Below are 69,194 nucleotides of genomic sequence, written 5' to 3'. Positions count from 1 at the left end.
CCCTGGTCCGGGAAGATCCCACGTGCCGTGGAGCAACTAAGCCCGTGCACCACAGCTACTGAGCCTGCACTCTAGAGCCCGTGAGCCACAACTACTGAGCCTGCGTGCCACAACTACTGAAGCCTGTGTGCCTAAAGCCTGTGCTCTGCCACAAGAGAAGCCACCACAATGAGAAGCCTGCGCATCGCAACAAAGAGTAGCCCCCGCTCGCCACAACCAGCGAAAGCCCGCACACAGCAACGAAGATCCAATGCAGCCAAAAATAAAATTAATAATAATAATTTTTTTAAAAAAAGAAAAAAAAAGAAAATGGCTGAGATAGATGAAAAAACTGATGCTCAGAGAGGGTAGGTGATTTTCCTAATATCACACAGCTAATCATAGGGAAAGCCAGGATTCAAATGACCAGATCTATCTCCTCATACTAAGCTCTTTTCACAAGAGAAATAGGTAATTTCTTTGGCTGGCTGTAAAGATATATGCTGCCTAGAGAGTCATGGGACCATGGAGAAAGCCTATGTTATCTCATGGAAGGATGGATCTTTAACATGTAGTGATGGGCTTCCCTGGTGGTGCAGTGGTTGCGAGTCCACCTGCTGATGCAGGAGACACGGGTTCGTGCCCCGGTCCGGGAAGATCCCACATGCCGCGGAACGGCTGGGCCCATGAGCCATGGCCGCTGAGCCTGCGCATCCGGAGCCTGTGCTCCGCAGCAGGAGAGGCCACAACAGTGAGAGGCCCGCGTACCACAAAAAAAACCAAAAAAACAAAAAAACAAAAAAAAACATGTAGTGATAGTAATTGGGCATTACAAACTCCTGCTGAGAATGTGGCCCTAACAAGCAGAGGAGAGGAAGTCTTGGGACTCCACAAGAGAATACTGACATTTTATTTATCAAGAAACAGCACTTTGGGACTTCCCTGGTGGTCCAGTGGGTAAAACTCCATGCTCCCAGTGTAGGGGGCCAAGGTTCGGTCCCTGGTTGGGGAACTAGATCCCGCATGCATGCCACAACTAAGAGTCCCCATGCCACAAGGAAGATCCCTCGTGCTGCAACTAAGACCTGTGCAGCCAAAATAAATCAAGAAACAAACAAATAAATATTTTAAAAATTTGTCTTAAAAAAAAAAGGGCACTTTTTTTTTTTTTTTTTTTGGCTGCACTGTGCGGCATGCGGAATCTTAGTTCCCTGACCAGGGATCGAACATGTGCCCCCTGCAGTGGAAGCACAGAGTCTTAACAACTGGATTCCCAGGGAAGTCCCAAAAAACAGCACTTTTTTATAAAAAAGAAAAATTGTTTGAAATACGTGAGAAGGTTGAACTTTGAGTTAACATACCTTCTCTGGGCTCTTCAAGCCTGTATTGTCTCTGTCGACCTACAACACCTTGGAGGTCAAAAGGACTTATGCCTTAAAGGGTTCATAGCTGCACATGAGTGTGATCTCAGGACCACATCAAGCCGTTCTCCTTCCACTCTGAACATTGACACGTTTTCAGTAAAGAAGGTAAGGAAGGAAGAAAGGGAGGGAGAAAGAGAAGAGAGGAAGGGAGGGAGGAAGGAAGGGAGGGACAGATGGAATGACCAACAGGAGACATAGTTAAGCAGGTCTCTGTATACCTCCAACACACTAAGCATGTTGCTGCCTCAAGGCCTTTGCACTCCTTCCCTCTTCTCCAGAAATCCTCACACCTTACTCCTTTCCTTCACTGAGGTTTCTGCTGAATGCAGAGGCCTTCCTTGACCACCCTAACTAAAAGAGCACCTACCACTGTGCCCCTGCTTTTTCTTCGCAGCACTCATCACCATCTAACATACTGTATGCTTACTTTAAGAAAATTATTATTAAGTTTTATTTCATAGTTGCAAGGAGTACTGGCAGGTATTTTGTATATTTACTTTTTTTGGGGGGGGCTGCACCGCATGGCTTATGGGATCTTAGCTCCCCAACCAGTGATTGAACCTGGGCCCCAGAAGTGAATTGCTGGAGTCCTAACCACTGGACTGCCAGGGAATTCCCTATATTTACTTTTTAATGTATCATTTCCTTTCTCCACTAGAATGTAAACTCCCAAGCTACAGTAACTTCATTTTGTTCTTTTGTTCAGTGACTTCTTTTTGTTCTATTTTCAGACTATAGAACAGTGCCTAGTACATAGGAATTTCTGAATAAATGTTAAGTGGAAGAACGAACAAAATGAACAAATCATCGTCCAGACATAATGGGGGTTTGGAAACAAATTCTAGCACACGGGCTTCCCTGGTGGCGCAGTGGTTGAGAGTCCGCCTGCCGATGCAGGGGGACACGGGTTTGTGCCCCAGTCCGGGAAGATCCCACATGCCGCGGAGCGGCTGGGCCCGTGAGCCATGGCCGCTGAGCCTGCGCGTCCGGAGCCTGTGCTCCGCGATGGGAGAGGCCACAACAGTGAGAGGCCCGTGTACTGCAAAAAAAAAAATTCTAGCACAGGCCATCTTCCAGGGTGCCCAGAGATGAGGGTGAATACGGCTGTCCTCAGGGTGCCTGTCATTTCTCTGGATTCACATGGCAGAGCACACTGAGTACTGGCAGGGCCAAGAGACATTCCAAGGAATGCGTTAGTCATCTTGGCAGGACCCTGGAGGCCTCCAGAGAACAGTGGGACACAGGCAGAACCATGAATCCTGGCTTCACCCAGAAGGCAAACAACCAGCTATGGGAGTTGGCAGCCACCTCTGCACCTGCTTTTCTCTGGGGCTGTGTCTGGATGATGGAGCTCCTGGTTATCAGATTGGTGTTGGTTCTGAGCAATGATTTCTAGGTCTGGGTGGGGTTATCTGGCAGTGGACTTCTTCAGGTGGCATTTGGAGTCCTCGGTACTCAGTCTATCTGGGAAAGCATGGACTGACATGACAGTTCTTTCTCTGTGGCAAAGGAGAGGTTTAAATAGATATGCAGAAGGAATAGGACTCCATGTACCTGCCATGCCTCACCCTCAAGTGACCCAAGAGGGTTCAGGTTTTGGTAATTCAGTTGCATGTCCTAGAGTATTGGGGCCTTCAGGTTGAAAGTTGGCCTTCAGACCTGGAAGGTGGCCTTACTGCAGGTGTCTCTTTTTTTTTTTTAATAATCAGAAAAAAAATTTTTTTTCTCTTCCACCAGTGCCAAAATACAAGGTTTTAGGGCCTTAGTGCTTGCAGATTCTGAGAGAATGTAGCACCACCTCAAGACTGGATGCATAGCACCACCTCAAGACTGGATGCATCTATCTTTAGTATAAACCGTGGATGAGGGTATGTGCAGACAGAAACAGGGTGAAGAGGGTCTTAAACTTCCCAAAATGATCGCTGCAACCATTCCAGGTGAATAGAAAGCTTTTTTTTTTTTTTTTTTTTTTTTTTTTTTTTCCCGGAGACCAATCAAAGGGAAGTTGTCAGAAAGAGAGGAATCAGACCAGAGGTATAGTCTGCAAAACCCAGGAACTGTTCTGTTATCTTTTTTTTTTTTTTTTTTTTTTTTTTTTTTTCAGTACGCGGGCCTCTCACTGTTGTGGCCTCTCCCGTCGCGGAGCACAGGCTCCGGACGCGCAGGCTCAGCGGCCATGGCTCACGGGCCCAGCTGCTCCGTGGCATGTGGGATCTTCCCGGACCTGGGCACGAACGAACCCGTGTCCCCTGCATCGGCAGGCAGACTCTCAACCACTGCGCCACCAGGGAAGCCCCTGTTCTGTATCTTTGATGCCTTCAAGAGTTTCCAGTCTAGAACCATGATCATCTTTGCTAGTCAGCATGCCCTGGCTGAGGAAGTACCTTAGGATAGCCACCTCAGGCCATGACAACACAGTGTCTCTGTTAATGGAGAGCTGATTGTATTAGTTGTGGGAGAGGGGGTTTCTAAGTGACAACTCGAAAGAGAATCCCCAAATTCCGTGGCTTAAAGATCAAAGAAGCTGATTTCCCTATTATTTAACCTCAGAAATGAGTGTTTAGGTCAGCAGGTAACTCTGCCTTTTTTTTTTTTTTTTAAAGGTAACTCTGCTTCTTGAGGTCATTTAAGGGCCAGGTTATTTCCCCCTGTGGCTCCTCCATCTCCTCTGGCTTACCTTATCTCCCTGGTTGAAGTGGGGTCTTTGCCTTGTCCAGATTCCAGCAGCAGGGAGGGAGGAAAAGACCCTGTGTCAGCCCACATTTTTTTTTTTTTTCTTTTTTGGCCATACTGCGTGGCTTGCGGGTTCCCTGACCAGGGATTGACCCATGCCCTCGGCTGTGAAAGCGCAGAGTCCTAACCACTGGATTGACAGGCAATTCCCTTTTTCTTTCTTTCTTCCCTTTCTTTCTTCCTTACTTTCTTTATATCGGTTGAACTATGAACCCCTTTAGGGTAAAGACTAATTAAAAACTCATTTTGTATCCCCAAATTCCCAGAATCTAGCACAGTAACTGTATATAAAGGGTGCCCAATAAATATTTGTTGAAGTTCGTGTTAATTAAGATTCTTTTGGTTACAAGAAAATATTATTGGGAGTTTAGTGGAAAGCTTCTCTAGAGCTGAAATACAGGAGCTAAATAATCAAGTCTCGGAAAGAATAGGAACTAGCATAGCTACAGGGACCTTGGCAGCTAGAGGTCATGGACACTTTCTCTAGGGCAATACTCTGGATTCTGCTCCCCAAGCCCTCAGGCTTGATATTGATTCATTGAATGCTCCAGATTTACAGGCAGGAGAACGTGACTGTTCTAGGCTGGACCATCTGTCAAATCCTATCAGCAAGCCCCAGCCCGGAGCAGGGAGGAGAGACACAGAAATGACCCCTGGGTGCCACCCATGTATTGAACCTGTTTCCAGAGAAAGGAAAACTGTCAAATGAATTATTATCCAAATGCCTGATCATATCCTGGTTCAGGAAGCCTTACAAGCTTCAGTTTGTAAAGTGCTCATGCCCAGCAGGGGAGCTGCAGCAGCCAGGGTAGGACAAGTCACTCAAAGTAGCTGAGCCTCGGAGGTGGTTTTGAGACTGTGGATGAGTTCGGCACACACACTGGGCGGTGGTGATCTTGGCGGAGCCCCAGCTTGCCACTTTTACGCCTTACAGCTTTCCCAGGAGACTCTGGGAGGCACCTTGAGGGTCTGATAAACCCCAACCAGGGACCTGCCGAGTCCTGGCTGCTGGACTGCTGGGGAATTCCCAGTTTTCTCAGTTTCTGGGGTCAGGAATCTGGGCATAGCTTAGCTGGCTGCCTATGGTCCGGAATCTCTCACAAGGCTGCAGTGTATTTGTTGACTGGGGCTGCAGTCATTACAAGGCCCTACAAGGGGTAGGATCTACCTTCCAGCTCACTGCCATGGCTGTTGACAGACCTTGGGTCCTCTCTGACTGTTGGCTAGAGACAACAGTTTCTTGTCATGTGGGCTTCTCTGTAGAACAACTCAGAACATGACAGCTGACTTCCCTCAGAAGATGGAAGCCAGTCTTTTTGTAACCTAATCTTGGGAATGACATCCCATCATTTTTGCTGTATTTTATTTGTTAGAAGTGAGTCACTATGCCCAGTCTACACTGGAGGGGAGAGGATTACCCAAAAAAATCATTGGGAATCATCTTCCAGGAAGTCTACCACAGCCAGTCCCAGAGATGTGATGTCAATAAGGGGTTTGTCACTGCTCTGTCAGTTCTAGGAGATGCCAGGACAGAGGAATGAGATATTTATCAAAGTCAAGGACTGGAGGTCAAAGCTAGGAGCTGAGATTCCTGGGTGGAGAGGCCAGGCGAAAAGGAACCAAAGAATGAGGGAGAGCCAATAATAGAAGTGGCCTGAGATAGGAAAAAGTACAAATGATTCAATGGGGCACTGAGAAACCAGTTTTGGGAAGCTGCTCATAACACACAGATGTTCTCTTATGCTTATGGGGCAGAATCTTGAGGCATGAGGCTGGGCAGAACAGATGCAGGTGGGTGGTGGTACAGTTACACAAGCTAGGAAATAATGAGGGTCACTGATTTGTTCTGAGACAAGCTGATTTTGTAGTGCCTACGGAACATCCAGGTGGAGATGTTCTCCGGGCAATTGAAAAAGGATGGAAGATCTAGAAAGAGCCTGCAGGTGTAGGGTTGGGAACACAGTCAGATATGGGGGCAGAGGCAAGAACAGTGGCCATCAAGGTAAACTGAGGAAAAGTCAGATCCTTGGGCAACTACTATTAAAAGTGTCTCTAACACACTTACCTTCCCCCTTTGAGACCTGTCATGAACCTGCTACTACCCTGATTTGTGTCTACATTCTTCTTGAATTCCACTGCATTTAAAAAAAATAAATTTATTTTATTTATTTTTGGCTATGTTGGGTCTTCATTGCTGCACGCAGGCTTTCTCTAATTGCGGCGGGAAGGGCTATTCTTCGCTGCGGTGTGCGGGCTTCTCATTGCAGTGGCTTCTCTTGTTGCGGAGCAAGAGCTCTAGGTGTGCAGGTTTCAGTAGCTGTGGCTTGCGGGCTCTAGTTCGTAGGCTCAGTAGTTGTGGTCCACAGCATGTGGAATCTTCCTGGACCAGGGCTCAAACCCGTGTCCGCTGTATTGGCAGGTGGATTCTTAACCACTGCGCCACCAGGGAAGCCCTCCACTGCATTTTTTAAAAGAATAAACTTTATTTTTAGAACAGTTTTAGATTGACAGAAAAATTGAGAAAGTAGTACAGAAAGTTTCCATATATCCCACACTCAGTTTCTCCTGTAATTAACAACTTACATTAGGATGGTACATTTGTTACAATTAATGCACCAATACGATACATTATCATTGACTATAAGTCCATAGTTTATTCAGATCTGTTTAGTTTTTTAACCTAATGTCCTTTTTTCTGGTCCTGGATCCCATCCAGGATACCACATTACATTTAGTTGTCACGCCTCCTTAAGCTCCTTTGGCTGTGACAGTTTCTCAGACTTTCCTTGTTTTTGGTGACCTTGTAGTTTTGAGGAATACTAGTCAGGTATTTTTAGAATGTCCCTCTGTTGGGATTTGTCTGATGTTTTTCTCATGATTAGACTGAGGTTGTGGGTTTTGGAGAGAGAGACCACAAAGGTGAAGTGCTATTCTCATCACCTTGTATCATTGGTGATGTTGACCTTGATCACCAGCTGAACTTGTGTTTGCCAGTTTCCTCCTCCTGAAGTTACTCTTTTTTCCCACCTTTCCATACTCTACTCTTTGGAAGGACGTCACTATGAGCAACCTACACTTAAGGAATGAGGAGTTAGCCTCCACCTCCTTTCAGCGTAGAGCACCTACACAAGTTATTCAGGATTATTCTGCATCGGAGATTTGTCTTTTTTCCCTATTTATTTATATTAGTATGGCCTTATGGATATTTATTTCATACTCTGGGTTATAATCCCATAGTACTTTATTTTTTTACTCAAATTGTGCTAGCTCTGGCCATTGGAAGCTCTTTCAGTTGACTTCTCTGTTGCTTTGACATACCACCATGTTGTGATAGTTTTTGGTTGTTTTCGCTTTTGTTTTTTATAATAGTACTTCCTTACTTTCTGGCAGTTTGTTGTGTATATTTCCTGCCCCAGTCATAGAATCAGCCATTTCTCCAAGGAGTCCTGGTTTCTTATATTGGAGAATGGTATTAGAAACTAAGATCTGGGCACTGGGTGGGCTCAACTGTATTTTCATCCTTTACTACTCCCTGACTTAAGGTAAAGTGGGCTACACGTTTGCATAAGCCTACTTTTGTTTCCATTTTGGCTTCTAATTTCTTTGTATACTTTGCTACCCATTCTCTCATTTGCTTTCTCTCTACGTTTATTTTATTTATTTTTAAATTTTTGGCTGCCCTGCATGGCTTTCGGGATCTTAGTTCCCCGACCAGGGATCGAACCCGGGCCCCAGCAGTGAAAGCGCCAAGTCCTAACCACTGGACCGCCAGGGAATTCCCATCTGTCTACATTTTAAAGCTGCTTAAATGGGCTTTGGCTAGACTGATATCCATGGGTTGTCACCACTAAATTCTTCAATCACATTTACTGTTTCAAGTCTAGACATAAGATCCTGAAGCCATTTTCTTCCTTCCTAATGTAAAGGTATTGCCATGTTGTAAAATAAAACTCTAACATTTGTCTTGAGTTTGTAAACCTGTAAAAATTAGAATTCTATAAAGCCTTTGTTGGGGAAGGAGGGAGGGAGTCATCTGGACACCTAGAGCGCTGGGTTGGGTTGGGACCCTGAACTAGAAAAGGCTTGAGTTTCACAAAGATATGTCCATTTTCTGTGCTTAATAAAAAGCCTGGACTGAAGGAAAGGGGAGCAGTATTTATGGTGCTTTTAATAATTTATCTTTGCTGCTGCCACCCTGAAACCGAAGCAAGGCCAAAAATCCCTCTCCCTTCAGTTTAACACAGACTGAGCTTTTACATAAAGAGCTTTTTAAAATACACACACACACCCCCCCCCGACAAACACAAATGAAAATGTAAAAGTATAGATTTTTTACAAATAGCATAGAAATAGAGAGCTAACAGAATACAATTTTTTTAAGCACAATGGAAATGTGCAACTCTTTTATTTAAAAAATTATAAATTATTAAAGGACATAAAAATGAATAAATCGATAGTTAAATTATACCCATCAATTGACCCAATATCATGATGGTGCTAATGCTCCCCAAATTACTATGGTCCATTAAATATGTTCATGTCCTATGACCCAATAATACTTCTGGGAACATAACCTATAAAAACTTCCTCAGAGACATGTGCAAGGAAATTTTAGCAGCACTCTTTGTAATTGCAGAATACAATTTTCTTATCCTAAGGTAACCATGATTTGCCCGATTGTCATTATTGCAGACCTGGGATTCTCCAAGCTCTCACTTCTGCCTCTCAGCCTGAGGTGGAGGAAGGGGACCAGTGTTGCTGGGTCTGATGGGAGTCTGAGATCCTTCCAGGGCCTTCCTGGGCATGGGTCCCCATTTGCCCCACGGAACAGCCTGGGTACCTGGTCCTCTCCGGTTCTCCTAATTCTCAGCTCCCTGAATCCAGCAGTCATCGTCTGGGCTTCAGGTCAGCTGGGTCTAATTTTCCAAATATCCCACCTGGTGGCCCTCTTTCTCTGCCCTGGAAGTTCTACCCTTTTCTCTATCCTGTGGTCACTCTCCAAAGAATACTTCTGAAGGTCCTGATAAGCCCTGGTTATACTCTTCCTTATTGCTGAGTCTCTGGCTAGCTTTATTTATTTACTTATTTTAAAATATTATTTATTTTATTTTATTATATTTTGTTTCGTTTTGTTTTTTAATTTATTTTTTTTGGCTGTGTTTGGTCTTTGTTGCTGTGCACAGGCTTTCTCTTGTTGTGGCGAGCGGGGGCTACTCTTCATTGCATTGCATGGGCTTCTCATTGTGGTGGCTTCTCTTGTTGCAGAGCATGGGCTCTAGGCGTGCGGGCTTCAGTAGTTGTGGCTCTTGTGGCCCTCAGGCTTAGTTGCTCCACAGCATGTGGGATCTTCCCTAACCAGGGATCGAACCCGTGTCCCCTGCATTGGCAGGTGGATTCTTAACCATTACGCCACCAGGGAAGTCCCTTTATTTTATTTTTATTTATTTATTTTGGCTGTGCTGTGTCTTAGTTGCGGCACATGGGATCTTCATTGCAGCATGAGGACTTCTTAATTGTGGCATGCGAACTCTTAGCTGCAGCATGCATGTGGGATCCAGTTCCCTGACCAGGGATAGAACCCGGGCCCCCTGCATTGGGAGTGCAGAGACCTACCCACTGGACCACCAGGGAAGACCCTCTGGCTAGCTTTAGGTGTATTGTCACCACTGTTCAGGTGGCCTCTGGAGGCCACTGACTTCTTAACTTGGAGTCCATCCCTTTTCCGGGATGCTGCCACTGCTCTTTCCTTCCCATTCCTTCTAGTGGCTCTCTCAGGAAGGTTCTTTTTTTAGCTTCTGAAATGCTCAGTTCTAATGATATTTGTTAAACCAAGAAGATTGACCTACTCAAGTTCAATGACTACAAATCCTTTCTCAGTCAAATTGTGAATAGGGACCAGGTATTCCAAGTAGTTCTCATTTTATCCCTTAGAATCCCTCCAATCCCAGTTGGTTTTTGCAATATAAATCACTGCAGTTTAACATCAAAAAATACTTTAGGGCTTCTCTGGTGGCGCAGTGGTTGAGAGTCCACCTGCCAATGCAGGGGACACGGGTTCGTGCCCTGGTCCGGGAGGATCCCACATGCCGCGGAGCGGCTGGGCCCGTGAGCCACTGCCGCTGTGCCTGCGCGTCTGGAGCCTGTGCTCTGCAGTGGGAGAGGCCACAACAGTGAGAGGCCCGCGTACCACAAAAAAACAAAACAAAACAAAAAAAAACTTTAAACATCTAACAAGGTGCTTGCTAAGACAGAGATAAAATGGGGTGTCCACTGAAGGGGTAGCTGAAAACGCTAGCCTCTCCTATGTGCCTAGTTGATTACTTAGCAGGTGAGAAGCGAGGGCAGAGTGAACATTCTTCTGGGGGATCTCATGGTGACTGAATCAAATTAAGTGGCAAAATTACTTGCATACCTCACATCTTCACCGTCTGAGAGAATTGACTGCTTGCGTGGCACCATTAAAACTAGTTTTCTTAAGGGTTCTATAAGTAAGGGGATGTCTCGTCTCAGTAATGTTTAATCTATATAGAATATAAATGTCACGCTTGAGTTGGTTACTAGGGTGAAATCACAATGAGCTATAAATTGGAAGTCTTGACTAATATTGATTCAGTGGAAGTTGTATTCACAATTTCTCCCTTTCCACAGTACCTGTCACTATTGAGATAGACCACTAGTTCAGTCATTGACATTGTCAAAGTTAAAGGCGCACTGTATCTAGAGAAAAGAATGCCTTGTCATCATCAAAGGAAACCTGGTAAACCTATTTTCTTCATTCTTTATAGATTTACATGTACATTTGCTCTGCTGCCATTGTTCTTGCAATTTCATCCATCACAATAGAAGCTAGTGAAAGGATATAAAAAGCTTCTCAGTGTCTTGATACAGAGATTTTTATTTGTGATTACTTTCCTCTGAAAAGGAAAAATCCTACCTGGAAGACCTAAGGTACTAGCAAATCTTAAGCAGGGGGCAAGGTTCCTTGCAGGCAGAGGAAGGTCCTATGGGGACAGGATCTGAGGTTGCACATCCACATGGGCACAAGGAGTTAAAGCTAATACTTACTTCAGCATTTTTTGCTGAGCCATAGGCTCTGTTCTCTGACCCAGGCCTGAGACAGGCTTATACCAACCTAATTGCTTTGGCTCCAAACCTTCTTTTAAAACTGCAAATCTTCCAGATTGCTATACCTCTTAGCTTTCCACTAAGAGCATATATATATATATATATATATATATATATATATATATATATATATTTTTTTTTTTTTTTTTTTTTTTTTGCTACCCTGTGAGAGCATGTATGTCAGGGAGAACTGAGGCAAATACCTGGGGTTTTTGCCATAGTAGGGTAATGGGATCACACACACCAGAATCGAATTATTTTATCTCCAGTTAAGAACTGGAGAAAAATAGTCTGTATTTTAAATCCTGTACCTTGGAGAAAAATGCAGTTGCTGTTGAAGAGTAGATCAATTATTAAGTGCGGAACCAATGCTATTTTGGTTGCATCTACAATGAGAAGATCATTTCCAGGAATATCATACGCTTCGCTTCAGTCAACCCCAGCCCCAGTCTCTCCTCTGAGGCAGAAATAATAGTGCTGAGCATAGAGGGGGAGGAGGGCTGGATTGTGGGGCAGGGAAATAGATTGTTATAGGGACATAAGGATAAAAACAGCAGGTGTTTTTGAAAGCTGACTCCTAAACCAGTTAATATTCGTTCATTAATGTTGATAAAGGCAGCTCTCCTCTTTGCAGAATGGGTAGAACACAGCAGGGAACTTTCCATTCATTCTGAAAATGTCTTTGATTTTTCTTGTGAGTAGAACCCTCTCTCAGGCTGTTTGAATATGCCCTGTGATGTGATAAGGGGCAGAGTCCGGGAATTCCTCTCTCTCTTACTTGGCTCTCCCACTTCCTTCCCATCTGGGCTCAAGACCTGCTTTGCTGGAAAGCTTCAGCTCGTTAATCTTGAGCACCCAATCAAGCAGTTGCATCTCTGAGATGTCCATCTACCACCAGGGCAACAGCCTTTTAAATTTCTTTCCTTGTTTCTTATCGTTTGTGAGCCAAGACACACAGAACTGCTAGATCCACATCCAGTCCCTTCTGGACAGTTTATTTTTTTGGAAACAATTTTATTGAGATAGAATTCACAATTAGCCCATTTAAAGTGTTTAATTCAATGGCAGACAGTTCTTTCCTTGCAGCCCCTGCTCTGCTTCCACACTCTCTCCTTCCTCCAGGGACAGGAATGGGTGGATGGTGGGACACAGACATGACTGGAGCTGATTCTAAGAACTTTTCTAACTAAAGCACCTGCTGGGTAAGGAATATAGGGGCACTCACTGACCTAGGGTTGGGGTCAGCTAAATGAGTAGGGCTTCCACAGGAAGCTGGTATACACTGTAGTACAGGGGGAAAGCAGTGCCAAGATCTCTGCCAGGATGCCAACCAGTTAACAAAATTGAAGTGGTTTTTCAGAAAAAGCCTGGATTTCTCAAGTTGGTCAATTCCAGCCTCACTACATGCATACACTGACACTGCCAGTTCAGCACTCAGAGAACATTTATTTATTTATTTATTTTAAATTTATTTATTTTATTTTTGGCTGCGTTGGGTCTTGGTTGCTGTGCGTAGGCTTTCTCTAGTTGCGGCAGGCGGGGGCTCCTCTTCGTTGCGGTGCACGGGCTTCTCATTGCGGTGGCTTCTCGTTGCGGAGCACAGGCTCTAGACGTGCGGGCTTCGGTAGTTGTGGCACAAGGGCTCAGTAGCTGTGGCTCTTGGGCTCTAGGGTGCAGGCTCAGTAGTTGTGGCGCACGGGCTTAGTTGCTCTGCTGCATGTGGGATCTTCCCAGACCAGGGCTCGAACCTGTGTCGGCTGCATTGGCAGGTGGGTTCTTAACCAGTGCACCACCAGGGAAGTCCGCATTTAAAATTTTTAATAGACATGGTCAAATGTACTGAGCTTTTTTATACTCTGGAGAAATTGAAGGGACTCATCATGACAGATACTATGAAATAGTGCATTCAGGTCCAGTCTGAAGGAATAATTGTCAACATTCAAAAATAAGCTTAGGGACTTCCCTGGTGGTGCAGTGGATAAGACTCGAGCTCTGAATGCAGGCGGCCCGGGTTCGATCCCCGGTCAGGGAACTAGATCCCACACGCATGCTGCAACTAAGGAGCCTGCCTGCAACCAAGACCCGGCGCCACCAAACAAATAAATAAATATATATTTTTAAAAAGTAGTTACATTCTAATGAAGAAACAAAAGATTAAAAACAAAATAAGCTTAAATGAAGCTCAAGGTTTAAAATAATTTTTTTTAACTTTTTTATTATGGACAATTTCAAATAAATACAAAAGGGGAGAGACTAATATAATGAACCCTATCACCCAGCTTCAACAGTTATCAACTCAGGGCCAATCTATTTCATCTATACTTCCAGTCCACTTGCCCCTGCCCTTGATTATTCTGAAGCAGATAGCAGACATTATATCATCTCCTCCTTAAATATTTCAGGACATGAAAGCGACTTATTGAAGATTAGTTATCTTGCAGAATGACCCACATTCAAGATTTGTCAGATTGCTTCCTCTGGTATCGCCTAACTTGTTCCTCCCTTCTCAGGGGTGTTTGATGCTGGGTAGAGAGGAGAGTTGGTGGTGGGCCAGCATGTGAAGCATGAGAGCCTGCAGAGACTTTGGGTTTCAGTACTGGGTCTGGTACTTACTAGGAGCTGTGGGTTCTTGAGCAAGTCTAACCTTCTGAAGCCTCATTTCCTCATCTGGAAAAATGAGGGTAATAGTAAGAGCCTTTCTGTGGAAAGCTGAGCTTGTGGTGCCACATAGAAAGGGCTCTTTCCCATAGCAGCAGGATGGGAGTGAGGGTTGGGTGAAGGTAAAGGGGAAGGGTCCTTCTGCAATGGCACCAAAAATGTATTTTGCTGTTAATGATGAAGGGTAGAAGACTATCCCACCCTAAAATATGTCACTTTGGCATAAGGATTATTTTGAGCACTTAAAAAACATTAGGTACAAAAAGGGTGCTCTGACCTCCCCCTTTTCTTTCTAAAAGCAGCAGATAAAACCCCAATTTGAAAGATGTCTTCCCTGTACCAGGAGGAAAGTACCATTCTTATCATCAAGGACAGAAGTTGAAGCTGAGAGAATTCTGTATAAACAGCCTTTGTTAAAATAATTCTTATCTTCCTTTAGCCTCCCCATATATTTTAGCTACTTTTCTACAGTTGCCTCTCTTTGTTCCACCTTGTATAAAAGGATTTAGGGGGCTTCCCTGGTGGCGCAGTGGTTAAGACTCCGCCTGCCAAGGCAGGGGACAGGTTCGAGCCCTGGTCTGGGAAGATCTCACATGCTGCGGAGCAACTAAGCCCCGTGCGCCACAACTGCTGAGCCCGCGTGCCATGACTACTGAAGCCTACGCACCTAGAGCCTGTGTTCCGCAACAAGAGAAGCCACTGCGATGAGAAGCCTGTGCACCGCAAGTAGCCCCCGCTCACCACAACTAGAGAAAGCCTGCACGCAGCAACGACGACCCAAAGCAGCCAAAAATTAAAAAATAAATAATTAACAAACAAACAAACAAAGTGTTTAGAGTTGCTGAAGGACCCTGAACACATCCAGTCGTTCAGTGCAAAGTGATGGAGGAATCCATGTTCAATCCAGACTCAGCAGTACATGGGTCACAACTTTTCACTGAATTTTTGATGTTTCAGGTTACTTTTTGTGATTGGTCACATTTTTAGCTGAATCAATTCACTTGTCTGATTTGTATTTATTTACAACCCAGGAGTGAGAATGAGCAGGACCTGCTTGGGCCGGTGGAGGCACACACGAAGTGAGATTTTTTTCCGGGGTCATGCATTGAGCCATCTACCACCCTTGCATCATCTCATTCAATCCTCACATCACCCCTTTGATGGAGCCATGTTATCTCCATTCTAGGGATGAGAAAACGGAAGCCCAAAGAGGAACTTGTTCCTAGTCACTTAGCAAATAAGTTGTACAGCCAGGATTTGAACCTAGAGACAGCCCTTAGAACCATTGTGGACTTTATTGTAAAGACAATTTGTAATTGTAGATCCTTAGCCACTTTAGGTTCTTGAACTGGGGAACGACTTGATGAAACTGAAGGAAAGGAAGAGCTGTCCAGTGGCATAATACAGTATTCACAGACAGAGGAAAGAACTGGAGAGCAGAGATCAGATAGGAGGTTGTGGCAGCAATGCTGGCCCTGGAGATGGAGTGACTAGGGTTTGGAACTAGAAAATCTGGTTCTAGCCTTGTCTTTACCGTGATGCTGCTGGTTGGGGAACCTCGGGCAAGTTACAGCCACATCTCTGAAGCCGTGTTAGTCCTCCCCAAATAATGGGCTTATAAATTGAGACAAGAAAATCTCTTTCAAACTCTAAAATTCTGCCTGATGCCTTTAAAATATAATGCAGTTTAAAGATTTATATTTGAAGACCCTAAATATCATCCAGAAACCAGAAAAGAAATTAAATGTAATAATTCTCAACATAAATTTTTTTTTCAAAGTTCAAAGGAAGAAAATTGTTTTTAAGAATGCTTTTTAAACCAGATTATATTGAGAAAAGCCAATCATCTCTGCATCTTATTGCTTTCTTTGTTTAAAAAAAATGACTTGGGGGGACTTCCCTGGTGGCGTAGAGTGGTTAAGAATCTGCCTACCAATGCAGGGGACATGGGTTCGAGCCCTGGTCCGGGAGGATCCCACATGCCTCGGAGGAACTAAGCCCGTGCACCACAACTACTGAGGCTGTCCTCTAGAGCCTGCAAGCCACAGCTACTGAAGCCCACGTGCCACAACTACTGAAGCCCGTGCACCTAGAGCCCGTGCTCCACAACAGGAGAAGCCACCACAATGAGAAGCCCGCGCACCGCAACGAAGAGTAGCCCCCACTCGCCGCAACTAGAAAAAGCCCGCGCGCAGCAACGAAGACCCAACACAGCCAAAAATAAATTTATTTTTTTTTAAAAAACGACTTGGGTATTGTTGTTGCAGTAGTGGTTGATGATATTAAAATCATATAAGAATATTACTCTTGAAACAAATGAAATGATTTAAACCTAAGATATTTTATGAAAATATACCTAGGAGACACAAACTGTATTGTCATCAAATTAATTTGCTTTTTTTCTTAACATCTTTATTGGAGTATAATTGCTTTACAATGGTGTGTTAGTTTCTGCTGTATAACAAAGTGAATCAGCTATACACATACATACATCCCCATAGCTCCTCCCTCTTGCATCTCCCTTCCACCCTCCCTATTCCATCCCTCTAGGTGGACACAAACCACCGATCTGATCTCCCTGTGCTATGCGGCTGCTTCCCACTAGCTATCGATTTTACATTTGGTAGTGTATATATGTCCATGCTACTCTCCCACTTCGTCCCAGCCTACCCTTCCCCCTTCCCGTGTCCTCAAGTCCATTCTCTATGTCTGAGTCTCTATTCCTGTCCTGCCCCTAGTTTCATCAGAACGCTTTTTTTTTTTTCAGATTCCATGTATATGTGTTAGCATACGGTATTTGTTTTTCTCTTTCTGACTTACTTCACTCTGTATGAGAGTCTCTAGGTCCAACCACCTCACTACAAATAACTTAATTTCGTTTCTTTTTATGGCTGAGTAATATTCCATTGTATATATGAGCCACATCTTCTTTATCCATTCATCTGTCGGTGGACATTTAGGTTGCTTCCATGTCCTGGCTATTGTAAATAGAGCTGCAATGAACATTGTGGTACATGACTCTTTTTGAATTATGGTTTTCTCAGGGTATATGCCCAGTAGTGGGATGGCTGGGTCTATGGTAGTTCTATTTCTAGTTTTTTGAGGAACCTCCATACTGTCCTCTATAGTGGCTGCATCAATTTACATTCCCACCAATGGTGCAAGAGGGTTTGTTTTCTAAGCTCAAATTTAATTTAAAATATGATATTTCTTCAGCTGGTTCAATCAACAGACTTTAAAGGGATTTTAGATAGAGAACATAGGAAATAAATGTAGTGTTGAAATGAATAATTGACAAAATATTTGTTCTGTGTTCTGCTGCCTGTGATGCTTCTAGAAGCCAGGCTCTTCACTCTGCTAGCAACTGCAAACTTTTCTCCATCCTCATATCCTGTAACAAATCCATTTCCAAGCCCTGCTGAGTTCTTGGTCTCAGTGTTTCTCAGAAATAATCCTTCCTCATCTACAAAGATTTAGGTGTGGGGTTCCCATTCCTTGGTTGCAGAAGTGACCTTCTCCTGAGGGCAAATGGCTCTTCCTGAGATAAAGTTGGTTCTATTATTAAAACCTTCAGGGATCCCATTAGCTTGTAGGATGAAATCTAAATTCTACAGTGGAGATCCCCATCCTTTCAGCCAAGCAAATTCATTAGCTTTTTTACAGACTTTAGTCCTCTACACCTGAGATTTTGCTACTCGGCAGGCTCTCCGCCTTCTCTGCCAGTTTATGACCATCACCTCCTTTGATTCTGTCTTGAAACATTTCCTTCCGGATGTTTTCCTGGGTTAGTAGATATTTAGCAAGTAAACAACTTCCGTTTTTGAGTTTTTAATCACATTAAGTGCATTTAAGATAAATTATCCAAGTCTAGGGATAATATCCAAGTCTAGGGAAAAACAACTTATAGAGATTTTCATCTTTAAGAAATCACCCAACAAGGAAATATATTCAATATCTTGAAAAAATCTTTAATGGAAAATAATCTGAAAAAATTATAGGCATATTATCTATCTATATGTAACTGAATCACTTTGCTGTACACTTGGAACATTGTAAATCAACTTTACTTCAGTTTAAAAAAAAAAAGCACACGAAAAAAATCACACAGAGTGATTTTACTTTGTGAGGAGAGAGCACTTCCATTTTTAGGTGTCTGCTTTTTCGCTAGGAATCCACATTAGAATCAGAGCAAAACGACTCTTGATGGTGACCTCTAGTGGGCAGGGGACAATCCTACGAAATTATGAAAAGTGAAGGGCAAAGGAAAACCTTTCCCAAGTAACCAGCTGGGTTTACTCTGAGGTCGGAAGACCGCATCCACTCCATCCCACCCCACTCTTATTTTTCCTTCCAGTACTTGTTTTACATTTAACATAGCTTGCCTTACAACTCACCTGTTTCGCCTCTGGCGGGTACTGCGCGGGCAGGGCTGCCTGTATCGGGTGTCGTGTGAATTGCTGGGAGCAATTTAAAATAATCCCTGCCAAATGGAGCCCACTCCCAGAGCATCGAGCAGTGCCCAGGGCAATTCGCTCTGCGAATTGAAGAGCCTTAAAGGGCTCTTCAAGCTCCGAGGGCCGGTGCTGCAGCCGACTTGGAGGTGCATGGGGGAAGTCAAGACATTATGAAAAGGAGGAGGCAGAAGAAGGCAACGCGAAATTCTGTTCTTGCCAGTGGCAAGGCAGCTCTCCCCAGACTTTCACGCCACTCTGCAGGAAGCGTCACGAGAGGGTCCAGCGGCGCTACAGTTCGGCGCTCTCTTAGGACCCGCGCCCCAGAAAGCGGGGGCTGGAGCCGCTCCCCTCCGAGACACGGCAGGCGGGAAGGCGGCACCGAGACTGGGTGCTGGGATGTGTGGCCGCCTTCGGAGCACGCGGTACGTAAGTCTCCGCGCCGGGAGAGGAAGAACAAAGTCGGCAAGAAAAGAATTGCTGGGGTGCCTTCTCTGAGAAATCCTTTGGGGCGGTCTCAGAAACCGAGCTGGGCTCCGAATAGCTTCTGGAAAAAGCTCTCCCAATGCCGTCTGTCCCCGCCCCTCATATCCCGCACCCCAGTCCTCACTCCTCCTTACCTTCCTGTCGCCTCCCTTTGGGGGCCGTTAAAAGGGCCCTCTGGAGACTCCCCAAGTCATCCGGATGGTCCGGGGCGGGACGCCGGAGCCGAGACCCCGGCCGCGGGGCTTTGCTACCCCTTCCACCCGGGGCTCCAGGCTCGGCGCATCCCTGCTCCGCAGACCCCTCCTGGCCACTGGGGGCGGGAGCGGAGGGGGAGGACGGCGTCACGAGGCGGGGAGCCCGAGGTCCAGGGAGGGGCGCCGGGGAATCCCTGCCCGAGCGAGGTGAGGGCGCGGATGGGAAGAGGAGGGCGGCGCGTGGAGGGAGGTGAGCGGAACAGAGCCAGGAGGCAAGGAGGGGGAACCGCGAGGAGGCCCCGCCCCCGCCTCTCGGAGCCGGCTCTTCGCCGCCTCCGAACCCGCTCACTTTACCTCTTGCCTCTGGACGGTGGCGGGGCGCCTGCTGGAGCCGCGGCCGGAGGGAGCCCCAGGGACCCGGAGACATCCAGCGCCGGCGCCTCCTCTCGGCACGCACGCCCCCCAGGGGGGAAAGCGCCGCCGCCTTGAAAGGGCACCCCGGCCTCGGAGGGGGCATCCCTCAGACGCGAGGGGCGGCGGCGCTGGCAGCTTCGTTCTCGGCCCGTGGGGCGCAGCACTGGCGCCAGAGGGGACTCCCCGGCCACCTACAGGTACGGCCGTGCGGAGGGAGCGTCGCTAGCAGCCACGCCGGACTGCCGAAGAGGCTAGAGCCAAGGGGCTCCCGGGCCAGCGAAGGGCAGCAGCGGAGCACGGAGGGAGAGCCGGCGCGACAGCCTGCGGGGCCCGACGGCGCGCTCCCCGGTCGGCCAACGGCAGACAGGCCCCGCGCGGCGGCCGGGGGGGCGGCGGCGGCGCCGTCGGGCTTCGGGGCCTCTGGGCTGCCAGCCATGACCTACAGGCGCAGCGGGGCGGCCTCGGTAGTGCTGAACGTGGGCGGTGCCCGGTACTCGCTGTCCCGGGAGCTACTGAAGGACTTCCCGTTGCGCCGCGTGAGCCGGCTGCACGGCTGTCGCTCGGAGCGCGACGTGCTCGAGGTGTGCGACGACTACGACCGCGAGCGCAACGAGTACTTCTTCGACCGGCACTCGGAGGCCTTCGGCTTCATCCTGCTCTACGTGCGCGGCCACGGCAAGCTGCGCTTCGCGCCGCGGATGTGCGAGCTCTCCTTCTACAATGAGATGATCTACTGGGGCCTGGAGGGCGCGCACCTCGAGTACTGCTGCCAGCGCCGCCTCGACGACCGCATGTCCGACACCTACACCTTCTACACCGCCGAAGAGCCGGGCGCGCTGGGCCGCGACGAGGCGCGACCCGGCGGTGCCGAGGCGGCCCCCTCCCGGCGCTGGCTGGAGCGCATGCGGCGGACCTTCGAGGAGCCCACGTCGTCCCTGGCCGCGCAGATCCTGGCCAGCGTGTCGGTGGTGTTCGTGATCGTGTCCATGGTGGTGCTGTGCGCCAGCACACTGCCCGACTGGCGCGCCGCGGCGGCCGACAACCGCAGTTTGGATGACCGGAGCAGGTACTCCGCCGGCCCTGGGAGGGAGCCCTCCGGGTAGGACGCACTGCTTCTCTGCCCGTCCTGTCCGTCCTGTCCAGTCTGTCCGTCCCGTCCGTCGGTCCAGTCTCCGTCCTGTTTGCCTCCGGGAGGCCAAGCCAGGCCGGGTTCTGGGCCGAGCGCGGCCACAGGCGCGGCGCGCCAAGGGGTGGGTTGGTCCTCACTACCCCCCACCCCACCCCCCTTTCCCCAGCTCTAGCCGGGTCTGGTCCGCCCACTAGACGCCCCTCCTGAGGGCGAATCGCCAGCCTTGGGGAGACGCAGATAGAGATGAACGAGCCTCCCATGTTTGTAGTTTACTTTTGAGCAAATTAGCAACCGGTTAATTAGATTTCTCTAAACTTTTATCGTTAGTATTCAACAATTTAACCTTGGGCTAAGAGCAGTTTGAATTATTTGCCAATTTCTGGTGGTGTTTGAAAAGATGAAGTCTTGTTATCATGGAGTGTGGTCTGCTGTACACTGCCCACACACTCTATACACTCTGCATAACATGAGTTGTAATGGAATTGTTATAAAGGAGAGTAATTTAGCGATAGACTCTAAATAATGGATGTCCGTGCCCTTTTCTCCCTTCTTTTCCTACCAAGTATGGAGTTAGCAAAGCACCTGTCCACCGTTTGTTACCAAAGATTCACACTGTGACTTCAGGAAGATCTTCAGGCTGGGGAGGGAAAAAACCATGGGAAACTGCCCTAAATTCAGAAACAGTATCCAGTATTTAATGGTTTTTCTTTTCACTTTAGTAGGATGAAAGGAAAATATTTTGATCTTTCCTTTGATGGTACTTACCTTTCAATAGTGATAGCATACTTCTGTTTTTAGTACTAGTGAGTTTATTTTGCATATTTGGTGGGAGGAATAAACAGTGAAGTTGAACTTTCAAGGGAGACAGCCTCTTTGGGCACAAACACAAAATTGTATCATGTGTTTTACCTTGGATCCTCTTTTAAGATTCACTCTCCATTCATTTTAAAAATTTGGTTGCTTGCCTGGTAATCTTTTCCTGATAGACATGTGCATGGTTCCACTGGTGCTATGTGCCTTGATACTGGAGTGGATTACTTCCACATAATATTCTTCCTTTGGAGAGTAAAGATTTTTATTTAAATCTAAGAAGTAAATAAACTGTCTGGGACCATGGAGTCCATTACTGATATGCTATCTTGACATGAAATCTAAGACACATGCTTTGAAAGGAAATTAATTAGAAAACTCATTTTGTTTAATGTATTAGTTTCTGAGTTTTCAATTTACAGATAAGAATTACTTATTTGGTACTCCATCAGTACAATGAAATTAATTTATGTACTTATGAAAGAAATGAGAGACATGAATAATAATTTTAAGGGGAGAGAGAGAAAGAAACCAAAAAGGGAAGAGACAGATGGAAAAGAGGAAGACTGCAAAAGAAGTGAAGGAAGAAGATAAATGTTTAATTTGTGTATATGTATTTTATGTATGTATATAATTATTCACGTCAGAACTGTTTCCTAGATACGCAGATATTTCAGGCAGAAACATGTTTTTCTTGGCTTAATGGCCCAGTTTTAAGCTTCGCTCTAAGTGTAGGTATATGAAAACCATTATCTGTAATCCCAAACAGATAAACTGAAGGATGACTGAATGACTTGAGGAGGCTGCACATTACAGAGGGAGCCTCCCACAGGCCCCCTCCAACAGACAACTAAGGTGGTACTTTGAGAATAGTGTCTCAAACCCTGTTTGCTCGTGGTTGCTGAAATTAGTCTTTCCTCCTAAAACAGCTTTCTGATCATATTTGGCATCTCCCAAATGAAGTCGGAACTTCTCTCTTGGCCTTCAAGGCTCTTTACCTTTGGTTTGTTTTGTTTTGTCTTGTTTTGTTTTGCTGCGCTGCGCGGCTTATGGGGTTAGTTCCCCGACCAGGGATCGAATACCGGCCCTTGGCAGTGAGAGTGTGGAGTCCTAACCACTGGACGCCAGGGAATTCCCCAAGGCTTTTTAAAAAAAAATTATTTATTTAATTTATTTATATTTGGCTGCATTGGGTCTACATTGCTGCACTCAGGCTTTCTCTAGTTGCAGCTAGCAGGGTTTACTCTTTTTTGTGGTGCGCAGGCTTATCATTGCGGCGGCTTCTCTTGTTGCGGAGCACGGGCTCTAGGCACACAGGCTTCAGTAGTTGTGGCTCGTGGGCTCAGTAGTTGTGGCTTGTGGGCTCTAGAGCACAGGCTCAGTAGTTGTGGCACCCGGGCTTAGTTGCTCCGTGGCATGTGGACCAGGGCTCGAACCCATGTCCACTGCATTGGCAGGGGGATTCTTAACCACTGGGCCACCAGGGAAGTCCCTCCCCAAAGCTTTTTGCCCTTTAACCACAATCTGCCTTTGTTGACTTACCCACTGTAATTTGCAAGCATCTTTTGAGTATCCGCTGTGTTCAAGGTACTATTGGTATTCCAAATATTGTAACATTTTTTGGTGAGGAAACCGTGTCAAGCTGGCAATTGATGTAGGAATCAGAGGCATAATTGATCAACAATTGAGTTGAGTTGTTCTAGGAAGGTCTCAAGGTGGGAGAGAATGGAAACAAGCTGTCTTTGGAAGGTTGCAGAGGTTGTGCACTGCCCAACACTGGCAGGCGGTATCATTTATGTAAACTACAGTGTTTGAAACCTGTACAACCATGTGTACCCCACCTGGGAACAAAATAAGGAGCTTTTCCGGGTAATAGGAACATCTAGGGCCTAGGCATGACATTTGTATATTACGTTTAGGGAGTGTGAGTCCAGTGATGGAGTGAGAGATGGAGACAGGGCAATGCTAGAAGGCCTGGAATGAGAGGGAGAATAATTTTATTTTGCAGGCAGTGGTTAGCTGTTGGCAGGTTTGGAGTGAGTGGATCATGAGTATAAAGTAACAAATGTCATGAGTTGTACACCATAAATTGGAGATGGTGGAGACTGGAAATAGGAGGATTAATTTGGAGATTTTTGCAGAGGGAGGGAATGAGAGCTTAGATTGCTTTGAGGTTGGTGAGAATGGAGATGAAATGACAACTCTGGGAGATAGTAGGAAGAATCGAAATAAATCCAGGGCATTGGAAGGAACAGGGAACAGGAACAGGCTCAGGGACTGAATAAGTGGATTTCCAGGAGCTAGGAGCACTCCCTGCCACCTGCAGGCTCCATTTGTCCAGACCAGCCTGTTCACTTGTTCCTGAACCACCTGGATGTCCCTTACTGTGCAGTCAGTCCCTTGCCTATTGAAATTAGATCATCCATCAAGCCCAACTCTGATTCTGTTTCCCTTTTGAAGCATTTCCTGACTACCCTAGTAGATGTGATATTTCCTCCTGAGTTTCTTGAGAGACTGCTTACTTCTGTGACTCATTTGGCAGCTGTAATATCCTTCCTAGCATGGTGGTTATTTTTTTATATAACCATGTCTTAGCCCCCAAACTAGATGAAATGAAAAGCCCTAGAAGGCATCTAAATTCTCTTATATTGTACTATATATTATGATAGCATCTTTTAGAAAAAACTATTATTCAGGCACAATAAATACCTATTGTTTATCTTACATTTCAAAATACAACCTTCCAGGAATATATCTTCTCTCGCATAGATTGAAGAGCTCTGTGGGTTAAGCCTGAGGCATTCAGGTGGTGGAACTCTTAGTTGAGGAGAATGGGATCCTGTGCTAGAATGAGAAAAAAGTCTGTTAAGTCAGGGAATAATTATTTATCAAGTACTTACTGTGCAAAAGGAATAAAGATAAGAATATAGGGTTTGGGGACTTCCCTGGTGGTCCAGTGGTTAAGACCTGACGCTTTCACTGCCAGGGTGGGTTCAATCCCTGGTGGGGAACTAAGATCCGGGAACTAAGACCCCGTAAACCACTCTGCACAGCCAAAAAACAACAACAAAAAATCCCAAGAACTGCTCAGTTCTTTTATGCAGCTGCGTGATGTTCCATTATATGAATGTCCTATAATTTCTGGACACTTAACATTGTTTCTTGTCTGTAGGGAATGCTGTAGTGAATATCCTTGTACATGTACATTATTTTGCTTTCATGAAAGTATATCCATAGGATAAATTCCTGAAAGTAAGTCATTGGGTCAAAGGACATTTGTACTTGTCTTTTAAAAAATTATATATATATATAATTTTTAAAATTTTTATTGAAATATAATTGATTTACAATGTGTTAGATTGAGGTATACAGCAAAGTGATTCAGTAACATATATATGTATTCTTTTTTAGATTCTTTTCCTTTATAGTTATTACAAGATATTGAATATAGTTCCTTGTGCTACAGTAGGTCCTTGTTGGTTATCTACTCCATATTTTGTACTTGTCATTTTCATAGATAATTCCAAATTGCTCTACAAAAAGTTGTATCAATTTATACTCCCACCAGCAGTGTGTGAGACCATGTTTTTTCATACTCTACAAAGCGTTATTATACTTTTGATTTTTTTTTAGTTATTTCTGAGATATACATTTTAAAGTAATAACTAGAATTATGACTTATTACATTATACCTATACTTTTGACTTTTTATCATGCTGGAAGGTGAAAAATGGTGTCTAGTAGTTTTAATTTATTTTTGCCTTGAGTAAAAATGTGCATCTTTACATATATTTAGGACTCACTTACTTTACTTTTCAGTGAGCTGTGTGTACCGTTTGCCCTTTTTTATTTTTTTCCCCTGGTACGCGGGCCTCTCACTGTCGTGGCCTCCCCCGTTGCGGAGCACAGGCTCCGGACGCGCAGGCTCAGCGGCCATGGCCCACGGGCCCAGCCGCTCTGCGGCATGTGGGTTCTTCCCGGACCAGGGCACGAACCCGGTGGTTATTTTTTTATATAACCATGTCTTAGCCCCCAAACTAGATGAAATGAAAAGCCCTAGAAGGCATCTAAATTCTCTTATATTGTACTATATATTATGATAGCATCTTTTAGAAAAAACTATTATTCAGGCACAATAAATACCTATTGTTTATCTTACATTTCAAAATACAACCTTCCAGGAATATATCTTCTCTCGCATAGATTGAAGAGCTCTGTGGGTTAAGCCTGAGGCATTCAGGTGGTGGAACTCTTAGTTGAGGAGAATGGGATCCTGTGCTAGAATGAGAAAAAAGTCTGTTAAGTCAGGGAATAATTATTTATCAAGTACTTACTGTGCAAAAGGAATAAAGATAAGAATATAGGGTTTGGGGACTTCCCTGGTGGTCCAGTGGTTAAGACCTGACGCTTTCACTGCCAGGGTGGGTTCAATCCCTGGTGGGGAACTAAGATCCGGGAACTAAGACCCCGTAAACCACTCTGCACAGCCAAAAAACAACAACAAAAAATCCCAAGAACTGCTCAGTTCTTTTATGCAGCTGCGTGATGTTCCATTATATGAATGTCCTATAATTTCTGGACACTTAACATTGTTTCTTGTCTGTAGGGAATGCTGTAGTGAATATCCTTGTACATGTACATTATTTTGCTTTCATGAAAGTATATCCATAGGATAAATTCCTGAAAGTAAGTCATTGGGTCAAAGGACATTTGTACTTGTCTTTTAAAAAATTATATATATATATAATTTTTAAAATTTTTATTGAAATATAATTGATTTACAATGTGTTAGATTGAGGTATACAGCAAAGTGATTCAGTAACATATATATGTATTCTTTTTTAGATTCTTTTCCTTTATAGTTATTACAAGATATTGAATATAGTTCCTTGTGCTACAGTAGGTCCTTGTTGGTTATCTACTCCATATTTTGTACTTGTCATTTTCATAGATAATTCCAAATTGCTCTACAAAAAGTTGTATCAATTTATACTCCCACCAGCAGTGTGTGAGACCATGTTTTTTCATACTCTACAAAGCGTTATTATACTTTTGATTTTTTTTTAGTTATTTCTGAGATATACATTTTAAAGTAATAACTAGAATTATGACTTATTACATTATACCTATACTTTTGACTTTTTATCATGCTGGAAGGTGAAAAATGGTGTCTAGTAGTTTTAATTTATTTTTGCCTTGAGTAAAAATGTGCATCTTTACATATATTTAGGACTCACTTACTTTACTTTTCAGTGAGCTGTGTGTACCGTTTGCCCTTTTTTATTTTTTTCCCCTGGTACGCGGGCCTCTCACTGTCGTGGCCTCCCCCGTTGCGGAGCACAGGCTCCGGACGCGCAGGCTCAGCGGCCATGGCCCACGGGCCCAGCCGCTCTGCGGCATGTGGGTTCTTCCCGGACCAGGGCACGAACCCGTGTCCCCTGCATCGGCAGGCGGACTCTCAACCACTGCGCCACCAGGGAAGCCCCCGTTTGCCCATTTTGGCGATGACTTTCTTAGTTGGAAGATTTTTAGAAAGAATTAAGAAATTAGCCCTTTGTTAATGACATGAGTTGCAAATATTTTGTTCTCTAATTTAGGACCCCATTCAAAGAAAACTACAGGGACTTCCCTTGTGGCACAGTGGTTAAGCATCTGCCTGCCAATGCAGGGGACACAGGTTCGAGCCCTGGTCCGGGAAGATCCCACATGCCGCGGAGCAACTAAGCACGTGTGCCACAACTACTGAGCCTGCACTCTAGAGCCTGCGAGCCACAACTACTGAGCCCAAGTGACACGTACACAGGTACTGAAGCCCGCGTGCCTAGAGACCGTGCTCCAGAACAAGAGAATCCACTGCCATGAGAAGCCCCTGCTCACTGCTACTAGAAAAAGCCTGCGCACAAAAACGAAGACCCAACGCAGCCAAAAATAAAATAAATTTCTAAAAAATAAATAAATAAAAAAAAGAAAAGAAAAAAGAGCCTGTGTGCTCCCAATGCAGAGGGCTTGGGTTTAAAAAAATAATAAATAAATAAATAAATAAATAAATAAATAATAAAAGATGGACCAGATATAAATAAGTTGTGCCTTTTACTTTTTGGTCCCTCAGTTATCTCAGCAGCAGTGTTCTCTATTTCTTTTAAACTTTAAAAAATTAATTAGTTAATTAATTTTACTTTTGGCTGTGTTGGGTCTTCGTTGCTGCACGCGGGCTTTCTCTAGTTGCGGCGAGCAGGGGCTACTCTTCGTTGTGGTGCGTGGGCTTCTCACTGCGGTGGCTTCTCTTGTTGTGGAGCACGGGCTAGGTGCGCGGGCTTCAGTAGTTGCAGCGGGTGGGCTCAATTGTTGTGGCTCACAGGCTCTAGACCGCAGGCTCAGTAGTTGTGGCACATGGCCTTAGTTGCTCCGCAGCATGTAGGATCTTCACGGACCAGGGCTTGAACCCATGTCCCCTGCATTGGCAGGCAGATTCTTAACCACTGCACCACCAGGGAAGCCCAGCAATGTTCTCTTTTGAGTTTTAAATCTCTTTAGCATGCAAAACCTTGCTGTAATTTTAATCTGTTGTTTAGAAATTATTTCTAAAAGTTGCTTTGTGTTGTGAGACTTTGAGATGTAAAGATATTTAAAGATATGTAAAGATATTTAAAGATATTTAGGTGTTATTTTAAGCCCAAGTTTAAAAAATGAAAGCCCAAGTTTAAAAAATGAAATCAAAATGAAACAGCAGGTGATGGAAATTTAAAACTCATTTGTATTATTTCTGTTGCCTTTTAGGTCAATATTATATAAATTCAATAGGTTTTTTAAAGTACTTTAAAAATAAAAAGCAATATTTGAAACTGAAGATGAAAGTCTCAGTGCTTTTACTTTGCAGATAAGGTGGATATTTTCAGAAGCCAGTAATTAATAGATCTCTGATAGGATTGAACATAACCCAGAGCCTCAGTTAAAGTCTGTTCTTTCACAGTGGACTGTTTCTTTTAATATGTGTACAGGGTTTTTCTATCTGCTGCCAATTTTAGAATTCAGTGGAAACTTCCTTTTGTTAATACCTTTTCTTTAATCAAAGTGCTTTTTTTCTCCCTTTTGGTAATAAGCAAGTTATTTTAAACATTATTCCTTTTTTTTTTTTCAAATGAAAACTTTGCTCATTGGAAAAAAGTATGGTTCTAAGTGTTACAGAGTAAAAAGTAAACATGCCTCTTTCTCCTGCATCCTATTACCTAGTTTCTGAGTATTCTTCCAGAAATTTTCTTTGCATATATACAAATACACACACTCACATATATATATATGTGTATATTTATGCTATCCACATATGCATGCATATATAATTATATATGCATATTATACAGATGTCATTTATTTATATATATTTATTTATTTGATTGCACTGGGTCTTTGTTGCAGCACGTGGGCTCCTTAGTTGTGGCATGCAAACTCTTAGTTGCGGCATGCATGTGGGATCTAGTTCCCTGACCAGGGATCAAACCTGGGCCCCCTGCATTGGGAGCATGGAGTCTTATCCACTGCATCACCAGGGAAGTCCCTACAGGTGTCTTTTTATTTTTATTTTTTTAAATAAATTTATTTATTTTTTATTTTATTTTTCGGCTGTGTTGGGTCTTTGTTGCTGTGCGTGGTCTTTCTCTGGTTGCGGCGAGCGGGGGCTACTCTTTGTTGCATTGTGCAGGCTTCTCATTGTAGTGGCTTCTCTTGTTGAGGAGCACGGGCTCTAGGCACATGGGCTTCAGTAGTTGTGGCACGCGGGCTCTAGAGTGCAGGCTCAGTAGTTGTGGCGCACGGGCTTAGTTGCTCCGCGGCATGTGGGATCTTCCCGGGTCAGGGCTTGAACCCATGTCCCCTGCATTGGCAGGTGGATTCTTAACCACTGCACCACCAGGGAAGCCCCCTTACAGGTGTCTTTTTAAATTTATAACTGGGATCATTCTATAATCTTGTTTAGCAATTTGCTTTTTTCACTTAACATCTAGGAACTCTTTCCACATCAGTTAATATAAATCTTCCTCCTTCTTTTTAAAAGTTGTGTAGTATTCCATTGTATGTATAGATGGGCCACAGTTCATTTACAAATGTCTGTCCTATCAATTATAGTAATGGCTATAATAGTCAATATTTATTGAATACTTAATAATGTGCTAGTCACTTGTTAAGGTTTTACAATTATTTTATCGTCTAAGTCTCATAATATTCCTACAAGGTAGCACCATTGTTATCCCCATTTTATGACTGAGATTTAGATAGATTAAGTAGTATGTCAGACTCATATAGTGGTTAAGTTGTGACCTGGCATTTGATTCCCAGGTCCCTGCTCTACTCTGCTGTGGAATGTTTAGCTCGACTGTAGTTTTTCAAAAATGCAAGCAGCAGCACAGAACACAGTCTTTTTCATGTTTCTTGGCAAATTGGTATAAGTACATATGTTGGATAAATTCCAAAGTGGAAAAATAGCTGGGGACTTCCCTGGTGGTGCAGTGGTTAAGAATCCATCTGCCAATGCAGGGGACATGGGTTTGATCCCTGGTCCGGGAAGATCCCACATGCCGTGGAGCAACTAAGCCCGTGAGCCATAACTACTGAAGCCCACGTGCCACAACTACTGAAGCCCACACGCCTAGAGCCCGTGATCCGCAACAAGAGAAGCCACCGCAATGAGAAGCCTGCGCACCGCAACGAAAGAGTAGCTAGCCCCTGCTCGCTGCAAGTAGAGAAAGCCTACGCACAGCAACAAAGACCCAACGCAGCTCAAAATAAATAAATAAATTTATAAACAACAAAAAAAAACAGTACCTTATACAATGGGCTTTTAAAACAAATTGTCCCTATTTCTCATTTAATCTGTATAATTTATTTAAATGGTGGATGTTGGTGCTTTAACATTTCTACTGCAAATGCTCTAAAGAATTATTTTTATCTTAGGAGACTATTGAAAATGAAGCAAAATTTAAGCATTTTTTAAAAATGTAGATTTCTTTATGCCAATCAAAATTTGTTTTCTTTGAATACAATTACCAGAAACTTAAAAAGCAGAACAAATCAATCTGTGAAATAAAGGAAATACATGTTTTACGAAGGCAGAAGAGGAAGTTATGCATAAAACCATCATAAAGTCTTTCAGGCATGTAAAAAAGTATAGATTATAGTACATCGAACGCCTGTGTACCTACCACCCATCTTAAGAAATAAAACATAAAAAGTACAGTTGAAGTCTACTAGGTGCCTTTTCCCCATTGAAATCACTTCCTTTTCCACAGATATAGCTGCTTTCCTGACTTTGGTGTTACTATTTTATGCATTTAAAAACACTTTTAGGGACTTCCCTGGCAGTCCAGTGCTTAAGACTCTGTGCTCCCAATGCAAGGGGTGTGGGTTTGATCCCTGATCGGGGAACTAAGATCCTGCATGCCGCAGAGTGCAGCCAAAACAAACAAACAAAGACACACTTTTTAAAAAATTAATTTACTTTTTGCCTGCTCTGGGTCTTCATTCCTGCACGGGAGCTTCTCTAGTTGCGGCGAGTGCGGGCTACTCTTCATTGCGGTGCGCGGGCTTCTCATTGCAGTGGCTTCCCTTGTTGCAGAGCATGGGCTGTAGGGGCACGGGCTTCAGCAGTTGTGGCACGTGGGCTCAGTAGTTGTGGCTTGCGGGCTCTAGAGCACAGGCTCAGTAGTTGTGGCACACGGGCTTAGTTGCTCTGTGGCATGTGGGATCTTCTCGGGCCAGGGCTTGAACCTGTGTCCCCTGCATTGACAGGTGGATTCTTAACCACTGCACCACCAGGGAAGCCCACACTTTTTTTTGTAAGGAAGCACATTTTAATCATTGCTCGTAATTGGAATTAACATAAACATGACAATTCTGAGTACAGCTACAAAAAAGTTCCTTAAGATAGTATGGATTCCCTGAAGAGAGATTTCTAATTGAGCATCCTGTCAGTAATCCAGGAAAGGAGGGGCATACGGAATGTTCTGCCCCACAGTCTTCCAGGCTCTTCCCAGAGCAAGGCGGTGCCCAGGGGAGGAGTCCAGACAGGCATAACGAGCCCTCCACTGGGATGACCCAGGCCCCAGGCCAGGGCATGCGTTGAAGGGGCAATGTGGGCCAGGCAGGAGGCCATGATTCTTCTCGTTGCCGAGTTCCACAGGGCTTCAAGCCTCTACAGGGTTTCCGCAGCTTTGGGGTGTGAGGTGGGGAGTGGCCTGGGCACTTGGAGGCGATCTGGCCGCGTGTCTTTCGGCCTCCGCTGCTGCTGGCATCTCCTGGCTATTCAGGCCCTATTGTGCCCTGCGGTGTTTGGCTTTGGCCTCTTCTTGACGGGCCTGTCGCTCCATCCTGGATTAGCCGCTGGCTCCTGGACGTGTGGGTCTCACCAGCGTTTTTGGCCGCTCTCCACCTGGGGACCATCTGCATGTCTGGTGCAGGCGTGACGTGGCAGCCTACATGCACAGCAGTGCGCGTTCCCGCAGAATTGGGGGCTTTGGCAGGAGGGGTGGCTCAGCGCAGGGAAGTTATCCAGAGCCCAGGCCCAGGCCTGTTCTCGGTTCAGGCCCGGTGGCATGTGGGGCTCTGGATGTGCCCTCCTTCAAGCCAGCTATTCCAAGGTGTAGTATGCGTGGGCTTCCATGGCTTCAGCCTCCTCACCAGGCAGGGATGCCTAGCGGGTCTAAGCAAAGGGGTGAATCAAAAACACTTTTAATATATGCTTGTGCATACATATGTATTTACACATAAAATATAGCGTTGTTTTGCATTTTTAAAACCGTTTTTAGGGACTTTCCTGGTGGTGCAGTGGTTAAGAATCCGCCTGCCAATGCAGGGGACATGGGTTCAAGCCCTGGTCCGGGAAGATCCCACATGCCGCGGAGCAACTAAACCTGTGTGCCACAACTACTGAGCCTGTGCTCTAGAGCCCGCGAGCCACAACTACTGAGCCCACCTGCCACAACTACTGAGGCCCACGCGCCTACAGCCCGTGCTCTGCAACAAGAGAAGCCACTGCAACGAAGAGTAGCCCCTGCTTGCTGCAGCTAGAGAAAGCCCGCATGCAACAACGAAGACCCAACACAGCCCAAAAACATAATAATAAATGAATAAATGAATAATTTTTTAAAAAAGAAAAGAATTGGGGGAGGGAAGGATCTGGGATTAGCAGATGTAAGCTATTTTATATTATTTATATAGTAATAAATGAATAAATTAATAAATTAATTTTTAAAAAAAGAAAAGAATTGGGGGAGGGAAGGATTTGGGATTAGCAGATGTAAGCTATTTTAAATAGCAAGGTCCTACTGTATAGCACAGGGAATTATATTCAATATCCTGTGATAAACCATACTGGAAAAGAATATTTTAAAAAAAGAATGTCAATAAATAAATAAATAAAAAGAGAAAGTAGGAAAAAAAAGAAAAGAATTGGTATCAGTTTTTATAAGATGATTGTGTCTGAGGAGGATGGTCTCTTGATATCATTTCTTTTTTAAAAAATTCTTTTACTAATGCATTGCCAATGAAATTTTTTAAAAAAGGAGTAGAACCCATCGGGTAGTTATATATGGATTGGGAACAGATCAATTCTTGCAGTGAGTTGATCTTCTCACATCATTATTTAGATGGATTAGTGTCTCTTTGGAGTGGAGGTGAAGGTGCTGGGGGAGGTTATTGTACCTGCAGGATGAAGGGCGCCCACCTAGAGTGGAGAACGCTGGTGGCCTGGATGGGCAGGTGTTGATGGGTCTGGGTTTCTGTTGCTCTCACCTCTGGGAAGTTTTTTAGTAGTGAGAACCAGAACCACAGATTTTGGGTCTCTCCACTTGTTATGTGTATGTTCACCTAGAACATGGTGGTTTACTGAAAACTCATTCCTCAGCATCTGAAGAAAAGCTGCCCTGGTGTCCCTGACTTTGAGAGCATGTGGTAGAGATACACACAGAAACGTGGATGGTTTCTTCAGAGTCAGCCCAGAGCCAAGTCCTCGATTACAGGGTAATGAACACAAACACTGAAGCATGGTGTTGATGAAATGCTTTTCATAATTTGGCTCTGGAAAGATGATTTCTGTCTTTTCATCTGTTAGGAAAATCAAGAGACTGGTTCAGAGCGGCCATCTCTTGTAATAAAATTTTGCTGGGTGGTTTTCTTTTCTTCGCTTGCCTGGAGGCATCTACCTGGTTCCCTCTGACCTACACATCTCTCCAAGGTCCAGGATGGTGGTGAAGGTCTGCTGAGTCTTGGGCGTCTGCTCATATCCTTGCAGCTGCAGCTCTTTGTGCCCTTCACAGCCAGCCAGTGGCAGGGTCTTGTTGAAGTCTTCTGCCATCTAGCCGCCATTTCATTTCATTTCATTATTTCATTTCATTTCATTCCCGTCCTCTGCCAGTTTGGGCCTTCCATTTCTCTTGCCTGTGTCACAGCCGCCTGGCTGTTCGCACCCTCCAGTCAGCCCATAAACATCTGCCCAGTGTATATTCCCACAGTACACTTGGCCTCTTCCCAGCTCACAGGCCTGGCAATATGCCCAGCACACGGTAACCTCTTAAGAAATGCTTATTCAACGAATGAATCCACCTGTTGCGAAATCTTTAAGGGGTTCCTTTTGCCTTTAAAGCTATAACGTGACTTTGAAAATCTATCAGCTTTGCCATAAGGCTTCAGTGTTGCCATAAGGCTTCCAGCCATAAATTCTACAATCACGCCTCTCTCCACTGCACATCTCACTTGGCAGCCCATGAGGATCCTTGTTCTCTGCGTACTATGCATTCAGTTGTGAGAATTAAATGAATTAATATGTATAAATTTACAGAAAAATGCTTGGTACTTGAGTGAGTACCTAATGTATGTTTTTGTTTATTTTCATTACTGATCTAGAGTACAAGATAAAAATATATGAGTGGTATGGATTTTTTCTTTCTGTAAGGTAATTAAAATACATAAGAAAAAAAGTCAAGTTTTTTTTGTTGTTGTTTGATTCCTGCCTTTTTCCCCCATTGAACTTGTGGAGAAAACTTTATAAGGACATGAAAGAGACTGTAGAGAATTTGGTGGACGGTGATGTACAGTTTGTTGGAGATTTTTATTACACCATGTATCATCATACTGTATAAGCCTGCTGGAAATGCCTCATATGTTCAAGCCTGAAAGCTTGGGGTAGGAAGGGTGCAACTTTTCTTTTTGTGCTACGCCTGGGGGTGTGCTGGTTGATTCAAGCCACTGACAACTTCATCATGGTGATTGCTCTTCTAGTTGGGCATGCTTTTCACTTTTTAAAAATTTTTCTTAATTGGAAAAATAATATGTGCACACGGTAAATCATTTAACAGCACAAAAGGTAATAAAGTAGAAAGTGAGTTTCCATCCTGCGTCAGGCTCCCTCCCTAGAGTCAGCAACTGGTATTAACAGTTTCTTAAGTATCCTTCCAACACACGCACGCACACACACATACACACACACATACATGCACGCATGCACACACACACACAATTAGAGCATAATATATGTACTGTTCTGCACCTGTACATCTTGAAGACTGTTTCACATCAAAGCTCAGGAATGCACCTTAACTCTTTTTCGTGGCTACATGTCATAAGGTAGAGTCATAAAATTTCCAATGTCAATTTCATATGGTTCAACCTAATAACTTTGGGAAATACATTTATATAATCAATCTCCTCTGGATAGATGTTTATATATTTTTTTATCCTTGGGTATTACAAACAGTGGATCTCATTGTACATATTCTTATGTAAATACGCAAGTGTGTTTGTAGGATAAATTCCTAGAGTAGGTGGCTGGGTTTCATGTGCAGTATAAAGCTTGATAGATTCTGCCAATTGCTCTTTTAAGTGGTTTTACCAGTTTATGCTACAGCCAGCAGTGTGTGAATATATAGGCAGAATTCTTGGGAGAAGAGAGAATGAAAGGATGGAGCTTTCATTCTTGCCTTCTCTTTGCACTCAGGAAAACACTGACGTGATCTCCTTTTGAGTGTGAAGGGAATACTACAAGCCCAGAGATGGTTTGTAATAATGATAATTATAGACACGATTTATTGAGCACTTACTATTATTTCATATTAATTCATTTAATTCTTAAGACAATCTGAGAGATAGGTCTTACTGTTATTCTCATCATTTAACCATTGAGGAAAATCCATGAAGAGAGATTAAATAGCTTATCCATGGTTTCACAGCAAGTTACAAGTGGAGAAGGGCTCCTTGCTTCAGGAGCCTCCTATCTTCTCCCCTTTGTTGGACAGTTTCATGTACGTATTTTTATTTTGGGTAATAAATACATAACATAAAATTTACCATCTTGCAAATCTGAAACTGTGTTAAGAACCAGCAGTGTGAAAAATGCTACTCTAACACAAACCATGGAGACTAAGAGCTTGACATATTTAATATTAACAATTAACATTGTCATAAAAATCATTAGCATTTTCAGATGTTCCTTAGTGCTTCAAAGCCCAGTAGATCCGTGTTTTATTACCTGTGCCACTGCAATTTCTTAGTTGTGTGATATTGGAAAAGATGTTTGACTTTTTAACCTCAGTTTTGTAATCTGTAATATGGAGATATTAGGGGAAATACCCGTTAAACAACAACTTCTCTTTTTCCTCTTCCCTCAGCCCCTGGTAACCACCATTCTATTTTCTGTTTCTCTGAATTTTGACTACTTTAGATACCTCCTATAGGTAGAATCATACAGTGTTTGTCTTTGAGTGTGTGTGTGTGTGTGACTGGGTATCTTTCACTTAGTATAACGTCCTGAAGGTTCATCCATTTATTAGCATGTGACAGGATTTTCTTCCTTTGTAAAGCTGAATAATATTCCACTGTAAGACTGTGACACATTCTATTTATGCAGTCATTCATTAATGGACATTGGGTTGCTTCCACCTGTTGGCTATTGTGAATAGTGCTGCTATGAACACAGGTGTGTAAATATCTCTTTGACACCCTGCTTTCAGTTATTTTGGATATATAACCAGAAGTGGGATTGTTGGATGATATGGCAGTTCTGTTTTTAACTTTTTGAGGAACCTCTGTACTGTTTTCCACAGCTGCTGCACTATTTCACAATCCTATCAACAGTACACAGAGATTTTAATTTCACCACATCCTCATCAGCACTTGTTTTCTGGTTTTTGTTTTTAATAGTAGGTGTCCTGATGTGTGTGAGGTGATACCTTCTGATTGGTTTTGACTTGCATTTCTCAGATGAATAGTGATGTTGAGCATCTTTTCAAATCCTTGCCGGCCATTTGTATACCACCTTTGAGAAGTGTCTATGCAAGTCCTTTGCTCATTTTTCAATTGGGTTATTTGATTTTTTGTTGTTGAGTTGTAGGGGTTCGATATGTATTCTGGATATTAATCCCTTATCAGATATATGATTTGCAAATATTTTCCCCTATTCTGTAACTTGCCTTTTCACTCTGTTGATTGTGTCTTTTGAGGCACAAAGACTTTTAAGTTCGATGTAGTCCTGTTTGTCTATTTTTGTTTTTGTTGTTTGTTCTTTTGGTGTCATAGCCAAGAAATCGTAGCCAAGTCCAATGTCATGAAGCTTTTCCCCTATGTTTTCTTCTAGGAATTTTTTTAAAACTTGTTTTAGGTCTTACATTTAGGCAGTTAATCCATGTTGAGCTAACTTTTGTACTTGGTGTAAGGTAACGGTCCAACTGAATTCAGCACGATTTTTTAAAGAATAAATTTATTTTTATTTATTTATTTTTGGCTGCACTGGGTCTTGGCTGGTGTGCGTGGGCTTTTCTCTAGTTGCGTCGAGCGGGGGCCACCCCTCGCCCCGGTGCACAGGCTTCCCATTGTGGTGGCTTCTCTTGTTGCGGAGCGCAGGCCATGGCACGTGGGCTCAGCAGTTGTGGCTCGCGGTCTCTGGAGAGCAGGCTCAGTAGTTGTGGTGCACGGGCTTAGTTGCTCCACGGCATGTGGGATCTTCCTGGATCAGGGATCGAACCCGTGTCCCCTGCATTGGCAGGCAGATTCTTAACCACTGTGCCACCAGGGAAGTCCCCTCAGCACCATGTTTTGATGACAGGCTTCAGTTATCCCTTAAAGCTCCCAGAAGAGCCATTCCAGTCCTTCAAGTTCTATCAAAGTCACTACATTGTACTGGACAAAAAGCTGTTGAGCACTTGTTGTATGTCTGATGGGAAGTAAGGGCAGGAGATACAAAGATGAATAAGGCAGTGAACTCTCAGTTGATGTGAATGCCCTATATCTTGATAGGAGTTTCGGTTATAGAGGTTACACATTTGTCAAACCTTAGTGAGTGTGCACATAAGGTTTGTGCATTCCATTGCATGTAAAGTTCAAATCAAAAGAAAAAAATGAAACAAATATTGAACTCTGGTTAATAATATGCACTGTGAATTTTTTAGATGGAAGTGCACCGATGTCTGGATTTATTTTAAAATGCATCCGAGAAAAAAAGGTTAATAGATAGATATAGGGGTGAATAGGTGATAAGCAAGTATCTTTAAAATATTAATTAATTTGTTCCATGTTTGAAATTTTTCACAATAAAATGTTGAGGGAAAAAGATGAGAGAAGTTAGCACCCAGAGGGAGACTGATCTTCACCTCATACAACATAGTTAATGGCTTTTTATGTCCTGTCCTAGTCTTTTTTGCAGGCAGGAGGGGATGGTTAGCACTAAAAGCATTTGTTCTCCTGTGGAGCCTGTTTGTAAACCTCTGAGTCATTGCCAGAAGTGCCTTCTGTCATGAAGGATCAATTAGGGGAATTAGAATGACTGATGAATGCCATCAATTTTTGAGGTCCTCCAGTGCCTACGGAAGGGAATACATTTTACATCGTAACTTAGTACACAATTATACGTAACTGAAACAAAAGTTTTATGAAACTATACTTTGATGCTCACTAATATTTCTATTTAATTTCCAAAAAGAAACACCTCCATCAATTTTGATCCATTAATGGGCTAAAAACCAGCAGTGTGAAAAATGCTGCTCTAATACATCAACCATGGAGACCAAGAGATTGACATATATAATTTAATATTAACAATGAACATTGTCATAAAAATCATTAGCATTTTCAGATGTTCCTTAGTGCTTCAAAGCCCAATAGATCTGGGTTTCATTACCTATGCCACTGCAGTTTCTTAGTTGTGTGATCTTAGAAGAGATGTTTAACTTTTCAGCCTCAGTTTTGTCATCTGTAAAATGGAGGTATTAGAGGAAGTACATACTCCATAAAGTTCTTGAAAAGGGTTAAGTGAGATGATTCTACAAAGTGCTTAGCACAGTGCCCAACTGAAAGGCCCCTCTCTCTCTCTCTCTCTCTCTCTCTCTCTCTCTCTCTCTCTCTCCCTCTCTCTCTCTCTCTCTCTCTCTATATATATATATATATATATATAGCTGTGAATTTATGAGCTTCTATGTGTTTGGGCCTCAAAAGAAATCAGAATGGGCTTCAAAGGATTCTGGTATCCTTCAGTATCTTCTTCCATTCTGTTTTTTCAGTTTGTTTTTTATAGAAGTAGCCCTCGGAGTGCCCAGTCATTTGCTGTAGTGCTCGGTAAAACACAGCACTCAAGTTTCCCAGCAGTTGTTGGAGGTGGCACTGGCAAGAGTGCCATTTGGAAACATGGGGAGTTTTGGCAGGCTTAGTGGTGTTTGTTGTTGGAGAATGCCTTGGCATAATCCTGGGTGAAAGAGGGATGCCTGGGGTTTCTCACTTATTCATCTCTTTAGCGTGGAATTCTGGATAAATTGAGTCTGACTTCGGGGGTGGGCAGGAGGAGCCCCGTGGGCCTCATTACCGACGAGTTTACCTCTTTGAAATTCCCTTACTGAGAGATTATTTAGTGTCACTTGGATTTCCTCCTTTTTAATCTGAACAATTTGGCTGCTGGTGGAAGTAATTAGCTGAAAATGTTCTGGTGTTTTTGGCACAATTAAAATTTTTACCCTTCTTGGGTTTCCCTGGTGGTGCAGTGGTTGAGAATCCGCCTGCCAATGCAGGGGACGGGGGTTCGAGTCCTGGTCCGGGAAGATCCCACATGCCGCGGAGCAACTAAGCTGGTGCACCACAGCTACTGAGCCTTCGCTCTAGAGCCCGCGAGCCACAACCACTGAGCCCGCCCCACGACTACTGAAGCGCAGCCAAAAATAAATAAATAAATTTATTAAAAAAAATTTTTGGCTGCGTTGGGTCTTCGTTGCTACGTGGGGGGCTTTGTCTAGTTGCGGAGAGTGGGGGCTACTCTTCCTTGCGGTGCGCGGGCTTCTCACTGTGGTGGCTTCTCTTGTTGCGGAGCACGGGCTTAGTTGCTCCACGGCATGTGGGATCTTCCCGGACCAGGACTCGAACCCGCGTCCCCTGCATTGGCAGGCGGATTCTCAATCACTGCACCACCAGGGAAGCCCCTACTCTTCTTAATTTAATAGGATCTTAGGATTTTATAGCTGGGAGAGCCCTTAGAGGATCAGAGTGAGAAGAGCAGCAGGGCTCCCGGCATCAGGGCTCATGCTCTTGCTCATGTCTGGCTAGAGAAGAGACATAGCACTTTAGCTAGAGAACTGGTAAAAACCACAGCCGATCAAAGAACACTATTACTGTGACTGCTTTGTGCTCTTGCAATCCTTTTTGAGTGTGTATCTTATTACTTACTGAATTTACCAGTTTATTACTTAGGATAGCAACCAACTTAGAAATTCTGGTGGCTTAACACAACAAGGACTTATTGGTTGCTCACATACCATGTCCAATCAGAGTCAGGATGGGGATTGTGTCTGTCTTTCTTTGAACATATACCCAGTGACTTGAGCTGGTAGGGACCCCACCATTTTGGAGCCACTTAGGACACATGCCTTTCAGGTGGCCATGGCAGGGAAGAGAATTCATACCTACTCTTCCATGCCTCTGCCCAGAACTGTAGTCATTTTGCTCACAGCTCATAGATCAGAACTGGTCATGTGACCTTGCCTAACTGCAAGGGGCTAGAAATATGGGGGAACATATGGAGTATTTGATGAGCATTACCAGGGAGAAGGGATGCCTGGTATTATGTTTATTAAAACTGAATATTGAAAAAAATGCAGCCTCCTATCTTCTAGATCTACCAAGTTTCATTACCCTCCCAGTTTTCTAAGCCTCCAGGTTCATAGAGGTCATTATGGCAGCAGCTTTTACTGATAGCCTGGTGGGGACAGAGAAGCTGCTGCCAGCCACGGAGTAATGGGGTCTCTGTGCAGAGCAGCAGGTAATATAGTAGAGAAAGAAATAGGGGCAGCTGTGAGTTCATCTGATGACCTTCCTCCCTGGGCGGTAGGTTGGATTACTTTCACTGTGGGCTTTATCTTCCTGCTTAGTTTGTGTGTAGGCTGAAGAAAAATCCCTCCCTCCCCACAAAAGATATCAGGTCCTAATTCTTGGGAACCAGTGGATATTACCTTATATATCAAATGGAATGTTACAGATATGATTAAATTAAGAATCTTGAGATGGGGGATTGTCCTGGATTATCGCAGGGGCTCTGAATGCTATCATGTGTATCCTTACAAGGTAGAAGCAGAGGGAGATTTGACACAGTGAGCACAGAGGCAGAGATAGGAGTGATGTGGCCCCAAGCCAAGGACTGCCAACCAGGAGCTGGAAGAGGCAAGGAATGGATTCTCCCCTAGAGCCTCCGAAGGGAGTGGGCCCTACTAACACTTGATTTTGGCCCAATGATAATGATTTTGCACTTCTGACCTCTGGGTATACGAAAAAATAAATTTCTGTTCTCTTAAGCTGCCAAGTTTGTGGTAATTTTTTACAGCAGCCACAGGAAATTAATGTACTCAAGTTACCACTTTCTTGTTGGTCAGTGGTTCTTGCCCTTTTGACCAGTGAGGAATTGGGACGGAAGTGAATACTGGGGAAAGTGACTGGGGTATAGGGTGAGAGTGAGAATTTTCTTTCTGTACTCTTTTTTTTACCTTTGAAATTTAAACCATGTGAATGTACTGCCTATTCAAGACATAAATCAAATTAATCTCTATGACCCCAGGAACCTCCATAGTAGGGGAACATGGTTAATTTTATTTTATTATTATTATTTTTTGTGGTACACGGGCCTTTCACTGTTGTGGCCTCTCCCGTTGCGGAGCACAGGCTCAGCGGCCATGGCTCACGGGCCCAGCCGCTCTGCGGCATGTGGAATCTTCCCGGACCGGGGCACGAACCCATATCCCCTGCATCGGCAGGCGGACTCTCAACCACTGCGCCACCAGGGAAGCCCCCTGGTTAATTTTATTTATTCATTTCCCTGAGAAACATCCAGTGCAATCTGTGTTCTGTGCCATGCACTTTGGGTACTTCTTTTCAAAATGTTGCCCCACAGACCTTACCAACCCACCTGCTACATTTTCTTCTCTCTCCAGCATGCTTCTCATGTTTGGGTCTAGGTCAATAGTAAGACAGAATTATGTGGAGAAAAATGAATGATGGTATAAGGATTGTAACTTTAAATTTGAATTTTAAAATGTAATTTAATTATAATTTTTTAAATGCCATGTTTAAAACATTTTAATACAGTCATATTTACACTGTACTGTATGGACATGTACTATAGTGCATTTTCTTCTTTTCTAAAGCTACTGCATGAAATAACTGAAATAAAAATATTTACAAATAAAAAATGTAATTTAATTAAAAATTACCTTAGCATTACCTCTCACTCTGGGTCAGGGCTTCCTAACCACTGTGCTGAGATTTAATTCCTCAGCCTTGGGGAGTGTGGGGCGAGGCTAGTGGCTTCCACTTCAGGAATGCTACCCCTGACGCCAGTAGGCTATGTAGGTAATATTCTTTTCAATGTGTGCAGTGAGGTGGAAGGGTTGGTAAATACTGCTCTAGATTAAATGTGGCCCTATATTTTATTTTCTTATTTATTTACTTATTTGTTTATTTATGGCTGCGTTGGGTCTTCGTTGCTGCGCACGGGCTTTCTCTAGTTGCGGCGATTCGCTGCGGTGCGTGGGCTTCTCACTGCGAGGGCTTCTCTCGTTGCCAAGCACGGGCTCTAGGCTCTCGGGCTTCAGTAGTTGTGGCACACGGGCTCAGTAGTTGGGGCTCACGGACTTAGTTGCTCTGCGGCATGTGGGATCTTCCCGGACCAGGGCTCAAACCTGTGTCCCCTGCATTGCCAGGCGGATTCTTAACCACTGCGCCACCAGGGAAGTCCATGGCCCTATATTTTAAAGATACATGTTGAATAAAAATAGTTATGGAAAACAAACAAACTTGTTGGGTCTTAGTGATTGTTTTGCTCCATTGCAGGATTCCTCAGCCTTTTTTCCACTGTAACGCTTGTGATGAGGATGGTCATGACCTGGTGCTCTCCTGGTGAGGGCACTGGCATTCCTGCAAAGCCCAAAAGGCAGGCTCAGATTCAGTGTCTCCCACACAAGCCTGTAGGAAAAAAAAAAATACAGTAACATTTTCGGAAATGATCTTGAGCTTCACTCTTATTTACCAAGAAGTAAATCATTGAAAACTTGGGTGTGGGGCTTCCCTGGTGGCGCGGTGGTTGAGAGTCCGCCTGCCGATGCAGGGGACACGGGTTCATGCCCCGGTCCGGGAAGATCCCACGTGCCGCAGAGCGGCTGGGCCCGTGAGCCATGGCCACTGAGCCTGCGCGTCCGGAGCCTGTGCTCCGCAACGGGAGAGACCACAACGGTGAGAGGCCAGCGTACCGCAAAAAAAACCCCCAAAAAACAAAGAAAACAAAAAAACTTGGGTGTGTCCACTCTCTGTAGGAACCAAGTCCTTCTGACCTACCTAATAACTTACATCACAGTAGAGAATCACTGTCCTCATGGAATAGTATTTCATAGTGTGGCAAGCTGAGTGTAAGTTAATTTCAAGCCACCAAGTAAGAGATAGATTTTTTTTTTAAGTATTAGTGACAACAAGCAAACAAATGTTTTTTTCAATGCTATTACATGCCATATATAAATAAGAACTTTATCAAGTTCAGTTTTCATTTGTTGATGTATTTGTTGTTCTCTTGCATCCTGGTGGGTCTGATGATGTTGGTAATGCTGTCTGTTCTTTTATGTTTTCTGGAAAGGTAACTAAATTTGTATGTCAGTGTAGTACTATCTGAAGAAATCTAAGAGCTATTAAAATGCTTAAAAATAAAATGATCAATTCTTCTTTTGTTCCCTTGACAGGATAATTGAAGCTATCTGCATAGGTTGGTTCACTGCAGAATGCATTGTGAGGTTCATCGTCTCCAAAAACAAGTGTGAGTTTGTCAAGAGACCCCTGAACATCATTGATTTACTGGCAATCACGCCGTATTACATCTCCGTGTTAATGACAGTATTTACGGGCGAGAACTCTCAACTCCAGAGGGCTGGAGTCACCTTGAGGGTGCTTAGAATGATGAGGATTTTTTGGGTGATTAAGCTTGCCCGTCACTTCATTGGTCTTCAGACACTTGGTTTGACTCTCAAACGATGTTACCGAGAGATGGTTATGTTGCTTGTCTTCATTTGTGTTGCCATGGCAATCTTTAGTGCACTTTCTCAGCTTCTTGAACATGGGTTGGACCTGGAAACATCCAACAAGGACTTCGCCAGCATCCCTGCTGCCTGCTGGTGGGTGATTATCTCTATGACTACAGTTGGCTATGGAGATATGTATCCTATCACAATGCCTGGAAGAATTCTTGGAGGAGTTTGTGTTGTCAGTGGAATCGTTTTATTGGCATTGCCTATCACTTTTATCTACCATAGCTTTGTGCAGTGTTATCATGAGCTCAAGTTTAGATCAGCTAGATATAGTAGGAGCCTCTCCGCTGAGTTCCTAAATTAACGCATTGCAAATCAAATCTTGCATACACTTCATTTGATTGAGTTGACACTACTTCATATTCATGCATTTCTCGTTGGGTGAGCACTGCAGTGGTACTGTCATCACCTTGGTAGAGTAAAAATTGTCCTTCCCAGCAGAAGGGGTAAAGCAGTTTACTTATTATGGAGTAAATATGATTGAGACTGCAAAGGAAAAGGAATGACTCCTAGAGTAAATTTTAGCATCCTGTTTTATTTAGACTTTTCTCTTCCTTGCCTTGAACAATTACACTTTTTGTGTTTGTTTTAAAGTATATTATTTGAACATTTTAAAACCGAAAGCTACGATTTTCCAAATGTTTTTCCGTCTTGTGAATGCAGAAGAAGCTTGGAAGTTATAGTGTTTTTTGTTGGAGAGTAACATTTTCATTTCTAAATGTTTTATAATCTCTCATATCAATGTCAGAAGTACCCTAGAAACATATGTCAGATGCAGGAAGTGTTTAACAACTACTTTAAAAATTTGGCCAGATTTTAAACTGTATAGTGGAGCTAGTAGATACAAGCAAGAATAGTATTTGAAAAACTTCTCCAGCATATTTCTCAATTATCTGATTTATGTTTGTTCCTATTATTCACCTTATCATACAGCTTCATGGAAGATTGAGTATGTTCTTCCTTTTCCATTTTGGATTTCTTTTTTCTCTGTCCTGATATGACTAAAAAGAGTATTTATATTGTTTAGCATTTTATTGGAGTTCATTTTATTTGAATTCATTGCTGTTACTAGGTGATAATTATCCTAAGATTTGGATGTCCAAACAAGATTTCCAACATTAAAATGATAATGGAAATAGTTTGATATTACAACCCATACTTATCTTCTTCTGCTCTTAATTTTTTTTGCTAAACACCATGAGTTTAATAAGACTTAAGATGAAAGGATATTTATGTAGCCGTTTTATACCAAAGTCATACTTAGATGTTGTCACTAGATTATCATAAAAAAAGAAATTATTTCCTTACTCTTGGTTGCTGTGTAGCCAAGCCAGTTTTAAGCCAGCTAAAAACAATGAATACATAATTATTTGAGCTGATCTTCACCATTGTCGGTTATAGCTATGCCAAAACTTCTTGTAACAGTATTGAATAATATGCCATACTAATCTGGCTAGGTTATTAGGACTAGATAATGTAAAACTGATGATTGTTTAGTGCTGAATTTTAGCAATCTGAATTAGGATTTTGCTTTGTTAACCAGTTGCCATGAAGCCGTCAGTATAGAAACACAAAAAAATAAAGTCATAGATTCATGAATAAGTTAATGTTATATACTGTAATTTAGTGGGGGTGGGAGGGGGAGCAGAGGAGTTGGAAAGGGGACCTGGATATATTTATCAAAGAAAGGGTTACCAGAAGTGTTCATTAAAGGAATATTAGCCATCATCTAGTTCCAGCCTCAAGCAGTATGGGTAGAAAACCAGGGCAAGAGAGGATATGATCGTGAAGGAGTTGGGGCTAAAACCTAGATCTCTAGGAACCTAGCCCAGCAGCTTATTCTTAACACACCTCTCGGTTTCAAGAAAAGCCTTGAGAAACCACACTCTTTGCTGTTGTCACTACTGAGGTAATAATAGCGAAACCATTCCTTTTCCCTAATTTCCTTTCCTGAATTTAGGTGATATTTTGGCCATTAAGACTCTCGCCCCATCTTGCCTACTATTGCACACTGGTATGTTACTTATTACATACTCAAAATAAGCTCTGTTATTTATTATATATTTATTGTATTTTAATATATTTGAAATAAATAGCATGGATTTATTTTTTCTTACCTGTTTTGATTAAGGCTTTGTGATTTATGCAAATAATAGGCAGATGATAGCACCCCTACATTACTAACAAGAATAAGACAGCCGGCAATTTTTCTGGCACTGAGAACTCTTCATGAGAATATGTGTCTTATCTCCCCAAGTAAAGTATAACTATCTTGAGGGCTGGGATCCTCTCTCTCACACACACCTTCATGTCCCCACAGCATATGTGATAGACATAGACTTGGGCACAAACTGTAGACTGATTTGGGAAGAGAAACTGCTTTTCGAAGAGACAAGGAGAACTGTATACCTGTATGGGTATGTGTAGAGTCACACACGTAAATACACAAGCAGACTTTGAGGCTGCCCTTAAGTAACTAGTAAGAAATCTCTTGTTGGTGATGCCAAAGTTTTCATAGGACTAGTTCTCATAAAGGAGCATGTTAGATAAAGGCTAATGGCAGTTCAGCCACCCGTGTAGTAAGGATGATGATGAGACCTGATAGAATAGTTCATTCATGAGTGAAAAAAATATATATCATGGATGTTGTAGTTTTTTAGGAACAGAGGCATTTTCTTATAGCTTTCCCTGAATGTTACTGCCTTAAAAAATAATAATTGAGTAGCACTTCTTTCATAGTTGTACTTTTAGAAATTTCTCATAACTCAGTCTTCATGGCAGAAATGCTTTCATTAGGACCTATATTAGTCTCAGTAAGTCAGGTATCTTAAATTAGAATGCCCAAGGAGGAAAGAGGAATCCCGAATGTTTGTTCTCATTGTACCGCACGTGAGCTTATGTGACTTGATCTTATATATGACTTGTTTTGTATCCTCTTAAGTGGGATTTTTCAGAATTAAAGATCCAAAATTAGGAAACGGGGCTTCCCTGGTGGCGCAGTGGTTGAGAGTCCGCCTGCCGATGCAGGGGACACGGGTTCGTGCCTGGGTCCGGGAGGATCCCACATGCCGCGAAGCGGCTGGGCCCCTGAGCCATGGCCACTGAGCCTGTGCGTCCGGAGCCTGTGCTCCGCAATGGGAGAGGCCCGCTTACCGCAAAAAAAAAAAAAAAAATTAGGAAACATATTCCAAAGTGAATATACTCTAACGATTCAAGGTCTTCTTTATCTTTTATTTATTTCTTTAATTTATTTATTTTTGGCTGCATTGGGTCTTTGTTGCTGCGTGCAGCCTTTATCTAGTTGCAGTGAGCAGGGACTACTCTTCATTGCAGTGCGCTTCTCTTGTTGCAGAGCATGGGCTCTTTATGACTCTTTTGTTATTGCTGGTTGCTTCAGTTGCATTTGCTTTTCTCTTGGGTTTTGTAGTTACTTGTAAGCACACGTTTCTAAGTTCTTACTTTCTTAAAAATGTGGAAATGTATTCTTTCATGGTGGCAGTAAGTCAAAATAATGTTTCCTGTTTTTAAACTTTTGTCCAGATGTCCTAGGTCTCCAGTGATCTGGGAGGAGGAGAGATGGGATTAAGTTGGATGTTGGTACTGGAAGAATTTTCTCTGTTGGCTTGATATTTTCTAGAAGCAGCTTATTTTTCCTCTTTACTATAGAAATGAAAAATTAAAAACTGAAAACTCCTAGCTCTGTTTTGCTATGAAGCATGTATAACTCCAAATTTAACGCAGAGCTTCACAAAGTATTTCCAGCGCCCTCTGACCCTACATAAAAGTACATTCACTTATGGTATGAAATATACATTCCAATCAAATGTGGTATAAATATGTCATAGGGTCATAATAAATTACAACTAAAGGGCCCTGGAGACCTTCTGGTTTACCTTGCCCCTTCCTATGTCCTTTATCCCATCCAAATGTTAGCAGCCAGGCCACTGTGCTCCCAGTGGGTTGTGATTTAGCCATCGTCATCCGCAGGGAGACCAGCTTACCCTGGATTAACTGGAACTTTCTTGGTTTTAGCACTAAACTCACCCCCATCCTGGGAATTCCCTTAGTCTCAGGTGAACTGGGACACTTGGTCACCCTAGCGTCAGAGCACGCCTCAGAAACCTGGTTTTCAGACTTTTGATTCAGCACTCTTTGGACATACTTTTTTTTTTTTTTTTTTTTTTTTGGTAACTCCAGAAGGCACGAAGGATTTCTCTTAAAAATATTTTCTTTGGGACTTTGGGGCCTCTTTTTATAGGTCATATAAAAATCAAATGTTGCTTTTAGATGCTCTAGATGTCAGGAAGGAGGACTTGGGACCAGTGTATAGGGAACTCAGATTTTCAATAGAGTTGTTTTTTTAAAAAATTTATTTATTTTATTTATTTATTTTTGGCTGCGTTGGGTCTTTGTTGCTGCGCATGGGCTTCCTCTAGTTGCGGCGAGCAGGGGCTACTCTTCGTTGCAGTGTGCGGGCTTCTCATTGCAGTGGCTTGTCTTGTTGTGGAGCCACGGGCTCTAGGCGCGTGGACTTCAGTAGTCGTGGCACATGGACTCAGTAGTTGTGGCTCGCGGGCCCTAGAGCACAGGCTCAGTAGTTGTGGCGCACGGGCTTAGTTGCTCTGCAGCATGTGAGATCTTCCCCGACCAGGGCTTGAACCCGTGTCCCCTGCATTGGCAGGCGGATTCTTAACCACTGCGCCACCAGGGAAGCCCTTCAATAGAGTTTTTAAATTGCAAAACTTCACAGTTGTGCACTCATTCACATACATGCAAATAAGTGCAGTTATTTCATAGTTTATCATTGCATTATTTAGAAGGGCCAGGTTGAGAAATGTCATAGCTGAAGAGGAAGTAACATGGGTTGAACCTTTAATGGAATGTTCTGGAAAAATTCCACTTTGGTCAGGGAAGGTTTCATACACTTCTCTGTTTGTTCAGCATGCTTTCATATGGTGTTTTGCTTCCTGCCTTTCCAGACCCATCTGTACTTGGAGGACTGGGCATATCAGTTCTGCCCCTGAAAAGTAAACTAATAATTTGCTGCCCCATGCTGTTGAGCCTTCCATAGACTTGTGAAATGTCATCCACAAGCACGATTATATTGTCCCATTCTGTCATTAACTTTTATTTTTCTTTTAGCGATTCCACACTTATGCCTAAACTTTCAGATTTTTCCAGTTCCCCCAGACATTCCCAATAAGCACTTAAACTTTTGACTCTTGGTGTAGCTCAATTGTGAGTTTATTATTTGTTATGGAATTGAATTGGATAATCTGCATTTATGCTATAATTTGAACAAATTAATTTTACATAGCTTTGATAAGCATCCTTTGATTTATATTTTAAACTATCAACACTATACCAATGTACACTTAGTGGATGAAAGCCAGAGGGAGTATATATTATTTGGAGTTCACCTACCGGGACTAAGTAATGCTATATCATTTATGTCTGGAGTAGTGCCTTTACTTAATTTATGCAATGTTGTATTGAAACTAAAACTAAAATTTACCATGACTTTGTACTTGGTAGGTTTTCCCCTCCTAGACTTCAATTATTTTAATTATTTTGAAATAATTCTATAATTCTGCCCATGACAGAGTAGAGACCATTTGTAGTGGTTATTGTTATAAAATGTTGTTTTTTTTTTTTCCACTAGAGAAAAGAAGTGTTAGTAATGACAGGTCTTTTGCTGTATTAAAATACAGGGATTTTTGCTCGCTTCAGCAGCACATATACTAAAATTGGAGCAATGCAGAGATTAGCATGGCCCCTGCGCGAGGATGACACGCAAATTCATGAAGCGTTCCATATTTTAAAAAATAAAATAAAATACAGGGATTTATTCAACTTAACATATTGCTTTTTAACTGTATGTTACAAACTTGATCTTGGAGCTCCAGTGGAATTCCATGCTTTCCTTCTCTACAATTCAGAGGGCAGGAGAATTTTACTTCCTTAGTGGAGAGCAGTATTTGAGTTTAAATCCTCGACTCTGATACAAGAGAATTGTGTGTGTGGCCATAGCTGTGCTTTTTTTTTTTTCCTCATTTTTTTAGCCATAGCCACTCTTTCATATGAAACATTTGGAAGTAAAATGCAAAATTATGAAATCAATATAAGGCTTAGCTTTCAGGTGCATGTGAAAGGCTGTTTATTTTTGTTCATTGAACAGAAGTGGGAAGTTTAGATTTTTTTTTGCTTTGAGATAAACTGCCTAACTTCTTACCTGTATTTTTATTCATTCGATAATCTTTACCATTGGAAGGTTTTTTTTAAAAAAAAAATACAAATTATATAAGTATAGTATAGTTTTAAAATTAGAATACTGGGTCATTGTCCCCTTTTTGAAAGCTTTGGCTTACATAAGGGAAATCACCTTTAATTAGCTCTTCCAGTCACTCAGTTTAAAAAGGTCGGAAAGAAATTGAGCATATGCATGTTTGTGTCTTTTTCTTAAATACAGTTTTTATTTATGCACTTTTCTGTGCTGCAGTGCATGGCAGAGATAGGAGCATTGTAGCAAGCAAGAAATAATTAGGTGCATCCCCTTTTTGTAATAAATAGGTTTCCAAACATTAGTATGAAAAAAATTTTTGTAAATTTCATCATATTTCATATACACAATAATGGATGTGTATAGGAATTCGGTTAGGGAATCCTTATAACCTGTGAGCCATCCTTCTGTTGTGTTGTTGTCCCCTGAACTATATGTTTTTTAGATTTGACTTTTCATGTATGTAAGAATGAGGTCTCTTGTGAAGAACATACTTGCCTGGGGATCAGACTCATATCAAATTATTGAAAAGCTGCTATGTGTGAAATAAGATTTGAGGAATTAGAACATTTAACTTAATGAGAATTGTTATCAGCTAATTTTTATTAGCTTTTGGATGTGATTTCCTGATCCCCTCAAAAGTTTTCTAAGGGGTAGCTGGGGATGAAAGGGTGGATACCTTCTTTTTATTGCCTCTTCTAAATCTTTTCTGCCTTTCCCTTTCTCAGTTTAGTAATTCACATCTTATTCTGTTTAAAACCACACAAGTGAGGGCTTCCCTGGTGGCGCAGTGGTTGGGAGTCCGCCTGCCGATGCAGGGGACACGGGTTCGTGCCCCGGTCCGGGAAGATCCCACATGCCGCGGAGCGGCTGGGCCCGTGAGCCATGGCCGCTGAGCCTGCGCGTCTGGAGCCTGTGCTCCGCAACGGGAGAGGCCACAACAGTGAAAGGCCCGCGTACCGCAAAAAACAAAAAACAAACAAACAAACAAAAAAACCACACAAGTGAGGTTAAACATGTCTTCACCATGCCAAGAGGCAAGTGAGTGGCTACGGAGGGGAGTGAGAAGTAGTTACTGGATATTTGACTAAATTGATGGATCAATTGTAAGCATTGTGGTTTTGTTGATAAGCTTTAGGTGATTTTGGAAGGCTAGTTAGGGGAGTTAAAAAGTGGAACTAAATAAATATGAGGTGGTCTTAACAATGTATTTATGCATTTTTTACAAATTGAGATATAATTCACATACCATGAAATGTATCATTTTAAAGTATATAAATCTGTGGTTTTTAGTATACTCACAGAGCTATGTAACCATCACCACTAAATGTTCTAATTCTAGAACATTTTCATGTACACCATACTCATTTGCAGTAACTCCTCATTCCTCCCTTACCCATCTCCTGACAACCATTAATATACTTTCTGTCTCTAGGGATTTGCCTATTCTGGACATTTCGTATAAATGGAAACATGTGGCCCTTGTGTCCATCTTCTTTCACTTAGCATAATGTTTCAAGGTTCATCTATGTTGTAGCATGGATCAATACTTCATTCTTTTTATTGCTGAATAATACTGTATGGATGTACCACATTTTGTTTATCTATTTCTCTTTTGATGGACATTTGTGTTATTTTTACTTTTTGACTGTTGTGAACAATGCTGTTATGAACATTCATGTACAAGTTTTAGTGTAAACATAGGTTTTTCATTTTCTTGGGTATATACCTAGGAATGAAATTCCTGGTCATATGGTAACACCATGTTTAACTTTTTGAGGAACTGTCATACTATTTTTCAAAGCAGGTGAACCCTTTAGCATTCCCACTGGCAATATATAAAGGTACCAATCTCTTCACATCCTCCCCAACAATTATTCCTTGTCTTTTTTTTTTTTTTAAATAATAGCAACCTGGTCAGTGTGAGTTAATATCTCACTGTGATTTTTTTTTTTTTTTTTCACTGTGATTTTGATTTGCATTTTCCTAATGACTAATGATGTTGAGCATCTTTTCATATGCTTATTGATTATTTATATACCCTCTAGGAAGAAAGGTCTATTCAAATCCTTTGGCCATTTTTAAAAAATGGATTTTTTTAATTGTTGAATTTTAAGAGTTCTTTATATATTCTGGATACTGAACTTTATCAGATATATGATTTGCAAATATTTTCTCTCAGTTGAAGGGGTTGTCTTTTCATTTCCTTAATGATATCATTTGCAGCATACAAGTTTTAACTTTTGATGTAGTCCAATTTATTTTTTCTCTTGTCTTTTGTGCTTTCGGTATTGTATCTTAAAGAACTCAAGGTAATGAAGATTTACTCTTCTGTTTCCTTCTAAAATTTTTATTGTATTAACTCTTACTTTCAGGTCTCTGATCCATTTTGAGTTAATTTTTTATATGTGGTGTGAGGTAGGGGTCCAACTTCATTCTTCTGGAGGTGGATATACAGTTGTCCCTGTATCATTTGTTGAAAAGACCATTCTTTCCTCGATTGAGTGGTATTGGCATACTTGTCAAAAACTGGATGACCATAGATTTGTGGGTTTATCTGGATTCTCGGTTCTTTTCCATTGATCTACATGTGTACTCTTATGCCAAAACCACATAGAAGACTGTAGCTTTATAGTAAGTTTAGAGGTCAGGAAATATGAGTTCCTCTTCTTTTACAAGACTGTTTTGGCTATCTGGGTTTCTTGCATTTCCATATGAATTTTAGGATCAGCTTGTCCATTTCTGCAAAAAAGGCAGTTGGAATTTTAATAGGGATTGCATTGAATCTGTAGATCAATTAGGGGAGTTTTTCCATCCTGACAATACTAAGTCTTCCGATCCATGGACACAGGATGTCTTTCCTTTTATTTAAGTCTTCTTTAATTTCTTCCAATGTTTTATAGCTTTCAGTGTTCAAGTCTTGTGCTTCTTTGATTTAATTTATTTTTAAGTATTTATTCTTTTTGATGCTATTGTAAATGGAATTGTGATCTTAATTTCTTTTTCAGATTGTTCATTGCTAGTGTATAGAAATACAACTGATTTTTGTATATTGATCTTGTACCCTATAACCTTGCCGAACTTGTTTGTTAGTTCTAATCGTTATTTGAAGATTTTTTAATTGTTTTCTATATATAAGATAATGTCATCTGCAAAGAGATATAGTTTTACTTTTTACTTCCTTTTTTTTCCTCTCTTGCCTAATTACCCTGGCTAGAGCTTCTAGTACAATGTCAAATAGGAGTTGTGAGAATGGACATCCTTTTCTTATTCCTGATCTTAGGGGGAAAACTTCTAGTCTTCCGCTATTAAGTATAATGTTAGCCGTGGGTTTTTCGTAGATGCCTGAGATCAGGTTGAGGAACTTGTATACCTAGTTGGTTGAGTGTTTTTATCATGAAAGGGTGTTGGATTCAAACAATGTGTTTTAATGAAGAGATGGGCAGATTTTCTTGTGAGTTGAGTTCTTGTACTATCTGTGTCAGGAAATAATTTTCTTGAAGCGAGTTTCTAAATCTATACAAGTTGCTAATCAGGTTGAAGCCAAAGAAGTGCTTCTTGATGGTTTTTACAGTTTGTCAATTGATACACATTTAATGGTTTCTAAGACTATTAAACTGATTCTCTTCATTAACCCAAGTTAATTTGAGTTTGTGTTCACTTGCCTGAAGATACAGAGACACACAGATATGAGAGATAATTTGTTTCTGTTGGTTGGTTTATTTTAATGCCTTTTTATTACCTGACTTTTTGCTTCTCAGACTTAGATATTACAGGAGTACTAGGAGAATGCCAGAGGGTGTGGATAAAGGCGGACTCTATCTCCCTGAACAGTCGGGATTAGAGCTGTTGCAGTTTTCTTCTTCTGCCTATCTTGGGGATACCTTGGTAGAAAAGCTTGAGAACCTTTCCTAGTGTGTTTGTCTGCATCTTTTCCTAGTACTTACAGGAAGTGCAAGTATCACTGAATTACCGGGATGGGGAAGAAGCCATCTCAAAAACAACACTTGATAGTTAATTAACCTGCAGCATTGCTGTAGGAAAGGCTTTTTAAAAAATTATTATTCTTATTTTTAATTCCTTGTGTGCACGTAGTAGGAGCTTTTGCCTGACTTCTGTGCTGGGCCCTGTGGGGCACACAGGGATTACCATCAGCTGCCCTTGCCCTGGCAGATGCCGTTTGAAAAAACCCTCCCGTTCTGCTCAGAAGACCTATTCTGAGCTTCCTTTACACAAATACTAAGCCCAGATTTTTTAATGTAACCCTAGCCATGAATGTAATCATTCTGAAATTCCTCTAGGAAATTGTGTCAGTAAAATAACTGGTGAAAAGTTCAATGTTATTTGTAAACAATGCTTCCCCAAATGGTTTGGAAGATCACCTGCAAGGTCAAGTTTTCAAGTCTGACTGTCTTTTTTTTTTTTTTTTTTTTTTTTATGCGGTATGCGCGCCTCTCACCGTTGCGGCCTCTCCCGTTGCGGAGCAGAGGCTCCGAACGCGCAGGCTCAGCGGCCATGGCTCACGGGACCAGCCGCTCTGCGGCATGTGGGATCTTCCCAGACCGGGGCACGAACCCGTGTCCCCTGCATCGGCAGGAGGACTCCCAACCACTGCGCCACCAGGGAAGCCCAAGTCTGACTATCTTTTAATGGACAGAGCTCCACTGGCATTTTTTTCATGAGTAATATTGCTAATGTAGTATTTGACTGAATACTACAGTTCTCTAATTTTGTACATATGCCCCAAGGGCCTTTGGTTAATGGCTACATTTTTAATAAATCTCATGAATGTGCTGGGTGAATATTAATAATCTTCAATGGAAATGCAAATATCAAACCTAGTGGAGTTATGATCCTAGATTTTGGGCATGCTACATCTGTAATGTTACATGTTTACTAAAGATGTTTGGGAAAAAAAAGGTTTCAAAGAGAGGTGTACTTTCCTACAAATGTATTCAGTACTATTCTTAACGACTGTTCTTATAAATAATAGGATTTCCAATTACTAGTCATCGAATGCTTGAATAATAGCCACAATTCCTAAAATTTATAGATCAATGTAAATTATGACTTTTTCTTAAGAAATAATGTACTAATGTTTCATAAGTCTTTTATTTTTGCTTAGTACTTTTATTAAGTATTCTGAAAATAAATATCTGACCCTAGTTGGTCATCCTAAGAAACAAAATTTGCTAAGAGAAAAAAAAAAGTATAAATAGCAATATATACAGGGAAGCACACCGGGCACCAAGGTAGTAGGTATTAATTGTAAAGATGCAGCAGCAGCTGCCTGACCAAGTCTGGCAGTTCTGATCTCTCTCCTCCTGCCTCTCAGGGTTGGCATTCACTCTCAGCAGTGTGGCATCTCTGCACCTCTTCCAGTATCTTCTCTGCTTGTTGATTTCCACTGGTTGAATCTATTCTTTTTTTCCCTGTTCAAATTCCAGAGTAGTATTAGCTTAGCCTTACCATCATGCAGGTTGGAGAGTGGTCTTCCAAGCTTGGGGAAAGCAGTCTTTTTGAGGTGGAGATGTTGCTGTGGGCAGGGCAGCTATAAGAAGGACCATAATATGGTCCACAGAGCCGCTGCACAGAACCACACCCTGGGCCACCACGTTTATGGTTTTGCTGATTGGATGTGATGAGCAGGTAGTAGCAGGCACTTAGTGATTGGCCTTGTCTGGTGTACTCAAGGGAGAAAGCTCAGCCAGAGCTCCAGGTGCGGTTGTGATTAGCCACAGGTACAAGAGCGAATGGTCCTGTGGACAGAAGCAGTGCCTGGTTGAGGTGTTGGGAGGGTGAGCAACACAGGAAGGCCCAGTGTACAGTAGAGCGGGGAGCAGTGGGCTGAGGTGGGGGTGGGACTGAAAAAAAAGGGAAGCAGTGGCTGGTTTGTGGCTGTCTCTAGAGGTGCAAGTGTTTGAAGTCAGTGGTATGTTGGGTTAATTACTAAATAAGCAGGTTTCTAGATCCCTTCAAACAAAGGAGCGCTTAACTTGGTATTTACACTTAACCACTCCTTTCCTGCCACCCTCTGCTGTTAACCAATGTCAGGACATTTTTGCAAAGAATCGAAAACTTGAGGGTGCTTTGTGCCTGTTCCTGTAGGAATTGGCGGGAGGCTCCACAACCAGATGATGCCTGACATCACTGTGGAAGTGGAATTTAGGGGTTGTGAATCTTTCTGGTTACTCTATGTGTTCCTCTTTTGATGGAAACTTCCATTTTTCCATCCGCAATCTTAAATTCCTTTTGTTCATATGCCATCAAGGATGAGGTTACCAAAATGTTTTGCTCTTAAATTTTCCAAATTTGGGATATTACTTGTCATTATTGTTATTATTTATTCAGTTACATGGTCTAATTGTTTTGAACCCCATTTTGTTTTTCTTATGTTGATCTAATTCGGAAATGTAATAAGCAATTCCTGCTGAACTTCCTTTAGAACAATATTTTTCTGGAGTATTTGATTAAAGTATTAGGTGAAAATAATTAGAATATTTTTTCTTGTTAATATCACCGGGACTTTGACAGAGGAAATGGAATGCTGTAATTGTCAAACTGAAAAAAAATTTACCTTGTCATTAGTTTACCTTTGTATTTAAGCATAATGAAAAATACTGTCAATTTGCATTTTAAGGAAAACATTTTAATGTGAATACAGTTAGTAATCAGATTTTTTTCACTGAATGTCATTGCATCAAACTATTCAATAATTAAAAATACTTTTATTGGACTGTAAGACTGTAGGTTTTTGGACTAGAGCAGAAATCTGGGGTATATTTTTTCCACTTTATGTAGTATTAATCATTTTTTTCTCTTTTAGGGCCCCAAACTGATGGCTTACATGTTAATGCACTGAATGGCCTATGACAGATTTGTATTATCTCTCATTTTATACAGCCATTGACTGGAAATATCCAAAGATAAACGGTTACACTGTTTCAAACTTGAAAGTAAAGAATAGATCTACTTTTGTAAAGGTCACAGAATGTAGATTTTTAAAAATATTATGATATATACCAAGTTATGGATTATATTCCATTTAAATTATTTACATAAAGGTGTGTCTCTTTTGCCCTAAAAAGTACCTTACACATTCAGTCATTTTTATATCACAATAGTTTAGCTTTATGTTAAAAAATGATAGGAGAACTTTTTATTTGATGTATTTTAAAATTTGCCTTTCCTAAATTTAATTTTGCTCAGTAAACTCATCACCTCACTATCCCTCATGAAACCAAGTCCTCTCTCTTTAGTTAAGAATAGCTTGAATTTTGGTGCACATTTTTGCTATTTTCAGACCAAGTTTGAAGTAGCCTTATATCAAAGGTAGCCTTATGTGGAGAGCCTTATTGCAAAGATTTTAGAGTATTTAATTTCTAGTATTTTTTCTAGAATTCAGAATCTTGGGTATTTCTGGACATATAAGAACTTTGAGAAGAGTTCTCTATTTAGTTTTTGGTGAACTATGTTAAGCACATTGAGAATGTCCTTAACACTTTCTGACATTTGTATTTATGTTAAGTAAAGTTATACCTCAGTTTTTCTGTTGAATTTTGTACTGTCATATGATAAAGTTCACCAATGAAGAAATTGTTATGTATGTATGTGATAAAGATACTTGCCTTAAAATAGAGCACTCCTGTTTTGCAAACAGTCTACAGTCAGATCGTCTTTCCAGTTACTAATATTTCTGTGCGCCTGGTGAGTGCAGGCCTGATTAAGTCCAGGGAGGTAGGAAAGAAGATGAATATCTTTTCATTGTTAATCATCTGAACCTGGATTAAAAAGTATCTTGGACATGTAAAGATTTTATGGAAAAAAATATTATGAGTGTTGTGTGGCGTTTACTCCTAAAGATAGCAAATGACTGAACAGACAAAATGTTCATTGGTTTTAATCATTATTTTCATTGACCCTATTCTCAGTAAGAGTAGTGATTCAAAAATGTGTGTATGTCAGTTGTACCATATGGTCTATACTTCTGCTGTGTATACGTAACTACTGTTAATTGTCATTGTTAATGGCCATTGCCTTTATCATAGAGGGATCAGATGTACTATCAGCCAATAGAGAGGGTAATTTGGATAGGAAAGATTGTATCATAGTTTGGGATTTAAGGTAATAATTTTATTGTTTAGAAGCTCTTTTAGGAATGATGGTTTAAGTGGACATCACTTTTATCTTCTAATAAAAAGATTCTTAAAATCAGCTCAATTTATGTAGCATAATTTTGTTTTCTACTTTAATGTGGGATTAGTAAAGTATGCAATCATATGGGTCATAGCTTTTCTGATTCGGCTATGTGACTTACATATTTATGTCAAATCCTTAATAGTACCTATAAACGGGCATCAAATATTTAATTAATTAGTGGTTCCTTTAGTCCCTAAGGAAATAATATTTTATTAAAAAATAACTTTGTTATGATATACATATGTTGTATGTACATCTGAAAAAAATCTGTACAGCTTGACCATTTGAATAGTTAATAAATTTTGACTTTGAGAACCACCTACAGCTGATACTAAATACATGTTCCTGTCTGGTGTGTTGACTTCACTGATTAGTGTAATTCATTCTTGGTAGACTTATTTCCCTTTTGTTTTGAACCTGAACTTCACTTTGCAATAAACCAATGGTGGACGAGGCACAAAAGGTGTCTCCTGGTAGTGACGGTGCCTCTCATGGTTGTGAGAATTTGAATCAATCATTTGATCTTCTTCTGACCTGCTTTCACATTCTCTCTTTCTCCCTTTTAACTACTCTTCTCCGTGGTAAGAACATAAGTAATCTACGTGAGGTAAGTTTCCAGTCGATGATGATGGGTACCTGTAGGCACGTAATATATGTTGAGTTGAATAAAAAGTCTTGGACATTGAACCTTCTAAATGCCGTACTTGTTTAGAGTATGTTCTCAGTGATACAGATGCCTGCCAGACCCTTTCAGTTTTCCTAGTGGAAAGGCCACATGACCCTCTCCAACTCCCCTCTTACCCCATGTCTCTCTCCTCTGTGTGATCCCTGCCCACACCCCACACCCACAACTTCCAGGAGAAAAGGGAGTCCAGATTTGGCCTTCTTGTACTCCAGTGGCCCCTTTGACTTGGATGATGCTCTAGCCCCACTGGCAGAAGCACTTTGCTCTGGTACCGCCAACAGCTTGGTGGTACCATCCCCAAGATGGAGGCCAGCCAAGATTCAGGCCAGGATTTCCTGAGGGCAGAGGCCCTGCTTGTCCTGATTGTCTCAGCAGGCTCTAGCAGTGGGCTTAATTGTGAAGCTTACCCCTCCAGGAGCGAGATGCGAGGACTTCTGAGGGTAGAGAAATAGGTACCTTCATGGACAGCTCTTGAGCCTGGTTTGAACACCTCATTCCATGGTCTCTGTTGACTGAGGGGGGAAACAGTCTAGTCAGCCTGAGTGCTGAGGTGAGGTTTCCTTTGCTTTATCGCTATTAAATTTATTGCTTCAAGAGCTGGGCATAAACTATAAAAACAGTGGGGATCACGAGAAATTTGTTGATAATTGCATCTGAGATAAGAATCCATTCATCAGGTAACACTTACGTGTTGTTAATCAGAGTGATGATTTCTAAGCCACAGGGTTTCCTTCTCAACTGAGCTTTTATGTTTTATTTTTGGAACTAATCAGGTTTTTGTTTTCTCCTAAGGGAAAATAATAGCAAATGTCAGACTGAACATTATATGGTTGGCTTATTCCTCACAAATTTAAAAGAATTACAAGCCAGTGTGCATGGTTGAAAGTTTAGGTATCTGTCTGAGAAGACAATGTTTCAGAAGAATTTTCAGAGTTTTTTTTTTCTTCCCTATCTTTCATTGATGTCTCAAGTTGACAAGGTGGTGGATATATCACTCAGAAGTTCCATCATCTCCATCCTCTTTACATCTTAGGCAGGGTCTGTGAATGTACCTCTTCATTTGTGTTAAGCTGTGAATACAGTGAGGGTCTGTTGAATTTTTGGCCAAAAATGGGTTTTGGCACTCTGCTATTAGAGCAGTGTAACCTTTTCAAGGCCAAGGAATTTATGTGTGTGTGGGTGGTCCTTCTGTCTGCTGAAAATGTTGAAGTAAGTGTTTCTACTTTGCTCAGTTCTGAAGAATTTGTGGAGCTTGAGGTCTTGAGCCAGAGGTATCTGAGGAGAGACAAACTTTACTTAGGCAGCAAGTTCTCTTATTGGAACTCTGTAGGAGAGATTGGACATCTTAAAAATGACCTGATTTTTAAAAAATGTATAAAAATAGTATAATCCACATACTAGAACACATAGGAAACCGGAAGAGAAGAAATAAGCACATGGTTCCCTATCAGTGTAACAAATTATTGTCATTTCTTGGCTTTATTTTCTTCTTTTTGCCTCACTTCTCTCTGTGCTCTGCTCTAGACACACATGTGGAAGATGTGCCCCAGCCTTGAGGAGCTCTCAGTGGGGAAAGTGACCAGTAATAAAACATTAAAGAGGTCTAGGGGTAGGATAAAGGTTATGAAATGGCTGCTGTGGATCCTAGAGGATGGTCACTTCATTCAGCTCAGGAGTCTAGGAAGGTTTCCTGGAGGAGTGATTCTTAAATTCAGTTCAGGGAGATAGGCCCTTAAGGATTTGCAACACTTAGAGGGTTTAGAATGCACCAAAGCAAGAGAACGTGGCTTGTTCTGGCCATTTCACTCGGTCAGCTAGCGCACAGAGAAGTGTGTGAGGGGTGCAGTTGCGTGGGTAGAGGCCAGATTAGAAAAGGCTTTATGTGCCAGCCAAGGAGGTGAGCTTTACCCTACAGGCACAGAGCCATTGAAGGATGTAAGTCAGGGGAATGGCATGGCAAGGTTTGTCCTTAAGGAGGATCGCTGGGAATTCCCCGGCAGTCCTGTGGTTAGGGCTCTGAGCTCTCACTGCTGAGCGCCTGGGTTTAGTCCCTGGACAGGGGAACTAAAATCCCACAAGTGCAGTGTGGCTGGGGGAGAAAAAAAAAGGAGGATCGCTCTTTCAGGTAGGTCAAGGGTGGAGAGAGACTGGGAATAGTAGGACCAATTAGGAAACTATTGTGCTCACCATCCAGGCAGGGAGGAAGTAATGAGAGAGGACCCAGTAGCAAAGACGAGAGACACAGGGCAAGAGTGAGTAGCTTTTGATGGGAATACAGGAAGTAACCCGGATTCTGCTCCTGGAGACCGACAAATGGGGCAAGAGGAGGAAAGGACGTTGAGGGGCCCGGCAGGGAGGTGGGGATGTTAAATGACTCCCAACAATCAGGTGAGTGGAGAACTGAAAAGTAGTCATTGAATTCAGCAACTCGGAGCTCTAGGTGGCTCAGCTGAAATTTAATCCTAAAATGAGACTAAATCCTCATTTTATATAGATTGCCCCGTGGTAGTGAGGGGATCTCCAGTTACTACTGACCAGCAGCCTGAGCTCTTAGGAGTTGAGCTGGCTTTGAAATCACTTCTGGGATTTAGCCCCGAAGCACATGATTGCTGTCTGGTCTTTTCAGTGCCATCGTTGGTTAGTCGTGAGTAGTTATTTATTCTATTGCAGCTGCACCCAACAAGCCCAGCACACGAACTAAATGGGAGATCTTCCTGCTAGTCAAAGGGCTGAAAGTGTAAGTTGCATTGAGTAGAAGATGGAAGTAGTTGGCCACTAAGCCCAGGCTTTCCAACTCTGATTCAGCAAACCTTTGATTCAAAGTTTCCATTTCCCTGAGCCTAACCTTTTCCAAGATATCAGGAAGCACCATTTGAACTTTATTCTAATCACCTGGGAAATTACAGCACATGAGAATGTCCTGTGGGCCTGTCAGGAGCACTGTTAACACAGTTTGAACGGCGGAAATCACAGCGGCATTTTCAGTTAAAAAACAAAAAGGGCAGTTCCACACGGGTGGCATTTTACTACAAATGATGCAGCTGGAACTGAGTATATTCTTAATCACATTTAGACTCTGGGAGTGTGGTACTATAATAAGCTTCAGCTTTGTTCACAAGGGACTGTTATTACTAATAATCATTAATCATTATGAGCCATAAAATCTGATCCAGAAGAATACGAGGAAAAAAGTGATAGTATTATGTGCAAGGGTCTCATTTAGTGATATATGGTTTCCAGCAGTGTGATTTTAATTTTTAATAAATGCTCTTCTTCATTTATGGATGTTCTGCAGCTGACCAACTAGTGGAACCACCCTGAGCTTTTACTAATAATTTTAAAAAACACATTTGCAGTGATTCGTTATGTTTCTTGTTAATCCCCCCTCTGATCAAAAGGAACTATTTATTTTTAAAAACCCTTATTAGTTTTTTAAATTGCATAAAAATTATTGTAACTAAATAATTTTGGAATATAAAAAATGAAGAGTAAAGGTTTTCTCTATTCCATATTGAACCCAACAGGCACCAAATGATAGTGGTTTTTGTGTAATATTTCAGGCTTTTTTCTATTATAGCATGTTTTTGGCCGCTGCTAGATCAAAAAACACAGTGACAATAGCCATAAAGATGGACACAACAAATGTCCATCAGCAGATAAATGGATAAACAAAATGTGGGGTATATACACACACAGAGACACACACAGATGGAATATTACTGAGGCTTAAAAAGGAATGAAATTCTGATATATGCTACAACATAGATGAACCTTGAAAACATTATACTAAGTGAAGTAAGCCAGATGCAAAAGGACACATATTGTATGGTTCCACTTATGTGAGGTGCCTGGAATACACAAATTCATAGAGACAGAAAATAGAGCAGAGGTTACCAGGAGCTGGGGGTGGAAGAATGGGGAATTATTGTTTAATGGGTATAGATATGTTTCTGTTTGGAATGATGAAAAAAGTTCTGGAAATAAATAGTGGTGATGACTGTACAACATTTTGAATGTACTTAATGCCACTGAATTGTACACTTAAAAAATGGTTAAAATGGTAAATTTTATATGTATTTTACTGTGATAAAAAAGAAAAGCACAGTGACTATGTAATTTTTACATCTACTCTAAACACTTAGAAGTTATTTAAAATGTGATACAACATATTTTTAAAACGTGGTTATACTTGACAGCTTGAAGTTTGTATCCGTCACCTTGGACTAAGTTATGCAGTGATAAGCAACACCCCCCAAATCTTAATTTCTTACCACTACAAAGGCTTGTTTTTTGCTCATGTTGCATGTCTTTCACAAGTTGGCTACGATTCTATGCCATATCCTCTTCATTTCAGGATCCAGGATGAAGGCATGGTCCCTGCCTAGGATGTTGCTATTCTTGTGTCAGAGGACAAAGAGAAGAGGGTGGAAGCACTCAGACCCTTAGAGAGTCTACTCAGAAGTGTCACACTTCATTTTAATCCACATTTTTATTGACAAAGCTAGTCACTTGACCCAGCCTGACATTATTGGGGTGAGAAAATATAATCCTCCTATAGGGAGGGGCAGTGAATATTTGGGAGCAATAATACAATTACCTTAGGTTTGTAACTAGAAATATGACATTTGTCTGTGGCCATGGGAGGAACGGAAGGCATCTGTACATATGAGACCTCACTGAGCTGGTGAAGGGTCTGGAATCACACTATCCAAATGGGGCAAAAGCCCTGAGCCCTAATGCGAGGTCTAGCTCGGATCTCTGTACCTGCTTAGGCTGGATCATAGCACCAGAGAAACCACTTGACAGGAAGGGGCACAGCAGGATAAAATTCCCAAGATAAGCTCTCAAACATAAATTACAAAGCACTTGTGTTCCAGCCCTATGGAAGAGAATCAACAATTCCAAGAAATGGGAGAATTTCTATCAGGAAATAGAAATAATAGGCCAAGTCAAAAGATTTTAAAATAAGTATATTTTAAAATGCTTAGATATAACAGAGGGATAATTCAGTGGAGTAAGATCTAGAGGCAATGAGACAAGAACAGGTATATGTAAAAAATATAGCCATCAAAATGAAAAACTACTAGGCTGGACACATTCAAAGGAGAATTAGTAAAATGGAAAATGGAACTGAGAAAACCTCTTTAAGTTCCAGAAGGAGAGACTAGATAGAATGACAAAGAGGCAATATTTGAAGACAAAACAGGTGAGAATTTTTCAAGATTTAAGAAGGACTCAAGTTATCAGATTGAAAACACTTACTGAATGCTGAGACAGATTACAAAAAAATAACAAAACAAAAGAAAAAAGAAAAAGTAAACAAACTTCACTTAGAACATTGCAGTTAAACTACAAAATATTAGGAGTAAAGAGTCATCTTAAAAGCTACCAGAGGGAAAGAACATTATCTGGAAAGGAATGACAATCAGAATAACAGTATGCTTCTTCTTAGCACAAATAGTTGCTGAAAGACAATGAAATAACACCTTAAAGTACTGAGGGAAAATAATTTGGATGTAGAATTCTATACTCAGCTAACCTATCAATAGTGTGTGTAAAATAGAGATCTTTTAAGACATGAAAAGGCTAAGAGAACTTCCTACCAAGACTAGAAGAATTTACAGACCCTCACTGGACTGACAGCTAAAACTATGCTTCAGCAGGAATAAAAATGATAAGAAAAAGAAAGGGCATGATCCCAGAAGTAAAGGAGAAAAAAAAGAAATTGGTAAACCATGTTGGCGAACTTTGAATGGAATAATTATTACTATAGCAACATGTTTTTGTGTGTGCTTTCAAAGGCAAGCAGTTCTTCACTGGAAGAATAGAAATAGAATATAGCTTCTTAATCACTAGAAGAAGAAAAATGGAATAAAAATTTTATCAGTTCAATAGACAGAAGGAGAGAGAGAGAAAAACAAAGAAAGAGTATAGTAAATAGAATAAAAACAAGATGGCAAATATACACCCAAATATATCAGTAATCATAGTTAATAATGATAAGGTTAAATTCCTCTATTAAAAGCAGAGATTAAAAAAAAAGCAGAGATTCTTTTTTTGGATTTTGAAAAATCCATCTACATACTGTTTATAAGAAATACTTCTAAAAAACTTGATATGGAAAGTTTAAAAATAAAGGAATGGAAAAAGACATTCCAGATTCCACTGAGGGAGAGAACAGGGTAGCTGGTAGCTTCCATGGATGGAAGACATCACTGGATAACCTATTAAATTTTGAATGATATGAATGTTTTGCTTTCTTCAAAAAAAAAGAAGGCAAAACACCTCAATTAGTAGGCTAAAGAAAGTTGGCATATAACAATATAATATTATATGTAACAAATATAATAATAATATCAGACCAAAGGAATTAAAATGCGCAAAGGTTATTTTATGCTATTGAAAGAAACAATCTGCCAAGAAATTTATAAGAACCATATATTTTACACCTTACAAAAGAACATTAAAATATTTAAAGCAAACCTAATAGAATTCGACAAATTTACAATCATAATGGGAGATTTAAACGTAGCTATCTAAAGAATTGATAGATCTTTGTGTTTACAAACACAAACAGAAGATATAATGCCAGAAGAAGACCTTATTATTCAATAGTCACACAAAAGATAAAATACTGAATCAGGGTTCCATTCAGGAAACCAAAACCACTCCCAAATATTTCAAAGCACAAAGGAATACAAGGAATTAGGAGCTTCCAAAATCATTGCCAGGGCTGGAAGTAGCGTAAGTAATCATAGATATAATTTTTTAAATTTGCGTATACCAACCAGCTTCTGGCAGATGGTATGTGCTGTATGAGTGTTTATTAGATAAAATTTGAAAAGATATATGAAGTTGAGGACTGTCATGGGATTAACGATTTCAAAGTCAAATCGTCATAGCCGTAATTCAGAGGTCAGGAAGCTGTTGCTGCTTCTGCCACCACAATTTCCTCATGTCCTTACAGGTGGTGACTTGATACGGGAATATCGAGTCCAGGGACTGGAAACACTCGTGTCAGTCCAGCCTCACATCCACACCACAGGGTCTCCACCTTCCTGCTCTTGTATGTACACGTGTGATTTGTCAAAGCTAGTTATATCCAGAACTCCAGCTGTCACAGTCTGGGAAATGTGTTTTTTTGTTGTTGTGGTTCTTTTTATTTTTTGCCTTTCAGTCCCAGCAATTGAGAGGGGAACAGAGAGTTGGGTGGGAATGAATGTCAAGTGCCAATTAACTGTATCAAGCACAAATACCGAAGAATCCACCTAATAAGAAATGTATAAGATCCTTATGAAGAAAACTTTAAAATACCGCTGAAGGACACCATAGGAGACCCGAATGAATGAGAAACATTCCATGTTCTTGGATCAGAAGGCTCAACATCGCACTTAATATATAAAAGTGATGCAGGAGCAATAAAAATGCTTTTATTTACAACTGGAAATGGTCATGCCGTGATTCATATGGAAATAAGAACAGTGTGGAAAACTGAAAAAGTAGGTTAGTGAATGGGAAATAGCCCTTCCAGATCTTAAAACACACAAACTCTCAAAAATGAAAACAGAGTATGATGAATGAATAAAGACAAAGCAATGAAACTGAATAAAAATTTTTAGAGGATTAAAATACATAAGAAAATGTTTATATATGTTAAAGGACTATCCCAAATCAATGGGAAAAAAGATTACCATATGGAAAAAAAAAGTTGACTCCCTACCACAAAGCGTACACCAGAAAAACTCTAAATAGTTAACGATTAAAGATAAATGTACAACATAAAACCATAAAAGTAGAAGGAAACATAGGAGAATTCCTTCATAACTGAAATGAAGAAAGTCTTTCCAGCTTTGACCACAAAGTTCTGAGTAGGAAAAAAAAAGGAGGGGGGGAAGAAAAGAAAGAAGCCACCATAGTAAGCAAATCAAAATCAAAAGATAAATGAGAAATTAAGGGAAAACACTGACAACAAAACCCTATAAAATACACAAAATCTCAAACATTGAGGGATGCAGATAAAGCAGTGCATTTAGTAGGAAAAAAGGAAGATTGAAAACATATTATTTAGGGTTCAACTTAAGGCTAGAGAACAAAAAGGCTAGAGACTGAACCCAATGAATGCAGAAGGGACAGAAGGATAAAGATGAAAGCACGAATTGATGGAACAAAACAAACAAAAGAATCAATAAAACCAAAAGCAGGATTTTTTAAAAAGACAAAATAGGCAGATATCTAGCAAACCAACTGAGAAAAGAGAGAGAGGAGGCAGGGATAAACAATCTTAGGCTAACAGAGAGCACATAACTGCACATAAAGAAGAGATTTTTTAAAATCACGAGATGGATTAAATATAGTTGATTGGCAGTTGGCAGTTATTTCCACCTGTTTCGAGTGTGTCTTCCTGACTACAGAGGCTGCAAAGCTGAAAACAGTATTTCAACGAGCTTCCTAGATGAGAATTAGATTTTGCCAGTAGCTGCACTTGTGTGAGATTTGGTTGGCAGAAGAGAAGCAGTGGCCATGATCCTTTTGCCTCACTTCTTTGGCTGCCAGACAAGGGTGTGGAGACTCGGAGTCCAGGATCCAGCTTTGAAGGTGTCGGTAGGTGTAGCCACCCTGGCGGACACTGGAGTCAGTCATGGCTTCCTGATTCTGGGTTCCAGCCATTGCCGTGTGTACCTGAATTCACCTGTCGCCATGGCAGCCTCTGGCTCCCCACCTTCCTGATGTTGGCATAGTTGGCAGTTCCTCTGGAGGGTCAGTTCTAGACTCTCCTGGGAGTCATTTCTGGGGGCCCCACCCAGAGCTCACTCCTCCAGCCCTTTCAACAATTTCGTAAGCAGCTGGTTTGTTGTGTTAAATCAGTGGTTCCCCTTCTCTGCACTCAGACACGACTGATGGAAAGAATGCTATCAACGATTCTGTGCCAAGAAATGTGAAAACTTAGGTGAATGGATAACTTCCCAGAAAATACAAATTACTAAAATGAACCCACAAATATGAAAACCTGAATAGACAATAACAATAAAACTGAATAGGTAATCAAAACTGCCAGCTCCCCTCACACCTCATACAAAGGCTACTAGGCCTCAACATTTTTATGGGCCAGTTTTCCAAGAAAAGATAACCCTTATATATCATGCAAATTGTTCTGGAGACAAGAAAAATAGGGAAAGTTGCTCAATTCACTTTGCGAATATTGTATATAACCTTAGTACCAAAACTGGATAAGGAAAGGACAAGAAATTAAAGTCCAATCTCAAGAACATAAATGCAAAAATTCTAATTAAATTAGCACATTAAATCCAGTATTGTATTAAAAAATTCATCATGACCGTACAGGGTTTATTTCAGCTTATTAGAAAATATATTAAATTAATTCATTATATTACATTAACAGATCTTTTTCTTGGTGCCAATTTTAAATACAGTTGTATTTAAGACATTGCATTTTCCACTTACAATACAGTGCTCATAAAGTGCAATGCTACTTCCTTTCCCTGTGCTCATAGTCAATATTCACATATCAAGAATGTCCTATTCTTTTTTTTCTAGTTTTACTGAGATACAATTGATGTGCACCACTGTATGAGTTTCAGGTGTACAGCATTAAGGTTCTATTTATATAATTATGTAATGAGTATCACAATAAGTTTAGTTAATATCTGTCATCTCAGATACACACAATGAAAAGAAATGAGGAAAATAATGAAAACAATTTTTCTCCTTGTAATGAGAGCCCTTGGGATTTACTCTCTTAATTGCTTTCCTATATAGGAAAGCTTATGGCAGTGGTAACTATAATCATCACGCTGTACATTACATCCCTAGTACTTATTTATCTAACTGGAAGTTTGTACCTTTTGACCACTTTTGTCCAATGCCTCCTCCCCCTATCCCCTGCCTCTGGTCTGATAACCACAAATCTATTCTCTTTTTCTATGAGTTGTTTTTTTTAAAAAAAGATTCCACGTATAAGTACTGGATCATCCAGTACTTGTCTTTGTCTGACTTATTTCACTTAGTATAATGCCCTCAGGGTCCATCCATGTTGTG

At 41.7% G+C, this 69,194-nt stretch overlaps 1 protein-coding gene and 1 non-coding gene across 3 annotated transcripts; both read left to right on the top strand.

The window, feature by feature from the left end:
* Nucleotides 1-19,798: 19,798 nt before the first annotated feature.
* Nucleotides 19,799-44,376, top strand: KCNG3 (potassium voltage-gated channel modifier subfamily G member 3). 2 transcript variants are annotated; one of them, XM_007112179.2, is made up of 2 exons: nt 19,799-20,530; nt 43,633-44,376. In XM_007112179.2, the coding sequence occupies exons 1-2, from the start codon at nt 19,899-19,901 to the stop codon at nt 44,276-44,278; spliced, it is 1,278 nt and encodes a 425-aa protein (XP_007112241.1). In that variant the 5' UTR covers nt 19,799-19,898; the 3' UTR covers nt 44,279-44,376. The 2 variants fall into 2 exon arrangements, with proteins under 2 accessions (XP_007112241.1, XP_007112240.1); XM_007112178.2 differs by having other exon boundaries at nt 19,799-20,563.
* Nucleotides 44,377-49,691: 5,315 nt separating this feature from the next.
* Nucleotides 49,692-49,795, top strand: LOC112063676 (U6 spliceosomal RNA). Its single transcript, XR_002891117.1, has one exon. It is a non-coding gene; the product is annotated as a U6 spliceosomal RNA (small nuclear RNA).
* The last annotated feature ends 19,399 nt before the right edge of the window (nt 49,796-69,194 follow it).

The sequence above is a fragment of the Physeter macrocephalus genome, chromosome 12, assembly GCF_002837175.3.
Source record: "Physeter macrocephalus isolate SW-GA chromosome 12, ASM283717v5, whole genome shotgun sequence".
Lineage (NCBI taxonomy): Eukaryota > Metazoa > Chordata > Mammalia > Artiodactyla > Physeteridae > Physeter > Physeter macrocephalus.
The sequence above is the reverse complement of the archived record's forward strand: the minus strand, read 5'-3'. Positions and strand labels throughout refer to the sequence as shown.

Excerpts from the sequence above, each read along its gene's own strand:
- KCNG3 (XM_007112178.2), top strand. The coding sequence starts at position 19,899 with ATGACCTACAGGCGCAGCGGGGCGGCCTCGGTAGTGCTGAACGTGGGC. Across the intron at positions 20,564-43,632 it reads CCTGGGAGGGAGCCCTCCGG|GATAATTGAAGCTATCTGCA; the intron begins GTAGGACGCACT and ends TTCCCTTGACAG.